Below are 71,578 nucleotides of genomic sequence, written 5' to 3'. Positions count from 1 at the left end.
TGCCTTGAGCTGGCGAATTGGACTGGCCACGCTGGAAAACAGCGTGGACCTATAGGTTGGATCCCTCCTTGCTCCAGCTGAGGGATTAGCAGCATGCTAGTAATTGGGGCTGGATGACCTTCCTGTAATTCGGGATCGAGTCTCTGCCCTTGTGCCACTGCACATTACAGTACCATGGCTGCTGGTCAGAATGAGCACCCTGTAAGGAGGGTCCAAGTCTCATGAGTCACTATTTGTCGTGCCAGCCCCGCGCCCCCGAGAAACTCTGTCCAGGGTCCCTGCCCATCACCCTCCCTTGCCAGCTGGCCTGGAATTGCACCGCCTCGCCTCTCTGTGGCTCATGGCCTGGCCGCTGGAGATGAGACATTCTGCAGCCGTTGCTGGTAAGTTCCAAAAGAGATGCTCCTCTGGCATTGTTTGAAGCAAATTGATGACAAGTAGTGCCATCATGTCTCATGCCTCTCCCTCTGTGTGTGTGTCTCTCTGGTTCCAGGGTTGCCAAGGAAGAGAAGAAAGAAGGAAGGATGGCGCGAGGAAAAATCCGTCGGACAGGAGGAAAGGAAAGGGAGGAAGCCCCTGAAGCTGGAGGGGAAGGAATGGGACCCTGGACAGAGTGAGCCCCCCCAAAAAATTAAGAGCCTCTGGTCACTTAAGGCCTTTTCATACTTTGAGCAGTGTGGCCTTCCCTGTAAGTAGGGTTCAGGTCTGTGCTCTGTTGGCAGTGTGCTCATTTAGCTGGCTAGCGGGAGTGACTGCCCTGTAAGTAGGGTGCAAGTCACGGTCCTGTGGCTTATGGGGGATCTTGAGCTCTGTGGAAGCCGGTGCAGCGTGACCTCCCTGCAATTCAGGAGAAGGTGGCTGTCTTTTAGGCTCTTGGCACGAGTCTTCTGTAGCAGCCTACTGGGAAGGGACCGCCCTGTAATTCAGGTGCAGGTCGAATCCCACTCATTTGGAAGGGATTAGCAGGAGCTTCGTGCCATTGGTACTGAGACCTGCCTGTAATTTGGGTTCAGGGCTCTGCCCTCTTGTCCTTTTGGCATTGTGGCCTGTTGATAATGTAGCTGCCGTGACCACCCTGTACCGGGGGGGAAGGTCGCATGTCTCCTGCTCACGAGGGCTTAGAACTAGCTTTGTACCATGGCCTGGGTGACCACCCTGTATGGAGGGTTCTGGTCTCTGAACATAGCGCTCTCTTATGCGGCTAGACAGAGTGACCACTGTGTTCTTAGGGAGGGAGTTTCCTCCTCTTGCTTATGCGGCAGCCTGTGTTGGAGCAGTCTGACCACCCTGTAATGAGGGTTCAGGTCGGCCCTTTGGCCTACGGCAGCTGGATAGTGAGAGTGACTGCCCTGTAATGCGGGTGCAAGTCACCAGGATGCCGCTGATAGGGGAAATTGAGCGCTTTAGGCCCCTGAGCACCGGGACCTTCCTGTAATGAATGCTGGGGTCTCTGTTTCAGCCTAGTCAGCGTGGCAATCCTGTTAATCAGGGGACATGTCACGTACTTCCCGCTTTTATGCAACACATTGTGGCCCTTGCTCTCTCTTGTCCGGCATGACCTCCCTGTAATTGAGGGAAAGGTCCTTGCCCGCCTCTCGTTGGCCATTAATATGCCTTGAGCTGGCGAATTGGACTGGCCAAGCTGGAAAACAGCGTGGACCTATAGGTTGGATCCCTCCTTGCTCCAGCTGAGGGATTAGCAGCATGCTAGTAATTGGGGCTGGATGACCTTCCTGTAATTCGGGATCGAGTCTCTGCCCTTGTGCCACTGCACATTACAGTACCATGGCTGCTGGTGAGAATGAGCACCCTGTAAGGAGGGTCCAAGTCTCATGAGTCACTATTTGTCGTGCCAGCCCCGCGCCCCCGAGAAACTCTGTCCAGGGTCCCTGCCCATCACCCTCCCTTGCCAGCTGGCCTGGAATTGCACCGCCTCGCCTCTCTGTGGCTCATGGCCTGGCCGCTGGAGATGAGACATTCTGCAGCCGTTGCTGGTAAGTTCCAAAAGAGATGCTCCTCTGGCATTGTTTGAAGCAAATTGATGACAAGTAGTGCCATCATGTCTCATGCCTCTCCCTCTGTGTGTGTGTCTCTCTGCTTCCAGGGTTGCCAAGGAAGAGAAGAAAGAAGGAAGGATGGCGCGAGGAAAAATCCGTCGGACAGGAGGAAAGGAAAGGGAGGAAGCCCCTGAAGCTGGAGGGGAAGGAATGGGACCCTGGACAGAGTGAGCCCCCCCAAAAAATTAAGAGCCTCTGGTCACTTAAGGCCTTTTCATACTTTGAGCAGTGTGGCCTTCCCTGTAAGTAGGGTTCAGGTCTGTGCTCTGTTGGCAGTGTGCTCATTTAGCTGGCTAGCGGGAGTGACTGCCCTGTAAGTAGGGTGCAAGTCACGGTCCTGTGGCTTATGGGGGATCTTGAGCTCTGTGGAAGCCGGTGCAGCGTGACCTCCCTGCAATTCAGGAGAAGGTGGCTGTCTTTTAGGCTCTTGGCACGAGTCTTCTGTAGCAGCCTACTGGGAAGGGACCGCCCTGTAATTCAGGTGCAGGTCGAATCCCACTCATTTGGAAGGGATTAGCAGGAGCTTCGTGCCATTGGTACTGAGACCTGCCTGTAATTTGGGTTCAGGGCTCTGCCCTCTTGTCCTTTTGGCATTGTGGCCTGTTGCTAATGTAGCTGCCGTGACCACCCTGTACCGGGGGGGAAGGTCGCATGTCTCCTGCTCACGAGGGCTTAGAACTAGCTTTGTACCATGGCCTGGGTGACCACCCTGTATGGAGGGTTCTGGTCTCTGAACATAGCGCTCTCTTATGCGGCTAGACAGAGTGACCACTGTGTTCTTAGGGAGGGAGTTTCCTCCTCTTGCTTATGCGGCAGCCTGTGTTGGAGCAGTCTGACCACCCTGTAATGAGGGTTCAGGTCGGCCCTTTGGCCTACGGCAGCTGGATAGTGAGAGTGACTGCCCTGTAATGCGGGTGCAAGTCACCAGGATGCCGCTGATAGGGGAAATTGAGCGCTTTAGGCCCCTGAGCACCGGGACCTTCCTGTAATGAATGCTGGGGTCTCTGTTTCAGCCTAGTCAGCGTGGCAATCCTGTTAATCAGGGGACATGTCACGTACTTCCCGCTTTTATGCAACACATTGTGGCCCTTGCTCTCTCTTGTCCGGCATGACCTCCCTGTAATTGAGGGAAAGGTCCTTGCCCGCCTCTCGTTAGCCATTAATATGCCTTGAGCTGGCGAATTGGACTGGCCAAGCTGGAAAACAGCGTGGACCTATAGGTTGGATCCCTCCTTGCTCCAGCTGAGGGATTAGCAGCATGCTAGTAATTGGGGCTGGATGACCTTCCTGTAATTCGGGATCGAGTCTCTGCCCTTGTGCCACTGCACATTACAGTACCATGGCTGCTGGTCAGAATGAGCACCCTGTAAGGAGGGTCCAAGTCTCATGAGTCACTATTTGTCGTGCCAGCCCCGCGCCCCCGAGAAACTCTGTCCAGGGTCCCTGCCCATCACCCTCCCTTGCCAGCTGGCCTGGAATTGCACCGCCTCGCCTCTCTGTGGCTCATGGCCTGGCCGCTGGAGATGAGACATTCTGCAGCCGTTGCTGGTAAGTTCCAAAAGAGATGCTCCTCTGGCATTGTTTGAAGCAAATTGATGACAAGTAGTGCCATCATGTCTCATGCCTCTCCCTCTGTGTGTGTGTCTCTCTGCTTCCAGGGTTGCCAAGGAAGAGAAGAAAGAAGGAAGGATGGCGCGAGGAAAAATCCGTCGGACAGGAGGAAAGGAAAGGGAGGAAGCCCCTGAAGCTGGAGGGGAAGGAATGGGACCCTGGACAGAGTGAGCCCCCCCAAAAAATTAAGAGCCTCTGGTCACTTAAGGCCTTTTCATACTTTGAGCAGTGTGGCCTTCCCTGTAAGTAGGGTTCAGGTCTGTGCTCTGTTGGCAGTGTGCTCATTTAGCTGGCTAGCGGGAGTGACTGCCCTGTAAGTAGGGTGCAAGTCACGGTCCTGTGGCTTATGGGGGATCTTGAGCTCTGTGGAAGCCGGTGCAGCGTGACCTCCCTGCAATTCAGGAGAAGGTGGCTGTCTTTTAGGCTCTTGGCACGAGTCTTCTGTAGCAGCCTACTGGGAAGGGACCGCCCTGTAATTCTGGTGCAGGTCGAATCCCACTCATTTGGAAGGGATTAGCAGGAGCTTCGTGCCATTGGTACTGAGACCTGCCTGTAATTTGGGTTCAGGGCTCTGCCCTCTTGTCCTTTTGGCATTGTGGCCTGTTGCTAATGTAGCTGCCGTGACCACCCTGTACCGGGGGGGAAGGTCGCATGTCTCCTGCTCACGAGGGCTTAGAACTAGCTTTGTACCATGGCCTGGGTGACCACCCTGTATGGAGGGTTCTGGTCTCTGAACATAGCGCTCTCTTATGCGGCTAGACAGAGTGACCACTGTGTTCTTAGGGAGGGAGTTTCCTCCTCTTGCTTATGCGGCAGCCTGTGTTGGAGCAGTCTGACCACCCTGTAATGAGGGTTCAGGTCGGCCCTTTGGCCTACGGCAGCTGGATAGTGAGAGTGACTGCCCTTTAATGCGGGTGCAAGTCACCAGGATGCCGCTGATAGGGGAAATTGAGCGCTTTAGGCCCCTGAGCACCGGGACCTTCCTGTAATGAATGCTGGGGTCTCTGTTTCAGCCTAGTCAGCGTGGCAATCCTGTTAATCAGGGGACATGTCGCGTACTTCCCGCTTTTATGCAACACATTGTGGCCCTTGCTCTCTCTTGTCCGGCATGACCTCCCTGTAATTGAGCGAAAGGTCCTTGCCCGCCTCTCCTTGGCCATTAATATGCCTTGAGCTGGCGAATTGGACTGGCCACGCTGGAAAACAGCGTGGACCTATAGGTTGGATCCCTCCTTGCTCCAGCTGAGGGATTAGCAGCATGCTAGTAATTGGGGCTGGATGACCTTCCTGTAATTCGGGATCGAGTCTCTGCCCTTGTGCCACTGCACATTACAGTACCATGGCTGCTGGTCAGAATGAGCACCCTGTAAGGAGGGTCCAAGTCTCATGAGTCACTATTTGTCATGCCAGCCCCGCGCCCCCGAGAAACTCTGTCCAGGGTCCCTGCCCATCACCCTCCCTTGCCAGCTGGCCTGGAATTGCACCGCCTCGCCTCTCTGTGGCTCATGGCCTGGCCGCTGGAGATGAGACATTCTGCAGCCGTTGCTGGTAAGTTCCAAAAGAGATGCTCCTCTGGCATTGTTTGAAGCAAATTGATGACAAGTAGTGCCATCATGTCTCATGCCTCTCCCTCTGTGTGTGTGTCTCTCTGCTTCCAGGGTTGCCAAGGAAGAGAAGAAAGAAGGAAGGACGGTGCGAGGAAAAATCCGTCGGACAGGAGGAAAGGAAAGGGAGGAAGCCCCTGAAGCTGGAGGGGAAGGAATGGGACCCTGGACAGAGTGAGCCCCCCCAAAAAATTAAGAGCCTCTGGTCACTTAAGGCCTTTTCATACTTTGAGCAGTGTGGCCTTCCCTGTAAGTAGGGTTCAGGTCTGTGCTCTGTTGGCAGTGTGCTCATTTAGCTGGCTAGCGGGAGTGACTGCCCTGTAAGTAGGGTGCAAGTCACGGTCCTGTGGCTTATGGGGGATCTTGAGCTCTGTGGAAGCCGGTGCAGCGTGACCTCCCTGCAATTCAGGAGAAGGTGGCTGTCTTTTAGGCTCTTGGCACAAGTCTTCTGTAGCAGCCTACTGGGAAGGGACCGCCCTGTAATTCAGGTGCAGGTCGAATCCCACTCATTTGGAAGGGATTAGCAGGAGCTTCGTGCCATTGGTACTGAGACCTGCCTGTAATTTGGGTTCAGGGCTCTGCCCTCTTGTCCTTTTGGCATTGTGGCCTGTTGCTAATGTAGCTGCCGTGACCACCCTGTACCGGGGGGGAAGGTCGCATGTCTCCTGCTCACGAGGGCTTAGAACTAGCTTTGTACCATGGCCTGGGTGACCACCCTGTATGGAGGGTTCTGGTCTCTGAACATAGCGCTCTCTTATGCGGCTAGACAGAGTGACCACTGTGTTCTTAGGGAGGGAGTTTCCTCCTCTTGCTTATGCGGCAGCCTGTGTTGGAGCAGTCTGACCACCCTGTAATGAGGGTTCAGGTCGGCCCTTTGGCCTACGGCAGCTGGATAGTGAGAGTGACTGCCCTGTAATGCGGGTGCAAGTCACCAGGATGCCGCTGATAGGGGAAATTGAGCGCTTTAGGCCCCTGAGCACCGGGACCTTCCTGTAATGAATGCTGGGGTCTCTGTTTCAGCCTAGTCAGCGTGGCAATCCTGTTAATCAGGGGACATGTCGCGTACTTCCCGCTTTTATGCAACACATTGTGGCCCTTGCTCTCTCTTGTCCGGCATGACCTCCCTGTAATTGAGGGAAAGGTCCTTGCCCGCCTCTCGTTGGCCATTAATATGCCTTGAGCTGGCGAATTGGACTGGCCAAGCTGGAAAACAGCGTGGACCTATAGGTTGGATCCCTCCTTGCTCCAGCTGAGGGATTAGCAGCATGCTAGTAATTGGGGCTGGATGACCTTCCTGTAATTCGGGATCGAGTCTCTGCCCTTGTGCCACTGCACATTACAGTACCATGGCTGCTGGTCAGAATGAGCACCCTGTAAGGAGGGTCCAAGTCTCATGAGTCACTATTTGTCGTGCCAGCCCCGCGCCCCCGAGAAACTCTGTCCAGGGTCCCTGCCCATCACCCTCCCTTGCCAGCTGGCCTGGAATTGCACCGCCTCGCCTCTCTGTGGCTCATGGCCTGGCCGCTGGAGATGAGACATTCTGCAGCCGTTGCTGGTAAGTTCCAAAAGAGATGCTCCTCTGGCATTGTTTGAAGCAAATTGATGACAAGTAGTGCCATCATGTCTCATGCCTCTCCCTCTGTGTGTGTGTCTCTCTGCTTCCAGGGTTGCCAAGGAAGAGAAGAAAGAAGGAAGGACGGCGCGAGGAAAAATCCGTCGGACAGGAGGAAAGGAAAGGGAGGAAGCCCCTGAAGCTGGAGGGGAAGGAATGGGACCCTGGACAGAGTGAGCCCCCCCAAAAAATTAAGAGCCTCTGGTCACTTAAGGCCTTTTCATACTTTGAGCAGTGTGGCCTTCCCTGTAAGTAGGGTTCAGGTCTGTGCTCTGTTGGCAGTGTGCTCATTTAGCTGGCTAGCGGGAGTGACTGCCCTGTAAGTAGGGTGCAAGTCACGGTCCTGTGGCTTATGGGGGATCTTGAGCTCTGTGGAAGCCGGTGCAGCGTGACCTCCCTGCAATTCAGGAGAAGGTGGCTGTCTTTTAGGCTCTTGGCACGAGTCTTCTGTAGCAGCCTACTGGGAAGGGACCGCCCTGTAATTCAGGTGCAGGTCGAATCCCACTCATTTGGAAGGGATTAGCAGGAGCTTCGTGCCATTGGTACTGAGACCTGCCTGTAATTTGGGTTCAGGGCTCTGCCCTCTTGTCCTTTTGGCATTGTGGCCTGTTGCTAATGTAGCTGCCGTGACCACCCTGTACCGGGGGGGAAGGTCGCATGTCTCCTGCTCACGAGGGCTTAGAACTAGCTTTGTACCATGGCCTGGGTGACCACCCTGTATGGAGGGTTCTGGTCTCTGAACATAGCGCTCTCTTATGCGGCTAGACAGAGTGACCACTGTGTTCTTAGGGAGGGAGTTTCCTCCTCTTGCTTATGCGGCAGCCTGTGTTGGAGCAGTCTGACCACCCTGTAATGAGGGTTCAGGTCGGCCCTTTGGCCTACGGCAGCTGGATAGTGAGAGTGACTGCCCTGTAATGCGGGTGCAAGTCACCAGGATGCCGCTGATAGGGGAAATTGAGCGCTTTAGGCCCCTGAGCACCGGGACCTTCCTGTAATGAATGCTGGGGTCTCTGTTTCAGCCTAGTCAGCGTGGCAATCCTGTTAATCAGGGGACATGTCGCGTACTTCCCGCTTTTATGCAACACATTGTGGCCCTTGCTCTCTCTTGTCCGGCATGACCTCCCTGTAATTGAGCGAAAGGTCCTTGCCCGCCTCTCCTTGGCCATTAATATGCCTTGAGCTGGCGAATTGGACTGGCCACGCTGGAAAACAGCGTGGACCTATAGGTTGGATCCCTCCTTGCTCCAGCTGAGGGATTAGCAGCATGCTAGTAATTGGGGCTGGATGACCTTCCTGTAATTCGGGATCGAGTCTCTGCCCTTGTGCCACTGCACATTACAGTACCATGGCTGCTGGTCAGAATGAGCACCCTGTAAGGAGGGTCCAAGTCTCATGAGTCACTATTTGTCGTGCCAGCCCCGCGCCCCCGAGAAACTCTGTCCAGGGTCCCTGCCCATCACCCTCCCTTGCCAGCTGGCCTGGAATTGCACCGCCTCGCCTCTCTGTGGCTCATGGCCTGGCCGCTGGAGATGAGACATTCTGCAGCCGTTGCTGGTAAGTTCCAAAAGAGATGCTCCTCTGGCATTGTTTGAAGCAAATTGATGACAAGTAGTGCCATCATGTCTCATGCCTCTCCCTCTGTGTGTGTGTCTCTCTGCTTCCAGGGTTGCCAAGGAAGAGAAGAAAGAAGGAAGGACGGTGCGAGGAAAAATCCGTCGGACAGGAGGAAAGGAAAGGGAGGAAGCCCCTGAAGCTGGAGGGGAAGGAATGGGACCCTGGACAGAGTGAGCCCCCCCAAAAAATTAAGAGCCTCTGGTCACTTAAGGCCTTTTCATACTTTGAGCAGTGTGGCCTTCCCTGTAAGTAGGGTTCAGGTCTGTGCTCTGTTGGCAGTGTGCTCATTTAGCTGGCTAGCGGGAGTGACTGCCCTGTAAGTAGGGTGCAAGTCACGGTCCTGTGGCTTATGGGGGATCTTGAGCTCTGTGGAAGCCGGTGCAGCGTGACCTCCCTGCAATTCAGGAGAAGGTGGCTGTCTTTTAGGCTCTTGGCACGAGTCTTCTGTAGCAGCCTACTGGGAAGGGACCGCCCTGTAATTCAGGTGCAGGTCGAATCCCACTCATTTGGAAGGGATTAGCAGGAGCTTCGTGCCATTGGTACTGAGACCTGCCTGTAATTTGGGTTCAGGGCTCTGCCCTCTTGTCCTTTTGGCATTGTGGCCTGTTGCTAATGTAGCTGCCGTGACCACCCTGTACCGGGGGGGAAGGTCGCATGTCTCCTGCTCACGAGGGCTTAGAACTAGCTTTGTACCATGGCCTGGGTGACCACCCTGTATGGAGGGTTCTGGTCTCTGAACATAGCGCTCTCTTATGCGGCTAGACAGAGTGACCACTGTGTTCTTAGGGAGGGAGTTTCCTCCTCTTGCTTATGCGGCAGCCTGTGTTGGAGCAGTCTGACCACCCTGTAATGAGGGTTCAGGTCGGCCCTTTGGCCTACGGCAGCTGGATAGTGAGAGTGACTGCCCTGTAATGCGGGTGCAAGTCACCAGGATGCCGCTGATAGGGGAAATTGAGCGCTTTAGGCCCCTGAGCACCGGGACCTTCCTGTAATGAATGCTGGGGTCTCTGTTTCAGCCTAGTCAGCGTGGCAATCCTGTTAATCAGGGGACATGTCGCGTACTTCCCGCTTTTATGCAACACATTGTGGCCCTTGCTCTCTCTTGTCCGGCATGACCTCCCTGTAATTGAGCGAAAGGTCCTTGCCCGCCTCTCCTTGGCCATTAATATGCCTTGAGCTGGCGAATTGGACTGGCCACGCTGGAAAACAGCGTGGACCTATAGGTTGGATCCCTCCTTGCTCCAGCTGAGGGATTAGCAGCATGCTAGTAATTGGGGCTGGATGACCTTCCTGTAATTCGGGATCGAGTCTCTGCCCTTGTGCCACTGCACATTACAGTACCATGGCTACTGGTCAGAATGAGCACCCTGTAAGGAGGGTCCAAGTCTCATGAGTCACTATTTGTCGTGCCAGCCCCGCGCCCCCGAGAAACTCTGTCCAGGGTCCCTGCCCATCACCCTCCCTTGCCAGCTGGCCTGGAATTGCACCGCCTCGCCTCTCTGTGGCTCATGGCCTGGCCGCTGGAGATGAGACATTCTGCAGCCGTTGCTGGTAAGTTCCAAAAGAGATGCTCCTCTGGCATTGTTTGAAGCAAATTGATGACAAGTAGTGCCATCATGTCTCATGCCTCTCCCTCTGTGTGTGTGTCTCTCTGCTTCCAGGGTTGCCAAGGAAGAGAAGAAAGAAGGAAGGACGGCGCGAGGAAAAATCCGTCGGACAGGAGGAAAGGAAAGGGAGGAAGCCCCTGAAGCTGGAGGGGAAGGAATGGGACCCTGGACAGAGTGAGCCCCCCCAAAAAATTAAGAGCCTCTGGTCACTTAAGGCCTTTTCATACTTTGAGCAGTGTGGCCTTCCCTGTAAGTAGGGTTCAGGTCTGTGCTCTGTTGGCAGTGTGCTCATTTAGCTGGCTAGCGGGAGTGACTGCCCTGTAAGTAGGGTGCAAGTCACGGTCCTGTGGCTTATGGGGGATCTTGAGCTCTGTGGAAGCCGGTGCAGCGTGACCTCCCTGCAATTCAGGAGAAGGTGGCTGTCTTTTAGGCTCTTGGCACGAGTCTTCTGTAGCAGCCTACTGGGAAGGGACCGCCCTGTAATTCAGGTGCAGGTCGAATCCCACTCATTTGGAAGGGATTAGCAGGAGCTTCATGCCATTGGTACTGAGACCTGCCTGTAATTTGGGTTCAGGGCTCTGCCCTCTTGTCCTTTTGGCATTGTGGCCTGTTGATAATGTAGCTGCCGTGACCACCCTGTACCGGGGGGGAAGGTCGCATGTCTCCTGCTCACGAGGGCTTAGAACTAGCTTTGTACCATGGCCTGGGTGACCACCCTGTATGGAGGGTTCTGGTCTCTGAACATAGCGCTCTCTTATGCGGCTAGACAGAGTGACCACTGTGTTCTTAGGGAGGGAGTTTCCTCCTCTTGCTTATGCGGCAGCCTGTGTTGGAGCAGTCTGACCACCCTGTAATGAGGGTTCAGGTCGGCCCTTTGGCCTACGGCAGCTGGATAGTGAGAGTGACTGCCCTGTAATGCGGGTGCAAGTCACCAGGATGCCGCTGATAGGGGAAATTGAGCGCTTTAGGCCCCTGAGCACCGGGACCTTCCTGTAATGAATGCTGGGGTCTCTGTTTCAGCCTAGTCAGCGTGGCAATCCTGTTAATCAGGGGACATGTCGCGTACTTCCCGCTTTTATGCAACACATTGTGGCCCTTGCTCTCTCTTGTCCGGCATGACCTCCCTGTAATTGAGCGAAAGGTCCTTGCCCGCCTCTCCTTGGCCATTAATATGCCTTGAGCTGGCGAATTGGACTGGCCACGCTGGAAAACAGCGTGGACCTATAGGTTGGATCCCTCCTTGCTCCAGCTGAGGGATTAGCAGCATGCTAGTAATTGGGGCTGGATGACCTTCCTGTAATTCGGGATCGAGTCTCTGCCCTTGTGCCACTGCACATTACAGTACCATGGCTACTGGTCAGAATGAGCACCCTGTAAGGAGGGTCCAAGTCTCATGAGTCACTATTTGTCGTGCCAGCCCCGCGCCCCCGAGAAACTCTGTCCAGGGTCCCTGCCCATCACCCTCCCTTGCCAGCTGGCCTGGAATTGCACCGCCTCGCCTCTCTGTGGCTCATGGCCTGGCCGCTGGAGATGAGACATTCTGCAGCCGTTGCTGGTAAGTTCCAAAAGAGATGCTCCTCTGGCATTGTTTGAAGCAAATTGATGACAAGTAGTGCCATCATGTCTCATGCCTCTCCCTCTGTGTGTGTGTCTCTCTGGTTCCAGGGTTGCCAAGGAAGAGAAGAAAGAAGGAAGGACGGCGCGAGGAAAAATCCGTCGGACAGGAGGAAAGGAAAGGGAGGAAGCCCCTGAAGCTGGAGGGGAAGGAATGGGACCCTGGACAGAGTGAGCCCCCCCAAAAAATTAAGAGCCTCTGGTCACTTAAGGCCTTTTCATACTTTGAGCAGTGTGGCCTTCCCTGTAAGTAGGGTTCAGGTCTGTGCTCTCTTGGCAGTGTGCTCATTTAGCTGGCTAGCGGGAGTGACTGCCCTGTAAGTAGGGTGCAAGTCACGGTCCTGTGGCTTATGGGGGATCTTGAGCTCTGTGGAAGCCGGTGCAGCGTGACCTCCCTGCAATTCAGGAGAAGGTGGCTGTCTTTTAGGCTCTTGGCACGAGTCTTCTGTAGCAGCCTACTGGGAAGGGACCGCCCTGTAATTCAGGTGCAGGTCGAATCCCACTCATTTGGAAGGGATTAGCAGGAGCTTCGTGCCATTGGTACTGAGACCTGCCTGTAATTTGGGTTCAGGGCTCTGCCCTCTTGTCCTTTTGGCATTGTGGCCTGTTGCTAATGTAGCTGCCGTGACCACCCTGTACCGGGGGGGAAGGTCGCATGTCTCCTGCTCACGAGGGCTTAGAACTAGCTTTGTACCATGGCCTGGGTGACCACCCTGTATGGAGGGTTCTGGTCTCTGAACATAGCGCTCTCTTATGCGGCTAGACAGAGTGACCACTGTGTTCTTAGGGAGGGAGTTTCCTCCTCTTGCTTATGCGGCAGCCTGTGTTGGAGCAGTCTGACCACCCTGTAATGAGGGTTCAGGTCGGCCCTTTGGCCTACGGCAGCTGGATAGTGAGAGTGACTGCCCTGTAATGCGGGTGCAAGTCACCAGGATGCCGCTGATAGGGGAAATTGAGCGCTTTAGGCCCCTGAGCACCGGGACCTTCCTGTAATGAATGCTAGGGTCTCTGTTTCAGCCTAGTCAGCGTGGCAATCCTGTTAATCAGGGGACATGTCGCGTACTTCCCGCTTTTATGCAACACATTGTGGCCCTTGCTCTCTCTTGTCCGGCATGACCTCCCTGTAATTGAGCGAAAGGTCCTTGCCCGCCTCTCCTTGGCCATTAATATGCCTTGAGCTGGCGAATTGGACTGGCCACGCTGGAAAACAGCGTGGACCTATAGGTTGGATCCCTCCTTGCTCCAGCTGAGGGATTAGCAGCATGCTAGTAATTGGGGCTGGATGACCTTCCTGTAATTCGGGATCGAGTCTCTGCCCTTGTGCCACTGCACATTACAGTACCATGGCTGCTGGTCAGAATGAGCACCCTGTAAGGAGGGTCCAAGTCTCATGAGTCACTATTTGTCGTGCCAGCCCCGCGCCCCCGAGAAACTCTGTCCAGGGTCCCTGCCCATCACCCTCCCTTGCCAGCTGGCCTGGAATTGCACCGCCTCGCCTCTCTGTGGCTCATGGCCTGGCCGCTGGAGATGAGACATTCTGCAGCCGTTGCTGGTAAGTTCCAAAAGAGATGCTCCTCTGGCATTGTTTGAAGCAAATTGATGACAAGTAGTGCCATCGTGTCTCATGCCTCTCCCTCTGTGTGTGTGTCTCTCTGGTTCCAGGGTTGCCAAGGAAGAGAAGAAAGAAGGAAGGACGGTGCGAGGAAAAATCCGTCGGACAGGAGGAAAGGAAAGGGAGGAAGCCCCTGAAGCTGGAGGGGAAGGAATGGGACCCTGGACAGAGTGAGCCCCCCCAAAAAATTAAGAGCCTCTGGTCACTTAAGGCCTTTTCATACTTTGAGCAGTGTGGCCTTCCCTGTAAGTAGGGTTCAGGTCTGTGCTCTGTTGGCAGTGTGCTCATTTAGCTGGCTAGCGGGAGTGACTGCCCTGTAAGTAGGGTGCAAGTCACGGTCCTGTGGCTTATGGGGGATCTTGAGCTCTGTGGAAGCCGGTGCAGCGTGACCTCCCTGCAATTCAGGAGAAGGTGGCTGTCTTTTAGGCTCTTGGCACGAGTCTTCTGTAGCAGCCTACTGGGAAGGGACCGCCCTGTAATTCAGGTGCAGGTCGAATCCCACTCATTTGGAAGGGATTAGCAGGAGCTTCGTGCCATTGGTACTGAGACCTGCCTGTAATTTGGGTTCAGGGCTCTGCCCTCTTGTCCTTTTGGCATTGTGGCCTGTTGATAATGTAGCTGCCGTGACCACCCTGTACCGGGGGGGAAGGTCGCATGTCTCCTGCTCACGAGGGCTTAGAACTAGCTTTGTACCATGGCCTGGGTGACCACCCTGCATGGAGGGTTCTGGTCTCTGAACATAGCGCTCTCTTATGCGGCTAGACAGAGTGACCACTGTGTTCTTAGGGAGGGAGTTTCCTCCTCTTGCTTATGCGGCAGCCTGTGTTGGAGCAGTCTGACCACCCTGTAATGAGGGTTCAGGTCGGCCCTTTGGCCTACGGCAGCTGGATAGTAAGAGTGACTGCCCTGTAATGCGGGTGCAAGTCACCAGGATGCCGCTGATAGGGGAAATTGAGCGCTTTAGGCCCCTGAGCACCGGGACCTTCCTGTAATGAATGCTGGGGTCTCTGTTTCAGCCTAGTCAGCGTGGCAATCCTGTTAATCAGGGGACATGTCGCGTACTTCCCGCTTTTATGCAACACATTGTGGCCCTTGCTCTCTCTTGTCCGGCATGACCGCCCTGTAATTGAGGGAAAGGTCCTTGCCCGCCTCTCCTTGGCCATTAATATGCCTTGAGCTGGCTAATTGGACTGGCCACGCTGGAAAACAGCGTGGACGTATAGGTTGTATCCCTCCTTGCTCCAGCTGAGGGATTAGCAACATGCTAGTAATTGGGGCTGGATGACCTTCCTGTAATTCGGGATCGAGTCTCTGCCCTTGTGCCACTGCACATTACAGTACCATGGCTGCTGGTCAGAATGAGCACCCTGTAAGGAGGGTTCAAGTCTCATGAGTCACTATTTGTCGTGCCAGCCCCGCGCCCCCGAGAAACTCTGTCCAGGGTCCCTGCCCATCACCCTCCCTTGCCAGTTGGCCTGGAATTGCACCGCCTCGCCTCTCTGTGGCTCATGGCCTGGCCGCTGGAGATGAGACATTCTGCAGCCGTTGCTGGTAAGTTCCAAAAGAGATGCTCCTCTGGCATTGTTTGAAGCATATTGATGACAAGTAGTGCCATCGTGTCTCATGCCTCTCCCTCTGTGTGTGTGTCTCTCTGGTTCCAGGGTTGCCAAGGAAGAGAAGAAACAAGGAAGGTGCTAGGAAATATCCATCGGACAGGAGGAAAGGAAAAGGAGGAAGCCCCTGAAGCTAAAGGAGAAGGAAAGGGACGCTGGACAGGGCAAGCACCCTGAAATTAAGAGTATCTGGTTACTTAAGGGTGTTAAGCCTTTCATATTTTGAGTAGTTTGGCCTCACTGTACGTAAGGTTGGCAGTCTGCTTATTTAGCTTTCTAGCACGTGTGACTGCCCTGTAACGTGGGTTCAAGTCATCAGTATGCGGTTCTTATGGGATATTGTCTCACTTTTGACGTTAATATGGATGGAGCTGGCGAATTTGACTGACCACCCTGAAAAACAGGGACCTATAGATTGGTTACCTCCTTGATCTATGTGTACTATTAGTAGCATTTTAGTTATTGGGACCAGGTGACCTCCCTGTAGCTAGAGTTTGAGTACGCTCCCTTTTGTCTTTCCACATGATGCTACTGTGGCCGCTGGTCAGAATGAGCACCCTGTAAGTAGGGTGCAAGTCTTACCAGTTACTACTTGTCATGCGTCCATGAAACTCTGTCCAGAGTCCCTTCCTATCACTCTTCCTGGAATTCTGCAGCCAACTGTCATTGCTTCCAGTACGCCTCATCGATGGATTTGGGACATTCTGCAGTAGCTGCTGCTAAGTTGCTAAAGAGATGTTCCCTTTTCATCTTTGGAATTCTGTATTTCTGAGGTTACATACATCCTGTCAACATGTAGGAATTGTATATCTGTGTTATTCTGATATACTTCCATCATTAATTATATAATAATGTCACTTACAGAATAAATTTAAGCTAACCTTCTTCATTAATTGAACGTTTAGAACAATACTAGGTATTCCTTATGTATCTCATGCTTAATATTGTCATAGAAAATTGTTTTTTCTCTTCACGTTTATAACCATTTTCACGATTAGAACATCTTAACTCCTTTGAAGGATAAGCTCAGGAAACTGGCTCCCCTCTTTCTGCTGTTTAATGCTGTTAAAAAGCAGTTTAATATAAGAAACTTAATCTCAAATTTTAAGTGTTATTTTAAGAAAATTGTTCATGAACCACAATACCAATGATTGAATGATTTACTGCAGCATTCTTTAATTCTTTCTAACCATGGAGCATTGATAATACAGATGTATTGTCTCCCTTGAAAAGGTCTTAGAAGTCAGTCTGGAAAACATACTTTGTGCATCATATGTTCAGATTCCATTGCAAATGGAATAGGACTGTTGGGTTCATTCATGAAAGTTTAACATTTATGATTCCTTCTTAGCCATTTTGATATTTTTAATTAGGAATCTTGGATTTAGCCAGTAGTCATTTTCATATTCTTAGTCTTTTAGTGACAGCAAATTGTTCAGAACAGAAGAGCCAACTTGCTTTTGGCTACTCTAAGAAGGCCACTGAAGAACCCATTTTGCCATTGTGCATATTATATACACTTAACCCTTCTCCCAGCCCTAATAAAATCTTCTTTAATACCAGAACAGTGCAAATTTTAAAATGTAGACTTGAAGTAAATTTCTACCTATTTTGAGGTGCTTGTATTCTACACAAAAAAACCCTTGAGATATTTTAAAGTTGAAAGGTTTGTTAATGCTTACTCCAGATAACAGCTTAAGTAATATTTTGAGATCTCCGTATCATACTTGTAAAAAGAAGCAACAAAACTAAATGTTTGTCTGGAAACTAGTAGGTAGGGTATTCGTCGGTTTTGCAACTTTCAAATACATACTCTGCTTTAACTGTCACACCAACCAAATTATATCACATATTCAATTTTAACTTTGCCCCCGTTGTGTTAGGGTGTTTTTGATAGGTGTGTATTGGTAGTGGTATTTATCTGGTTTTTTTTAACTATGATATTAAATGAAAGCTATAGGCTGATGTTGTGGAGAGTTTATGTAGGAATTTCTGTCAAATGTTAGCTATTAATATTGTTAGTGCAGAAGTGAAGTTTTGTGATTATTGTTTTTGAGGTCTGGTATGAAAAAGGGTTGTGACTTGCTGAAAATTATAGATAGGTTTGGATATCTGTATCATTGGATGTAGCTTAGATGGTAAAGTTGAGGTTGTATGTGTGTACTACATGGAGCTTAAAGGGCAAGTTGAGGTTGTTTGTAGTGTGCTGTTTGGATGGTGTGAAGGTTATCATAGGGTGTGTATTTGAAAGTGGCAAAATTTTATTAAGATCAATATACAGCCAGCCCTATTCATCACTTTCTCTCTTGAATAATTCCAAAATGGGATGAAGAGAACTTTGTACAATTTATATTCATAGGGATCTTCAGGAATTATATATTTCCCCTAGGCCCATGCACAATTTAAGGTTCTCTTGAGCCTTTAATAGGCTCCAAGTATAATAATTACTAAAAATCAATGTATTCTGATGAAATTTTATGAAATGCTTTAATAAGGTTTGATTATTGCTACCTGATAGAACTTTAATACTTCATGTTAAAATCTTAGGTTTAACTTCAGCTGTCATTACCATATTGCATTCTTTTTCTTTCTGTAACTTATATTAATGTGATTTACTTAAAGTTTATCAATTCAGGGTTAGTCTTAACTCATTCTGTCTCTGGATTCCAATAAAGTTTCTATGATTTTCTTTAATTGTGGTTTTAAGTCTTTAATTAATTGGCTTTGGAATTAGCTAGCACATATTTCATTGGCATTAGCTAGCACATATTTCTCATGGAATGATGCCCATATTTCATTTTTCTCTTGCTCTTTGTAATGGCACTTTGGTTCCTGCATGTCACTTTATGTACTGCCCACAGGCCTCCAGTCATCTGTAGATTTTCCACTCTTATGGATCTTCTGAATTCTACAGAAGCAGACCAATTCCTGCACATGTAATATATAAGGCCCCTGGCTACGTCTAGACTGGCATGATTTTCCGGAAATGCTTTTAACGGAAAAGTTTTCCGTTAAAAGCATTTTCGGAAAAGAGCGTCTAGATTGGCACGGACGCTTTTCTGCAAAAGCACTTTTTGCGGAAAAGCGTTCGTGGCCAATCTAGATGCACTTTTGTGGAAAAAACCCCCGATTGCCATTTTCGCGATCGGGGCTTTTTTTCGCAAAACAAATCTCAGCTGTCTACCCTGGCCCTTTTGTGCAAAAGTTTTGCACAAAAGGGACTTTTTCCCGAACAGGAGCAGCATAGTATTTCCGCAAAAAGCACTGATCTCTTACAGTAGGAAGTCAGTGCTTTTGCGGAAATTCAAGTGGCCAGTGTAGACAGCTGGCAAGTTTTTTCGGAAAAGTGGCTGATTTTCCGGAAAAACTGGCTAGTCTAGACACAGCCCCTATGTTTTATATGGTAAGAGTGGCATAAAACAGGTGCGACTCTATACCCCCACACCTATCTCCACCCCCGTTTTTCTGTACATTCTACTACAAGTAGATTTACAAGTAGTCAAATAAATATGAGGAGTAATACTACATTAATATGCACTTGATATCAAGAAATTTATGGTATTTCATGTACAAAAACCTACTGTATTGAAAATGTAACTGCATGTGGATGAGAGAAATGGAGAAAAAAATGTTAAGTATCATACCTTGTTCTAATTCTAAGATCAAAACTTTAATTCATTATTCGCCAAGAACGTTGGCTTTTTCCCTTGTTATTTGGTAATTCATTGATTTTCCACCAAATGCTTTTTATTTATTGAAATATATGTGGTAGCGTTAGGGTGTAATTTCTATTATATTACTCTATCCATATGACTTAATATTCAAAAATAATCAATTTGCAAAGTACATAATTTAATAGGATAGATCATCCATCTGTGGTATGAAAACAGAAAGAGAGACGAGGGCTTAAAAAGAAAAAATATCCAACACAACTTGCTAGAAGACACAGAATATTTACATACACAGTGACTGATTTGTATGACAGAAAGAGGTCGAAAGCATTGTTTTTCCAATGAAGTTGAATCAGTGTGGACCTCAATATTTACAGATTCTTTACAGATCTAATGGCTGCACTTTGTTTATAGACTGGTGTGGGGTTGGATGATAACATGTCTCAGGAACCCACTGTTGCCATCTTTTGCAAGTAAGGGGCTAGATCTTATCTCATGATGATGAGAGAAGTTCATGCTTCAAAATTTGCTTGAGTCTAGGGGCAGGGAACAGGGGAAGGCAAGACCCTCACCCTTGGACTGAACAACTAAGCAGTGCTACAGGAAGATCTCTCTGGCCCTCCGCCTCCAAACCCTAAGTCATGTTCTGAGGAGGGAAGTCATTAAAGGACCCCACAGTATAGGGGTCCATTTCCCTTGCTTCATATAAGTCAGTGGTTCTCCAACTGTGGGTTGGTACTAAGGATGTTAAGGACTAGTCTACTAGTCGACTAGCCTACCCACCCCCTTGCTGCCTCTGTCAGATAGAGGCAGTAACGAGAGGGAAGAGGAAGTACTTTAAAGCAGCAGTGCGCATGGAGACTGGGGTACTAGTTGCTTCCCTCCTGCCCTTGCTACCTCTGTCAGACAGAGGTAGTAATGAGAGGGAAGAGGGAGTACTTCAAAGTGGCAGTGCCGCTGATTCAGAACATTCAGCAGCTCATTAGTTTGAGCTGTTTGATAGAAAGTGTCAGTTCACAACAGGAAATCTAGCACAACAAATGTTAGGAGCATCTGTCTCCATCTAGTGTTCATTATTCTGCACTCACACACAGCTGTTCTACATAATGTGCAAGTCATTTTTCTGAACAGAGGAGAGGGAGGAGGGGGGCCCGGGGTATGGGCTCAGTGATATGCTGCTGCTTTGAAATGCCGTGACAGCATTTCAAAGAGGCAGAGCAACACAGCTGACCCTGGGTGCCATGCAGTGCTCCCCCTTTTGAAACTAATCAGGGCTGAGTAATGCCCAGATCAGGTTTAGATGCATGACTTATGAATCCAAAAGCATCTACAATAAGTTTCATCTTCTAGTTAGGGGACTGTCATTTGAAAATGCCTGGAGAATGGGAAGTTGGCAGCCTGAAGTAGAGCCTTGTACATAACTGACATGATTTTTTTAGTGCTCCACTGCTTTTGTAAACCTATTCAGTTGCATGATAATATAGTTTTGATCTTATTTATTTGCTGTTCAGGCTATTTCTAAATGAACACCAGTCTAACATAACACATTTTCAGAAGTTTCCACAGGCAATAGAAAGTGGACTCCAGAAAACCATGCTCAACCCAAAAAAGTGAAACATTTACTTTCCAATCTCTATTAAGCACCATGTTAATACTTTTGCTGGATCAAGTGCTGGTTATTCCACATTTAGGTATTCTTGCAGGCTGGCAGACACAGAATCCACATTTTACAATCTCTTACTCCCAGGATGCACTGTTAGCCTCCCTTCTGTAACCAGGCTTATTTTGTGAGGGTGGGTAAGTTATATAAAAATTTCATTTATAGAGCTGCTTTCAGCTGCTGCTTGCAAACTTCTTCACAATCATTAATAATGCTTCCCAATATCCCTGCCGGGTAGGCACATGTTGTTGTGTCATTCCACAAGTTGTGAAAACTGAGAAACGAAGAGGTAAAGTGACCTGATGAAGATCATTCAAACAGCAAATCAGCTGCAGAATTGATTATACAACACAGGGATTAAGTTTAAAACAGGAGATAAAAACTGCCTTGGAAACATCTGCTATACAGTTTATCATTTTATGGATTTATCATTAGTTTTATTGTTCAATGCTGGAGATAAATCAAATGTTTGATGTTAGAGAATAAAATTCACCCCAGTGCACAAGGCCCTGTGTTTTACTTATGGTGTATAAAGAAGGTATTTAATAAGAGTGTGGGCAGATTGCTGTGAGCCATATGTACTTCATAAAGGGCTGCTAACCTTCTTGGATGCCAGGGGACTGTACAATACAGGGAGGTGCAAAGGGATGGGCCACCCAGTCTTGTATGGTAATACTTCTCGGTTAATTGTAGCCCTCCTGGATGAAAAGGGCTGTAACTGTACAATCCTCTAACAAGCACTTAACAGAGTGTTATATTGCAGACTGTTCACTGAAACTTTACATGACCAACTTGCTCAACAGGGTTTGATCAGTACTCTGTTTCCCATTCAGTTCAGAACACTGTGCACTGTCTAGAATACTCATTCTTTTAGGATGCTGTAAAAAACACACCTGTTTGTGTTGCCTTTCCCATGAGGAAGAGAAATACGGAATGGTCAGGAGCATGAATTTCAAAGATGCTGAGTACCCACACCTCCCACTGACTTCAGTAAGAAATTTGGGGGGCAGTGCCTCTGAAAATGAGCCCCACCTTGGTTGTTTGCCTTGCTCCTTTTAGTTTTCCTCTTCCAAATACAGGCAGTCCCCAGGTTACGCGGATCCAACTTACGTCGGATCCGCACTTACGAATGGGGCTTATCTCGCCCTGGAGGACGCGGGCGTCAGGACCGCCCAGACGCTCTGCGGTCCCGCCACCCACGTCCTCCGGGGTGAGAAAAGCTGCTCCGCGTCTCCCTGGTCTGCTGGGGGGAGCCCAGCAGACCAGGGAGACGCGGGCGGCGGGACCGAGATGCGCCGTGGTCCCGCCGCTCCGGTCCTCCGTGTCTCCCTGGTCTGCTGGGGCGGGGGAGTGCAGCTAGTGCGCCCCCTTCCCCCCCCAGCAGACCAGGCTTTTCTCGGGATGCCTGTGGTAGAGCAGTTGGGGCGCTGCCGGTTGGTCCCGCAGCGCCGCTCTCGGCGCTACTGGACCAACCCGGCAGCACCCCAGCTGCTCTGCCCCAGGCGTCCCCAAGTCAGCCACTGCTGAAACTGACCAGCACTGACTACAGGAAGCCCGAGGCAGAGTTGCTCTGCCCCAGGCTTCCTGGAATCAGCCGCTGATCAGTTTCAGCAGCAGCTGACTTGGGGACGCCTGGGGTTCTTAAGTTGAATCTGTATGTAAGTCGGAACTGGTGTCCAGATTCAGCCGCTGTTGAAACTGATCAGCGGCTGATTCCAGGAAGCCCGGGGCAGAGCAGCTCTGCCTCTGGCTTCCTGTAGTCAGCCGCTGGTCAGTTTCAGCAGTGGCTGAATTTGGACACCAGTTCCAACTTACATACAGATTCAATTTAAGAACAAACCTACAGTCCCTATCTTGTACGTAACCCAGGGACTGCCTGTATGGGCACATGAACCTGATTTTGACCCACGAGAAGCAGAGCAGATGCTCCCTAATCAAATGTTTATTTAACCCTGAATTTAACACTCAAATACTTTGAAGATGGAAGCTATAGAAATAAATAGCTGAGATAATGTCAGAAAATATTATCAGAAGCATTTCCTTTTCCCTTTTCTTGGGCCAACTGGGTCTGTTTTGTGATCTGCCTCTCCTTCCATTCTGTAACATCCTTGTGGCCACAACTATTGCTTACTTGGAAGAATAATATTAGGTAAATATTTAATGTATTTGTATCTGTCTTGTAACATAGAAAAGCTGCTGGAGGCAAGGAGGAGAATACAGTAACAGTGCATACCAAGAAAATCTCCAGGGGCCATCAAAATCCTGCACAACACTGTTTGGGAACTTCTGCCTCATTTCATAAGTGTCATACATTTCTATCAGAAGACATGAAATGCAGACAGAGGTATCCATATGTTGCAAATCAAAGTGAACTGCCCCCTAAGTTACAAAGTGTCTGCTCTGAACAAGACATTTTTTATCAGAAATACAAATCCAAAACAAAATGCTCATATATATATATATATTTGTATATTGCTTTGACAGAAGAAATGTATTCTGATCTCATCTGAGTCTGTGTAAATCTAGAATGACTGTACTGAAAGCACTGAAGTCATATTGGTGTAAAACCAATGAGAGATCATATTCAAGCTCACAATCTTCAGCTAGCAGAGGAGAGTAGTGTAACGTCACTATTTTGCCATCTAGTGGTAAATACTGGGTTATCCAAAATATACTACAACTGTAAGGAAAATAAAGCAATACAAACAGTATTAAAATAATTGCCAATCAGAATGAAATATTAAACCCAAAATGAGCATGCATACAGAATGTATGTAGCATATGATAGCATAAATGTCCAGGAGTGCCATTTTTATTACTTTTTATGTATAAAAGTCACAGCACCTTTGCTTGCACAACAGAATTCCAAATAGCTAGAGCATGAAGAACTCACCTAAATCCTACCAATCGACTTTGTTCCACCTCTCTAGCATGCTTTAACACAATGAGGGGCAACCTCGGGTAGTGAGTGGACTGCACAAGTGGCCCTCCTTCACCTCAGTGGGCTGCAAGAATATTGTAACTAAGACGGTCTCCCAGGATAGGGTAGTTTTGCTACCTGTGCTTACCTACCTAGCATTTGCAAGGTGTCCTGTTTGAACTGTAACAACACTTTGATTGGATACAGAAAGCACACAGGTCTCACAATGTTGTGTGCAATCAGCACATACTTCACTTCACATGCACTTGCTTTAAGTACCGTATATACTCGAGTATAAGCCGACCCGAATATAAGCCGAGGCACCTAATTTTACCCCAAAGAACTGGGAAAAAATATTGACTCGAGTATAAGCCTAGAGTAGGAAATGAGGCAGCTACTGGTAAATGTAAAAAATGAAGATAGATACCAATAAAATTACATGAATATTTATTTCAAAGAAAAACAATAACCTAGCTCTGTAAGTGGAAAAGGGGGTCAACAAAAACAATATGGTTCTGCAGGCACGGCCACAGCTCAGCCCCCGCCGCCCCCGCCCCGCAGCCCCCACGTTCCGGCCCCCTCGCCTGCCAACGAGCCCCCTCTAAACGAACCAGCGGGGGGGGGGGGGGCTGTGAGAGACCAGAGCCGGGCATCGATGGGCCAATGAGCCAGCGGGGGGGGGGGGGGGGGGCTGTGTGAGACCCGGGCCGGGCGTCGATGGGCCAGTGAGCCAGCGGGGGGAGCGGGTGCCGGTGCTGGCTGGATTTTACCACGGGAGGGGAGGGGAGGGGGAGCAGGGAGCAGCGGCTGGTCCTTGTGCACCTGCCCCAGAATCAGGCCCAAGCTCGTGATCAGGGCTCCCGGGCGCTTCCAGAACAGATGCCCACGGTGCCGAGTCGGCTCCTGGCCCAGCTGTTCCCGAGCTCAGCGCTGCACCCGAGCGTCATGGCGAACGGCCCCAAACGCCCTTCCTCCCACGCGGCAAGGGCCCATGGTGCTGGGCAGGCAGGGGCTGGGGGGCCAGGAGAGCCAGGAGGGCAGGGGCTGGGGGGCCGAGGGGGCAGGAACTGGGTGGGCCAGGAGGGCAGGGGCTCGGGGGGACAAGGGGACAGGGAGGCCGGGAGGGCCAGGAGGGCAGGGGCTGGGGGGGACAAGGGGACAGGGGGGCTGAGAGGGTCAGGCAGGCAGGGGCCGGAAGGGCCAGGAGGGCAGGGGCTGGGGGGCCGGAGCTCCGGGCTCACGCCTCTAGACCCGGCCGGCGGCAGAGACGTGCTGAGCCCGCCCGCGAGCAGGAGGCTGACTCGAGTATAAGCCGAGGGGGGCATTTTTCAGCACAAAAACTGTGCTGAAAAACTCGGCTTATACTCGAGTATATACGGTATGTGTCACTTTTTAAATATTGGTAGAAAAAAACACTCAGCAGATGAAAAGCAGTGTAATCTGGCAATCCTGTGCATGAGCAACAGTAAACAAAACGTCTCATGGGCCACTCACAGAACCACAATGGGCCACATGAGTCCCTTAGGTTGCTCACTGCTGCTTTAGTAGCTATAACTAAATACTATCAATGGCTACGTCTACACTGGCATGAATTTCCGAAAATGCTTTTAACAGAAAAGTTTTCCGTTAACAGCATTTTTGGAAAAGCGCGTCTAGATTGGCAAGATGCTTTTCTGCAAAAGCACTTTTTGCGGAAAAGCGTCTGTGGCCAAACTAGACGCGGTTTTCCGCAAAAAAGCCCCGATCGCCTTTTTCACGATCGGGGCTTTTTTGTGGAAAACAGTACTATGCTGTCTACACTGGCCCTTTTGCACAAAAGTCTTTCGGAAAAAGACTTTTGCCTGAACGGGAGCAGCATTGTTTTTCTGGAAAAGCACTGATGATTTTACATGAGATTGTCAGTGCTTTTCCGGAAATTCAAGCGGACAGTGTAGACAGCTGGCAAGTTTTTCTGCAAAAGCAGATGATTTTGAGGAAAAACTTGCCAGTCTACACACAGCCAATTTATTTAAATTAACTGAAGAGAGGGCACCATGTCTGTAATAATCAACCAGATGGAAAAGTTATGTGGAACGAGTATTGATATCAAAACGTTAGCAAATAGTTTTTGTCTGGGTTTTTCTTTTTCTTCTAAGTTGTTTTAACTTTTCACTGTTATTGTATTATGGTAGCAGCTAAAACCTCCAAGCAAAGCTCCACAGTGCTACACAGCTAAAACATAAACACATAACAAAAACAGTCTGTTTCCTAAAGAGCTCACAGGTTAAGTAACTTTTATGCATCTCTGCCATATTTATATAAGCATATATTTGGAATTAGAAGGGTTTTGGTTTGTTTTTCTACAAAGAACATTGGACTCCAATTTCAGACTTCGAATGAACACTTTCTCAAAATTAAAAAGCCAGTGAGAAGATTCTTGATATCCACAATAATAAAGTTGTAGAACTGCCTAGAAGCCAAAGATGACTGGGAATAGAAGATATCTATAGTGGGTGGAAACAACTATCATTAAACATTGAAAAGACAGAAGTGGGTGGAGCTGTGAACTGCTCCTCTTCTAATTACCAGACTCCAGGACTGAGGCTGTACAGTTCCCAACTTCCTGCTCTGCAGTTGCAGGTTCACAGTATGTTAGAGGAGGACTGCATGGCTGAAACTGTGACTATCCACCTGCTTTCTGAGGGAACAGAGTCCAGCTGTAGAAAAAGATTCCAAAACTGGAGACTCTGCTCACCAATTGAGAGCAAGAATGTGTATGTGTAGAAGCTGAGTTCTCTTAGGCTCAAGCCCATTCTGTAGTGGAGGGTCTGTGGGTGAGAATGCGGCCAGGCTCCTCTGTGTCCAGTTAGAATCTAGAGCATTATTCCTCAGGAAGACAAAGGAGCTGGATCTTCTACCTGTTCGCCTGTATTTTTAACCTGATTTTGAGGTCTCGGAGAGCATTGCTACACTATGGAGAAGACTGACCCTCGGGAGGTCAATTTAATGTTCAAGTTAGCAGGTCTAGCGTAGATTCCCAAATTGAACGCTGAAGGTGTGCTCCCACCGGCCTCCTGCAGTGTAGACGCTGCAGTGGCTCAGTTTAAGATAAGCTGATCCCAGCTAGCATTTTGTGTAGCTGGATGGAGTACCTTAAGCCAATCTGCCTGGTCTAGTGCACTCAGGGCCTAAGATAGTTGGGGGCTGGCTCTTCTCTTCCTTTCCTCCTGGGCACTAGCTCAATTAGGAGCTCTTTAATCATCTGACATTAAAAAAAAAATCCTACAAAGAGGGGAAACATGGCTGAATAGTTAAGGAAGAAAGGATAGTACAAGCATGGCAAAACAAAATCAGACAGGGTAAGGCACAAAAGGGGTTACATGTAGCAAGGGGCATACACAAGGCAATACAATGAGAGGCTTGACATACATCGGGAGCAAGAGAAAGATGAAGGAAACTATAGGTCACGTGCTTAACAAGGAAGGCGAGCTAATAACTGAGGGCATCCAGATACGTGAGGCGCTGAATGCTCAGACCCAGTCCATAGCCAACATCTTGGCTGCAGAAGATTCGCCAGGGGCTGAGCTTGCAGGGCTGAGCGCTAGGCTCTGAGCTGCAGCAGCTCCGCGAGGCAGAAACGCTCGGGCCGTTGAAGGAGTAAGAGATCCGGAGCGACTAGGCTCCCACCCCTGCAGCGGGCTCCCTTAATGACGCCCGACTGGAGAGGCTCCCGCTTTGCGCGCTCAGGGGGCCGCCCGGAGGCTGCAGGCGGCGGCGCGCCGGGCTCAGCCCGCTAGGGGGCGGGAAGGCAGCTGCTTGCCGCGTCACTGGGCCCAGGCGAAGGGGCGGGGCCGGCGAGCTCAGCCCCGCCTCCTCTCCCCGGGACTCTTCTGCTGCAGCCCGAGCCGCCGCTCAGCTGAGCGGTGCCGTGCGGCGTCCTGAGCCCGGCTGTGCTGGGAGGCGGAGCCGCTGGGGCCTGGTAAGAGGCGCTGGGGGGGGGGCAGCGGCGCCCAGGGGAGTCGCTGCGCTCGCTTGTCTTTCCGGGGGTGCCCCCGGGGGGTGCCGCCCTGCTCCCGGGCGGCTCCAGCTTCCCCGCGGCAAGGGGGCGGGCAGCAGCGGGGGCCGCCCTGCCCGCGTGGTGGGGGGCGGCGTGCGGGTGCGGCACAGCTCCCAGCCCCGCTGGCGAGAGGGGAGGGGCAGGGCAGACGCGGCGGCTGCCCACGGGAAGGGATCGGTTCCGCATTCCCGCGGCCCATCGCCGCCGAGCTGCAGCCCTTCCCTGCGCCCGGCTGCACCCGCGGCTGGCTGGAGAGCGGGTAGCCCTCGCCCGTCGGGGGCACACGCCCGCCCTGCTTCCCACCTCCTTGGACTGTTTTCCCAGAGCCAAGAGCGACTCGTGCACCCCAAGAGGGTTGTGCGAGAGCCGAGTCTGGGTGGAGGCAGTGTTTGTCATGTGCGGGTGTGCCCTTGTGCTTCGTGCTCCCACAGAGGGAGGGTTAACGCTCAGGAAGGAAACGCCTCCCTCCCGCCCCTTCTGTCTTCCTTTGCAGCCCTGCAGTTGTTGCAGTGTCAAAGAATTGCAGCATTTCTTTCTCCTGACACTGAGCAAAGAACTTCTTGGAGCAGTGATACCCCCAAACTGTTATTGTATATATCCCTCTTTAGGGATTGTCTACCTGGACACGTAGAGGGTGCCTTCACTATGCATAGGCAACGATCAATCCAGCAGGGGTAGTTTTTTTTACACTATAAATTGATGCTGAGTGCTCACCTGTTGACTCCAGTATGCCACCAGAATGAGAAGCGTAGGTGGGGTAGATATGAGTTCAACTTACTGTGGTGAGCATACAACAATAAGTAGATCTAGGTATGTCGCTGTCAGCTACGTTATGTTTATGTAGCTGAAGTTGCACAGCTTAGATCCATGGCCTGCTGTAGGGTAGATAGATTGGGCCCTAGTTTGCAGCAAGTTGAGACATAAGCTTGTCTTGCATTAAGAGACTACTGTGTGCTGCCAGGCACTCATGGGTTCCTTGTCTACTTCCATTTCAAAGTGGGATAGAGCAAAGTGCAGAGCTGAGTTTTTGATATGCTGCTGTTTGACAAGCAGGTATTGTAGAGCTTTTGGGAAGTTGCTGGACTGCCTGTGTGCAGAAAGTTAGTGTATGAAAACCTGAAAGTGTGAATCCTTGATCTTTTTTTGTGCTCGTTATCACATCCACTACTTCACTGTTTTAAAGCATGTGTATATATGTTTGTGTCAATAAGTTAATGTGCCCTCTGAGTCTGCTGAGTCTGCTATCACGTAGCTACATGCAACATAACAAAAATGTTTGTTTTTACATGTGGCTCTTGAATACATTAGTAGATTCTAATGCTGGAAGTGACCCAATTGTGATCACCTAGAAATCAACACACCCCATAGAATTTCCCCAAAATAATCCCTAGAACATACAGTATCTTGTAAATTTAGAAAAACATCCAGTCTTGAGTTTTAGATTGTTAATGATGACCTTTGATAAACTGTTCCAGTTGTAATTACTCAGTGTTAATGTATGCTTTATTTCCTGTCTGAATGTTTCCACCTTCAACTTCTAACCATTGAATTAAATTGCTCTCTTTACTTGAATGAGGATCCTATTATTAAATACTTGTTTCTCCATGTAAGTACTGAAACTGTAACCGGGTCGTCCTTTACTCTTGATAAACTCCTTGAAAGGAGTTCTAAGTACGGTAGGCGTACTCTAGTCCCTTAATGCTACCCTGAAAAGTAAGAACCCTTAAACAAGTGGTCCTGTAGCACTTTAGAAATTAACCCAAAAAAAAGTATCATGAGCTTTTGTGAGCACAACGCTCTTTTTCAGATGAGTGGAGCTAGAGGGGGGGGTTCCAACCTGGGGCAGAGGATTGGGGTGCAGGAGAAGGAGTAGGGTATGAGCTCCAGCCAGGCAGTCCTTACTTCTGGGCAGCAGCACAGCAGGACTCAGGCAGGCTCCTTACTTTTCCTGATTCCGTGTGCCTCCCAGAAGCGGCTGCCATGTTCTGCTCCTAGGTGGCGGAGCTAGAGAGCTCTGTGTGCTTCCTGTGCCCACAGGTACTGCCCCCATAGCTCTCCTTAGATGCAGTTTTTGCTCAGTGGGAGCTGCGGAGCTGGCACTGAGGATGAGGGCAGTGCACACAGCTTCCCTGATAGCTCCTAAGGGCCGCAGAGACATGCCAGCCGCTTCCAGGAGATGCAGAGAGCCAGGACAGGTATGCAGCCTGCCTTACCTCCTGTGCCATTAACTAGACTTTTATGGCCTGGTCAGCAGTAAGGATGTAAAATCCTGTTTAATTGGTTAAATGCTTAAATGTGATGCTTAACGGGTTAAAGGGGTGGGGAGCAGGGAGGCCAAAAGAACTCATCTTAATTCTATTTTCTGATATTTCTTACAAACTAAAATGCATCACAAATCAAGGCTGGGCAACAGTTTTTGATGTGGGGCTGTTCCTAAGAATTTGGTAAGTGGTCAAGTGCTGCACTCCTAATATTAAGGGAGGAGGTGCAGGGTATGGAATGGAGGTTGGATGAGGGTAGGTGAGTGGGGCATAGGATCTGGGAGAGGGCATGGTTGCAGGAGGGCATTATAACATGGAGGTGGCAGTGCAGGATCTAGGAGAGGCTTGTGACCTGGGACGAGGGTGCAGGAGGGGAGTGTAAGGATTTGGGTTGTGACTTAGGGCAAGGGGAAGGGCTGTGACCTGGGGCAGGTGGGGGCGGGGGGAACATGGTCTGGGAGAGAGACGTATGCAGGATCAGGGGGGCAGAAGGTATGGTTTGTGACCTGGGGCAGGGAGCTGGGATATGGGAGAGGGAGTAGGCTCTAGCCATGCGTCACTTGCCTTGAGCATCTCCCAGCTAGCAGCCCAGCAGGACCCTCAGACGAGCTCCATGCCTGTCTTGTGCTCTGCATGCCACTCCAAGCAGCCAGGTGGAGGCCATGTGTGTCTGTACACCACATGCCCCATGGAGGGGGGCCCTTCACACACTGTCTGCCGCACAAGCATAGTTCAGGCAGTTCTCATTGGCCACTTTCCAGGCATTGTGAACTCAAATGGCGGTCAACTGTGCTGGGTTTGGGCAGCCCCAGCCACAGAGGGGCCGGCAGTATGGGGGGGCAGGACCTCACTGCTGGCCTGAGGTCAGGAAGTGAATCAGGTGGTAGGCCCTCATTTTAAAATGGTTAACTGGCTAAGTGCTAGCATCTAACAAGTTAGATGTTTTAACATCACTACTGGTTGGACCTCCCTGGTTTGGACCCTTGGGTCCTGACCTGCCCTGAATGAGGGAATTTGCCGGATCTGGGAGTTCCCCTTCCACCAGCCTCCTAGGGTGCTGCCGCTCTCTCTGGCTGGCTCCTCTCTAGCCCTGCTGCTTCCGAGCTTTAGCTTGGCTCCAGTCCACCTGTCAGCCATTTGGGAGTCTTGAGGGATAGAGTTTGCTGGCTTGTGCTCTTTGGAGGTGGGGCTCCCAGGTCTAATGGATGGGGCTCCCAACTGGCTCATGTTCATGGGTACCAGGGCTCTCTGGTTCAGCAACATCCCTGGTCCTGCCAGACCAGAGAACCTGGATTTAGGAGGTTAAATCTGTAGTATACACTGCTTCTCTGAGTGTGTGTGGTGTGTGTTTTGGTTTTTTTTAAATGCTTAAGGGTTCCAAACAGGAATTAGGAGCCTGTAGTACAAGCCACAGTATGGGGACTTAAGTTACAAGGTATTTACGATTGTGCCAATATCGGACACAGTTTACACTTGTAGAATACTTTATGCATCGTGAAAATCATCTTGTAAAAGATGCATGTAAGGCTTGTTTTGAAGAGATGCCTTTTTCCCCCAAAATTATTGTAACTAGCTTTGAGAAATATTTTACATACAAAAACTTTTCTATAGTGAGAAATACTGTCTTTTAGACAGTTAAAATACTATTTGACAGGCTATGTCAGAAAAATCATATTACACATAAAATTACAGTAGTTATGGTCTCTTGAGACAAAAGGCTAAAGAATAAAAGGCTATATTGCTCAATCCCTTAATATGCATATTATGGACAAGCAGTCACAACCAGTGCTCCCTGTAAGTTGAATGGCAGCACAGCTTCACAGGTGGTTAATCAGCCCAGCCCAGTTAGTCAGCTCCATGCAGGGAGCCCTGAGCCTCTGACAGGGTGGGACTGATTAATCACCTCTGAAGCTAAGCTGTGCTGCCCTACCGGGCAGCTTACAGGGAACAGTGGTCACAACACCACGGTTAAGGTTGCAGTAGAGACTTGAATATTCACAGGGAATCAGTGTGAATAGAACGTAAAGAAAATAAGTGTAATTCTTTTGATTGTGTCCATTTTTTCAGTAACTTGTGAGTTTCATTAGTAGTGTGGTTAGGAAAAATCTTGTATTAAACTTGATAGATGTGACCAAACTGTTCTCATAGGAAGCTGTTCATGTGATGTAATTGATTCATGCATTCCAAGGCCAGAAGTGACCAATGTGATCATTTACCCTGACTTTCTGATTGACAGTCATAGTCTCAATCTCAGGCCTACCTCATGAATGTTAACCCACTACATTTTATTATTGTAACTGGCTCTGAAATGGCTTCACAACCTCACTTTAGTTTAAGAAAGCATTCTGTAAACAGCTTTTTCAAGACCTTTGGTAAAAGGCTAAATAGGACTGGATGGTGTTTCATTTTGCTAGTGTTATTGGTCTTTGTGTGATCTAAGATGAAAAAATGTATTGCGAACTTGGAGAATTACTGGTGTATAACTACTTTCTTTTTATTTTTAGGTGACTTTGCTCGACGAAATTGTCTGAACTTCTTGCACCTTGATCCTAGTGGACAATCGGTTCAGCCATGTCGTACAGTGCAGGCATTGTGGGGGACCCTACCAAGCTAGCTCAATATATAACTTCTAATATCCAGAAGATCACCCAGTGTGGTAAGTTGAATTAATACATGTTCTTTTAAAATTGTCTAATTTGTATATTATTTCTCCCTTCTAGAAAAGTCCCTGTATCAATAAGGGGGAGAGAAAAAAATGCTAGATATTTTAAGGGTGATTTCCATATTTGGATTAAAAAAATTAAACCGACACTGTTCTTCTAATGTTATTAAAGCACACATGCACTATTGTGTGTTATACTTCTAAAAATGCCTTTATGCACTAACTCTTGCTGCTGAGTCAGGTAGAGACTGCTGTTTTCGGTCTTGTCCTGGGGATGAGTCCATCAACAAAAGTAACCATTTATGATTGTGTATTTTGTGCTAAGTATCACCACTCAGTAGGATCATCTACTCATTTCATGTAGACCATGTCCTTTGTCATTCTGCAGTGTCAGGAAACTTAAAAGGGACAGAAAGAAGGGGAGTGATCGTTTCATCTACTCTGTATTACTATCACCGAACTCATATTCTCAGCTCCTCTCTCCTTTTTTCCTAGGTTATAATAAACATAAAACTGAATGTAGTATTTGGAGTTAGAATTCTGTATTTCAAGTATCTTTTTCCCGCCATAACTTGCATATTATTCTTCATTACTTGGTTTGTTCCATAGATGGACCGTTATTCCCAAGCTGAAACTCTGTTAGGCTTTAGTAGATTTTTATGACAGAATAACATATTCCCCTGGCCACAATTTGTAGCACACAGATTCTTAATGTTGTAATTGCAGCATCAGTAATGAGTGAAATTATAATACAGACAAAAATCGAATCTAGGTGACTGGTTCAAAGGAAAATGAAAAACAACAGAAAAGGGAACAAAGTTGAACCTCTTCCTTGGTTATCAAACAACAAATCTGTAAAACATGTTTTACTCCCATAAATAACTCAAGCAGTTTCTCAGGTGCTTCCTCGCAAATAGCAACCAACCCTTCTGTGTGTCTATAAAATAGAAAATAATAGTGTAGAGAGTAACCCTCTGGGGGAAGCTGCGGATGTTGATTGAAACTAAAGCACTTAAAACTGTGACCAAAATGTACAAATAACTGCCTACTCATTTACTTGGTCACCTAAATAAAAGTGGCTGGATTTATTTTTTCCAGAGATTCGTATATACCTGTGGTTTTCATGGTGACTTCAATGGGTTTTGTGTCCTGCATGAGAAGAACGGGGGGGAGGAAGGGGCGGAAGAAGCTCTGGTTCTGTGGTTAGCTTATAACTATGAGTTTGCTGGTAAGTTAAAATTCATAGCGGTCAGAGTGAGAGTGATAATAAAAAGTAGAACTAGGGATGTAAATGATTAACTGATAAGCCTCCTTGCCTGCATATTTTTGGGGATGCTTGAGTGCAGCCTGCGGAGCTGCTAGGATTTTTATTGGTTACATGGTTACAAATGACGTCTTACATCTCTAGTGAAAAGGCTTTGGTGTGGAAGTAACTATGAGGAATACGTTTGTTCATCTGTACCATCACATAAAACTTTCCTTGGTATTTGAGCAAGTTGAGTGTGTGGTGAGAAAAAAAGACCAGTTGAGGGTAGCAATGTTAGATAGCGTGTAACTGAACAGTCCTGTAACCGCATCAAATTTGAGCGGTTGCATGACTGTTCAGTAGTCACTAGTGGTGGGCCCAGAAGTCAGTGCGCTTCAACCCCACTCCTAGGGAGCCACCTACAACAAGGGGAACCAGTTTCCTCACAGACCAGCTCCTACCTGCTGCCCCTGTATCAGAGGCAGCAGTGTGGGGTGGCAGCAGCCTCTGTCCATGGGGAGCCCTGAGCTCCCTGCAGAGCAGCCTCTGTTCATAGTGAGCCCAGGCTTGCCATGGACAGAGGCTACTCTGTGGGATGCCAGAGCAGCCTCTGTTCATGCGAAGCTTGGACCCCGTATGGACAGATGTGCTGCCATGGAGCAGCCACTGTCTGAGGTGGGCCCAGGCTCACCATGGGCAGAAGCTGCTTCGTTGCGGCCCCCCCGACTCTGCTAGAGGCATCAGCATGTGTGTATGGGGGGAAGGGAGACAGGCAGCACTGCAAAGCTGGCTTCCCCCTTCCCACCAGCACCGGCTCCTACTTAAAAGCCGACTCCCCATGAGCATTGGATGCACCTCCCTACCCAACTCCCCTTGCTGCCTCTGTATCCGAGGCAGCAAGAGGTGAGGTGGAGTGCATGTAGTCCCCCACTTATCAGTAGCCCAAGCTTCCCATTTAATCATGTAGTCATCTACATGTTGACATCCCTAGTTGAGGGGAGAGATGCTTTTCCCATTTATACGCTTATTTGTAGAAGAGATAAGAATATAAGAACAGCCATACTGGTTCGGACCAAAGGTCCTTCTAGCTCAGCATTCTGTAGCCTGATAGCGACCTATGCCAGGTGCCCCATAGGGAATGAACAGAACAGGTAGTCAAGTGATTCATTCCCAGCTTCTGGCAAAGAGGGCTAGGGACTCCATCACTGCCCTTCCTGGCCTATTAGCCATCAAATGACCTATCTTCAATCAATTTATCTAGCTCCTTTTTTTTTTTTTTTTTTTTTTTTTTTTGAGTCCCGTTACAGTCTTGGGCTTCACAACATCCTCTGGCATAGGAATGTTAACGAGTAGTCGGCTGGAGTATCGAGTACTTGCTTCACTCCCTTGCTGACTCTGAGGCAGCAAAGGTGATGCGGGGGGGCAGGAGATGGTGCTGGGGGAGCATTGTTCCTCCCCCAGCACCATCTCTTTAGTGCCATCTGCCCCCCTCTGTGCTGCTGGCTCTATTGGAGGCAGAGATGGGAGGTGGAGATAGGGGAGGCTACTGTAAAGCAGACTCTGCCCGCAGCGGGACCGAGGCTCCCTGTGGGCAGAAACTGCTCTGGCAGCAGCCCCTTTGTGCGGGGATCTTAGCAGGGAGCTGGGACCTCCTCACAGACAGAGGCAGCTGCAGTCAAGCAGCCCCTGTTCACGGTGGCCTGGGCTGGCCGCCTCAAGCAGGGGCTGCTGGACTCCTGGCTCACGCTGGTCTGGGATGCTGTGCCTCTCAATTTTAAATGTAGTAAGAGCCCAGCAGCTCTTACTAAATATAAAATGAAGAACCGCAGCATGGGTGGCTCCTGGAGCCCGCAGGAGCAGGAACTAGAGCTACCCCCGCTGTGGCTATGCAGAGGGGTCCTTATCGACTAATTGTTTAGTCAATACAAATTGTATCAAGTACACATTTAGCCAGATAACCTCAATTTAACATACTTACTCTGGCAAGGAGTTCCACCGGTTGATTATGAAGAAATACTTCCTTTTGTTTGTTTTAAATCTGTTGCTTATTCATTTTTCAGTTGGTGCCCCCCAGTTCCTGTATTATGGGAAAGAGAGTAAATTACTTTTCTTCTCTTTTTCCACACCAGTCACGATTTTATAGACCTTGATTGTATTTCTCTCCTCCTCCTCCCTCCCCAGTTGTTTCTTTTCCAAGCTGAAAAGTCCAAGTCTTATTAATCTCTCCTCATACAGCTGTTGTTCCATACTTCCAATCATTTTCGTTGCTCCTTTCTGGACTTTTTCAATGCCAAGATAACTTTTTTGAGACGAAGTATCCACATCTGCATGCAGTAGGCATAGCATGGATTTAGATGTACTTTCTTATTCTCTATCCCTTTTTAAATTATTCCTAACATTGTTTGCTTTTTTGACTATCACTGCACATTAAGTGGATGTTTTCAGACAACACTGCAGTGGGTAATGGAAAGGCATCTATGTGAGAAGCATGCAGTGGATGGTAGTCTTTGCTGAAGAAATTGCCATAAAATGTTGTTTGTTATGAAGGGCCTGATGTTTGGTTCTATAACTAAGATTGACCAGGATTTTGCTTTTGTTTGTGTTTTTTGTGAATCACATGGCTCTAACCACATATACTGTAAATTAGCGCATATAACCTGTGGGCTATATACGTTTTTACAAACCCCGCCCTCCCCCCTGCGTGGTATACTTGTCCATGGGGTAATACTCGTGCGTGGGTTATATGTGCTAATTTACGGTAGGTCTTTAGCTTATTGGACTTGACAAGTAAAGAAACCACAGCATCAATATATTTTTAATTAATCAGTGTTTACTACAGGAACACACATTTTTAAATGCCAGTGGCTTCAGAGATCATATATGCTCCTTTACATGCTCATTGAATGACAAATTTTGTGACTCAGAACTGAAATCTCTTAATACATTTAGAATACAAAGTTAGAAAATATCCCTAGTGATCATGTAAGTTTTTCTCTTTTTTTTTTTTTTTTGGACTGACATCAGATGAGCATTATCTTAGTCATTCCTTGTACCATTTTTCTAGAGCAACAAAAACAGCTTGCCTCATCTTAAGAACCATTTCACAGGACTCAGCTGAATTTCCGATTGCTAGGATAGAAAGGAAGTAGGAGACAGGATACAAAAAAACCTCTGAGTGTTTTGTGTGAGGACTTTTTGAGCTGGAAGGGAAGTTTTGGTACTACTTTGTCTTGTGGAAAACTCAATAGTTGGAAATGTTACTTTTGTAACTGAAAGGGGTAAGGAGAATCTTTTTCTCATAGAACTGAATTATAAATCACAAATGCAAGATGTGCGAAAATTCTATGCCTCTATCACATTCAGGGGATCAAGTCTTATTTTGTATTTATTTTTCACTAAGCTAATTTTGCTATGTCAGAAATATGCCTATTGAAAAAAGACTATCCGGTCTTGACTCTCTCTTTCTTGTGAAAGAACCCTCTGAGACTAAAGAAACATCACAGCTGAAACCTGGGCAACTGAAAGAGTCTGTTTAACTCTTGCTGCTTTATCTGTTGAAGTCAAATTTTTGGCAAGTGTGAGAACAAGAGATAGAACAAGAGAGATTTTCTGTGAGAGAAACCACATCTGTTTCTTCTGTTAGGGGCTAAAAAACCTCAATTCCATTTTCTCCCCAAAAAATCTTTACACATTTTAAGATTAAAAAATAAATACCCAAGCCTTTATGGAGGAGGTGATGTGCATAGAAGCATAAGTCACATACATATTTTTTTTCCATAGGCTACCTTGGCACTAGCACTAATGTGTTATCATACAAGTGTTGGATTAACAATATAGGGTACACAAAACTGCTAATCCTAGCCAACAGCAGTGAAAACTTTCACCAACGTGCAACACCATTGTGCCTTGCCCAATACCTGCAGTAGGCTTGAGAAAAGAATGCAGTACACATAATTGTTTACTTTTTGGCCTCTCTGCCATAGTTGTCTTCAATTAGTAATGATGTTTAGGTTTCCATTAACATAGATAGCTGTGATCTAGAGGGGAGAGATTTTATATTTGTTACCAAACCCTGTACTGTCCTTCTATTTTTGTGGTTTCATAGTGATACTGATAGTGACATGCAAATTGATAGTGTTGCTTCTCACAGCCACAGTAACTCTTCCAGATCTAGGGTTATAAGTGACTAGTTGACTAGCATATGCTTATTGGCTAGTCGAGTAGTCACTCAACTAGTCACTTCCTTCCCCCCAACCTCCATCTTTCTGCTTCTATCAGAGAGAGGCAACAGAGGGATGGGGAGCAGAAGCCAGTGCTCGGGAGAGCTGGCTTAAAAGCTGGTTCCTTCAGCACCTATTCCGTGCAGAGGCGTAGCGAGGGGACCGGGCACAAGCCTGGAATCAGCTGTCCCGGCTTGCGTTTGGTCCCAATCGCTGCGCCTGTGCAGTTCTTAATACATTTAAAAGGCAAAGCCACAGCAGGATTAGCTCCCAGGGCCAGGAGCTTGCGCCTCTGCAGTTTCCTTCCATTATCGACTAATTGAGTATTTGATTAAACACAATTTAACATCCGTATCCAGATTTATAAGGTATTATAAAAAATGCTATAATTTGGCTTCAACTAGATGGACACTTATACTTAAATATGCCCTTTTTGAAAAAAATAAACTGTGTAAAAGCATGCACACATGCATGCACAAATGGGGTAAAACTTTTTAAAATGCCTGCTGTCGCATCCCTTCCTCATTGTACTACCCTGCTCCCTTTTCCATATTGTATTATTTTAAGTTGCAAACTATCTTGGTCATTCTTTCTATGTATCTGAAAATATACTACCTTTATTTCTGTAAGAGTACTATTTTTCATATAATTTTAAAATGCTGTTTAAACTTTTCAGTGATGCATTCTTCTGTGTGTCCACTACATTCCATTGGTTTCCTTTTGATCAGATATTGGAGTAATACCATAAGGCCAGATTGTGGCCTAACTTGCATGGTGGTAAATTCAGGACAACCACTTCCATTGGGAGGTGACAGCAGCTTCCTTTGGTCCCTGGTGTAGGAGAGTGGAATGGAAGTGGAACTGTCACCACCCAATTGAAAAGCTCTGGTTAGTGTAACTACACTGGTGTGCTTGGCCAAGTAAACTGTACCATGTATATGATCGGCACAGGGTATCCTGGCACCCCAAACACTAGGAAACCAGAAGACAGACTTTATGTACGTTTAAATTACTGCAGTGGCATGGCTGCAACACTACAGGTATGCCACTTTAGAACTTCAGTGTGGACTCTACAGCAGAGGGAAGAGTTCTCATGGCACTGTAGTTAATCTACCTCCCCGAGAGGTGATCACTAGGTCAGTGAAAGATTTTTTTCTGTCAGCCTGATGCTGGCTTCACTGATAGTTAGTTTAGCTACTTGGCTGAAAGGTGTACTTTGTGTTTTTTCACACTGGCATAGCTGCATCTCTGAGTTGTAACTTTTCAGTGTAGACCAGTCTTAAGTCTTCAGGTTTGATTTAGGGGCAGGGCAACAAAATACAGTATTGCCTAAAGCTTGTAGGGGGCAGGGTCAAGCCCTGTACCACTATAGAATAATAGAAATTACGGGCAGCATGGCTGAGGTAGAATTGGTGTGCAACTGTAACTTCCTTATTCTTGTGTGTTTTTTCTCAGATTTAGCATTCTCATAGTTGTGGGGTTTTTTTTCCGCCATTTAAAAAGATTATATCGGGGTTCTGCTTGTAGTAGATTATGAATATTGACTTTATTTTGCAACTGACTTTGTTCAGTACTCACAAGGTGACTGATACTGTATTTGACCTTTTGTTTCATATACTTCAAAAGGAAACTGAGGGAGCATATGCTTTTTGGATAATTTACATTGATAAAATAATCAGATCAGCATAATCCTCACTTGGGTAAAAGTAAAAATTAGACTTTCAATCCTTGACCTCTCACAAGCATTGCTGAATTTTTCCCATGAGGAGTTCTCCTGTCCTAATCACTGTTGACTGAGTATGACCATCAGTGCATGTTACACATACCTAATAGTCCATTTTAGTTATCTGGATGGCTTGCTTAATTTTTCTGTCCTGCAATGTCAGGTCTGTCAGATACTTCTATTATATTCTGTGTGTGCTGGGAGTAAATATTTTTTTGCCAAGTTTTTATTAAAATGATGAATCAGACTACGTTTGCTACCTGATTTCAGTCCTGGCAAGTGTAAAGTTACAAAAATTGATTGATTGTTGGAAGATGGAAAACTTCTGATGTCTTTTAGTTTTTAAAATGGTGTGTTGACTAGGCATGTCAATGTGTAGACGAAAAAACGATTAACCAGTAAGCCTGACCTTTATTGGTTAATCCTGCTGACTACATGCATTCTCCCCTCTCCCCCTTTACTACCTCTGTAATAGAAGTAGCAAGGGGGTGGGGGAGGTCGGATTTGGTGACCCCTACTCTCACACTACTGCCTCTGATAGCGAGGCAGCAGCGCACAGGGTTGGGGGGCAGGCTTTTTCAGCTGGTTCTCCATGCGTGTCAGCTCTGTGGACCTGCCTCTTTCCCTCCCCCGCCCCTAACTGCCTCCTTCATAGGCAGTGGGGGTGGAGGGGGGGGCAGGAACCTGTGTCAGGGAGGAGCAGGCTTAAGTCAGTTCTCCCCAGCACCAGCTCTGCACTACTGCCTGTCTCTTCTTTTTCCTCCCCACCCCCGCTGCTGCTTCTGTTAGAGCCGTGTTTCTTAAACTTTTTAAGACTGAGGGACACCAAGCAATTTTATAAGGAACACCAAGAATTTTTTGTTTGGGGGAAGGAAGTGGGGGGGGGGGGGGGAGGGTCAGGAGAAAAGTTACTGGGGGGGAGGAAGGGTCAGAGGAAAGTTTGGGGGGGAGGGCGCCTGCTACTTTTAGGGTAGCCATTTTGAATTCTTTTCTCTGTGGCACACCTCCGACTGCCTCAGAAACACTGTGTTAGAGGCTGCCATGAGCAGGGACTGGTGTTGGAGCAGTCTCTGTTCAGAGGCCAGGGCTGGCCATGGACAGGGGATAATGCCTGAACAGGCCCTGTCTGCTGCGAACAGGGGATGCTGGACTCAGCACAAGCTGGGACTAAGCATTTCCAGCTCGCGCTGATCGTTGCACCTCTGCATTATTAACGTATTAAGAGCCACTAGGCTCTTAGTACATTTAAATGCAGAGCTGTAGCGTGGGTGGCTCTGGAGCCAGCAAGAGCCAGGACTGTTCAATCCCGGCTCAAGTCGACTGCTCTGGAGCGATCCCTGCTGTAGCTCTGCAGAGGCGCTTATCGACGAATCATATAGTCGATATAATTTGTATCAACTATATGATCAGCCAAATCACATTTTAACATCCTTAGCGTGGGGAGGGAGAGGAAGAGGCTGTCATGGAGCAGCCTCCATCCATGACAGGCCTGGACTCCTTGCAGACAGAGGTTGCTCCCCAGCAGCCTCAGCCCCTGTTCACGGGTTGTCCAAGCTCTCCGAGGTCATGGAGCAGCCTCTGTCTGTGGGGAGCTCAGATCCACTGTGCACAGGGGCTGCTTCGGGTGACAGGCAGAGCCAGTCTGCACGAGAAGCTGTTTTTTAAAGGCAGCAGTGCGGGATGGCAGTGAGCTCCCCAGGAGTGAGACTGGGAGCACACTGCCTACTGCCCCTGCCCTGCGGGACTATTGCATAGATGTGTAACCACTAAAATGTGATGTGGTTACATGACTGTTCAATTATATGCTATCTAACATCCCTCGTGTTGACTGCTTCTTATGAAACATCTTTTCCATCTTATAAATAAGGTTAGTTACATAACTGGAGATGTCCATGTGATATAGGCAGAATTGCTCTTAACTAAGGGGAATACAATTATGCACGAGACACAGGGGTGGGCAATAAAAAAGTGACAGCCTGTCAGGGTTAGTCCATGGCAGGCCCCCATGTCCAGGTTTACCTGCGCTTTTGCCGGTTTTGGACAACAGCAGCTCTCTTTGGCTGTGGATCGCCATTTTCGGCCAATGCAAGCAGTGTGGACTGGGATGCCGCTTCCCGCTGCTTGCTTTGGCTGCTACTTGCCATTCGCAATCCAATACCTGCAAAAGCACAGGTAAACAAGTGACCTGCCAGTGACTAACCCTGCGGACCAGATCTGGCCCATGGGCTGAAATTTGCCCACTCCTGATGTGAGAGGTACATGAGTTCACTGATATTTTGAAGTCCAAGCTTGTACAAAAATGTTGACTTATCTTTTGTCTCCATTTTATCTATTGTTTTGTACAACTGTATTTAATGTAGACTGTTCTGTGACAAATTATTTGCATACTGTTCTTAGTGTGGTTCTACTCTGAAAAGTGTTTAAAAAAAAAAAAAAAAAGGCTCCACTGTATGTAACAGATCTTTTTCTTGTGTGAATTCAGTGTCTTTATTTTTTTTCACATTGTAAGGAAAAGTGTACTTCTGCTATTTCTGTTGACCATGTTTGGCTCTGTGGTATTGGTGTAGAGTGATTTGGAAAGTTCTATTGCATCATATGTATCACAACATAAATGCATTTGTGTAATCTTTCACAAAAGGCATAATTTAATAGGTGTAAATGAGGTCCTAATTTCACCTGAAAATTCCTTATTATCAGTAGTGATGCATGGAAGCAGAGGAAATCATGTGACTCTTCAGCCCTGCTTGCTTTGCCTTGCACCTTGATTTAAAAAAAAATAAATTGTAAACTGAGCCTTTTGGGTTTGGAAATTGTTTAAATGATCTACATGGTGCCACAATACCATCTGTAAGTAGTAAGGGGACCAGTGAAAACGGACAACTGGGATTTTGGCCAAATGCTTACCTGTTTTATGATTGAGCAAATATAAATGGACTAACTTAAACAGGAAAATTCTGCAGGGCAATCTAGTTGCATTAAAGGAGGAAGAAGGTAGATAGTGCCTGTCTAGGGCCTTGTGTATAATACTAACCCCTGCCATCAATATAATCTTATGTCACTTCACCTACGCTATTTGCGTAGTTGAAGTCGACATACTTACTGTAGCGTCTTGTGTTCTTTAAGGTCAATAGGAGCTGATCTCCCTTCGACACCAGCTACTCTTCTCGTTTTTGTGGAGTATTGGTGTTGATGGGAGGCCATGCTTGGATATGAATTTATTACATCTAAGCAGACGTGATAAATTTACAGCTGGTGGATCCTTTGCTACAGCGTTGATCCCTGGTGTAGAGGAGACGAGCTCTTGAGTCCTTGCAAATCGATTGTGCTATCACCCAGAGAACTCCACCAAGTCTCTTAAGTGTCTGAGTATCTCTGCAGATCAGCCCAGTCTGCCTTTGATGCAAGAGAGCGGATTCTCTTTTGTAAGCAAGCGCTGAGCATTACCCACCTTCTATTTTCACTAGCCTGATATTTCTCCATGGTTTACCATTGAGCTCTTTCTGCCTCCTCCTTCAGGAGAATCACTTCCCTGAAGGTCTGCTCCTGTGAACTCTGGACTTTGGTGTTTTTTTCTCTCCTGTGTAACTCAGAGGCAGACACACCCTCTACATTACACCAAACTAGGGTGAAGTTGGACTGGAACAGGAGAGCTGAGCCCAGTTCTATTAAGGGGCCTGCTACAAGGGATATTTAGAAATATTATTTTACTTCAGCCACAGACCTTAAATGCACCAGTCTACTGCACTGACCCACTGCTTGAAAGGTTGTGCTGTCACTTTACTTATGAAGTTTATGCAACTGTTGCCTTATGTCTTAGTCAGTTATACCCCCCCATATTGCTGTAACTGTTTTGTATGCTACATGATAAAAGTACTAATGCTAAATTAAAGATCTTCATAAAGGTACCAAGACTCCTGGGTTTTGGGGAATTAATCAATAACTGTATCCACTGTAGTGGCATTTTAAATGCAATTCGTTTTCAAGTCTTATTAATTGTTCAAAAGTTTCTAAACCTAAATGTAAATCCTTAGATATAATTAATATTGCTAACTATCCAGCTGGTTATACTTAGACATGGAAGCTTTTTAAATAAAAGAAAGCTAGTAAACTGAATTAAGAAATCATAAAAAAGATAGTGAGTAGTAAGGTACTGTTTTTTTCCCTCCTCCTTCCTACCTCTCTCACTGATTTTTGTGTCCCTTAGAGAGTGTTTGTATAATCATACTATTGTCACTTCAAGTTCTTTCTATTCCTCAACCCCAGTTTCTTCAAGAAAATCAAAGTCTCTAGTACCAGCCTATTATAAAGGAGGAAATCAGAACTGGCTGACATGACATGAACTTGAACGATTGTTTAACTCCTGTGCTAAGGATGTTAAGAAGTGGGTAATTGACTAATTGTGTAGTCAATAACTTGTATTGACTACATGATTAGTCAGTAAGGGGAGGTGTGAACCAGAACTACTCCTGCTGCATCTCTGCAGTTTAAGTGTAATAGGAGCTGGGTGCACAGGCAGCCTAGTTTTACTACATTTTAAACTGTGGAGTTGCAGCAGGGATAGGTCCCAGATATGGCACAAGCCAGGACTGAGCTCACACCTGCTCCCAGACCACTGCGCCTCATGGGAATGCTCTGTAGAAGTGTAAATTCACTACTATTTAACTAAATTTTGTGGGAATGTAAATTTCTCTAAATATCTGTTTTAAAAACAATTTATGAACTAGTCCAGTAGACTTGTGTATATTCCTGTGTCTAGTTGTCTCCTTAAAGTACTCTGTTCTTGAAAGTGTTTTGAATCTGACACAAAGCAAATCAGCACCTGCCCTTATCCAAATAGATAAACCTAGTGGGGGGAGGGACTACAGAAATCATTCTCTATGTTCAGTATATTGCTTCCAAGTGACTTCTTCAATTATTAAATTTCATCTTCATCTATAGCTGGATATTCCACTTATTAAAATTCTTATTTCCAGTTGAACAAGTAAGGTATTTCCACCCACTGTCAGTAGAATATTTGTGAAAGATGCATGTAATGGCATTTTATATACTCCTGACTTTAGGATAACCCTGCTCAAAGCACATTCAAGGGAAAATGTGTCTGTGCATGAGCATGCTGTAGTCTCTACTTACTCTGCTCTTGGGCTCAAGATCTAGAAGTGTGACTGAAATTGACAACTTTAAAATCTCTGATGTTAATTTCACTGGCCCCATGCTATATTTAGAATGGCAATTCTTGTTCATGCATCAGTGCCCTGTTGACACACTTCAGTTAGTGGAATGTGTAGCTCTAACCATGGCTTGGGTCCCTAGACAACATGGTTAATATTCAGCTCGTAACTCACAGCTAATCACATGAGGTTTCCCTTGCCAGTGGGCTAGGCTGCAGTGGGACTATGTTCCTGAACATTGGTTGTAACTAGGAGGAGTCCTAGAGACTCAGTTTCATTAGGGCATTAGCTTTCATGGGTAAAGCCCACTTCATCAGATGAGTGGCAGTTACAGAAGCAATGTTGTATACATAAGGAAGAAGATGCTCTTGTTAATAAAGCTAATCGAGTCATGGTGGAAATGGGTCATTCACAGTATTTGGTGTGGTGATATGAAGATCCACAGAGAAGAAATTGCCCTTGTAATGCATTAACCAGTTGAAACCCTTTTTCAGTCCTAAACGTGTAGTGTTGAATTTGCAAATGAATTCCAGTTCAGTTATGAAGGGAGACAGATGGTTTTTTAAATTCTTTTGTAAAAGGATAGCTATTTTCAAACCCATGTTGCCACAGAAGTCCTTGTTTTTGCATGTTGGCTACTTCTGAGACTTGATCATAACACTGTTTTGTAATAGCAACACTGCTCCTTAACCTTCCCTGTTTGAGGCCTTTATACAACAGAACATCAGTGCCCATTGCTCTATCTGGTGCTGGTGTTGCCTTTGCTGTATGTCCATTAGGTCCAGCCTCTCCATGGGGGCATTATGGGAGAGCTGCATAGATGCAGTTAAACAATGTAGCTAAGTGTGATTTTTCAGAACATGCCTGATGTGTGGAAGTGATGCCTTAAAAAAACTACTTTGAAACTACTGCTGTGCAGGCAGAACTCAGTGTGTCATCATCTGGCTACAGGAATATAGTTGTAATTACAACATTAGCTGGGCCATGTGCCATAAATATGGTGCTCAGAAATAAGGTCTCATGTTTACTTGTATGTTATGGGCCTTTTAAAAGATCTTTCTGGTTTATTTGGGTGGTTTCCCATCTCACTTCATGTGCTAAAAGGTATGTCTTCACTATGGGCCAGATTGAAGAGGCAGTGATAGATCCAGGGGAAGTTGAATTATCACATCTAGTTATAGATGTGATAAATTGACCACCAATTGCTTCCCAGGTCTCAGCCTCAGTGAGAAGCACAAGGAGAGTTGAGGGAAGAGTGTCTCCTGTCAATGCACCACAGCGAAAACACCATGGTAAGTAGATCTAAGTGTGTCAACTTCAGCTATGTTGTTCAACTAGTTGAAGTTGTGTAACTTAGATCAATCTCCCACAGTACAGACCAGTCCAAAGTCTCAGGCAGCATAGACAGTATAATGATTTGACTACGTTGCCAGCCTCAGGCATACAGTGCAGAGCTACAAGGAAAGGTATGGCCAGGCTTTCTTACAGCCAGTTGACCTTTGACTGCTAGAACATTAGCAGCTTGCATGAATTTAAATCAGCCCTCGGGTATCTCTGACTTCTGCTGGAGACCAATGCTGTGTGGACATCTCAAGTCTTGGCAGAGAACAAAATTGGCTTTGTCACCATCTCTCTCTGTCCTGAGTTTTGCCAGATGCTTCTTTGCTACAGTACAGGTTCTGATCCAAGATGTCTTAGTGCATTGCAGACTGTCCGGAGTGGTCATGCTTGTTTCAGGTCCGAATTGGAGACGTCTCTCCGCACATTCCTTTTTAATACACATAAATGCTGAAAACTATTTCCCTGCTGACTACTTTGATCCTTTTAAAAAAAAAAAAATATTCAAGTACTATTATCAATTATGAGAACATAGCTTTAACTGTGGCAATTTGCGCAGCTGTTATAAAAATAGTTTCAAAGACTGTTTTTCTTGGTCCATGCAAAATAATATGCTGTATGACACAGTCTGTGATTCAGAATTTAAAACCTTTCTGACCCCACAAGATAATGTGCATCAGGTGTGGAAGAAACTAGACTCTGTCCATTTTAGTAAGAAAAGTGAATATTAGGATTAGTTGAAGAGCAGTACATTCAAAATTTGAGCTTAATGGTTTCTTAACAGTTGCATCTTTTGTGGGAGCTGGGAGCCTTAATGCTAGACTAAAACAATGTTCTGTGGGCCAAATTCTGACCACGTCCCACCTTGCTGTCAGTGGTGGAACTCCTGTTGACTCAAACTGAACCAGTATTTGGTCACGTAAGTGTGGGCTGACTACCCCCCCGCCCCCATTCACCGCAACTGTATCAAGAGAAATTCAGACTAAACTTTGTCATTCTCTTTTCAGCTCGTATATTTTGTGAGGCCATGCAGTTACATCTTTAAAACTTATTCTCCAGTTTTGAAGATGTAACTGCATGGTCTCACGTTTCACAAAATATGAGCTCAGAAGAGAATGACAACATTTAATTGGCCAATAGCTTTGTGCTGCGAGATATGAAAGGCTAGGCATGATGTGATGAGAAACTGAAATCTTAACTGCTAAAATTGTATTTGTTTTTCTTAATGCAGCACTCATGTCTGGGGGTGGAAAGGGTGATGCTTGAGTAACATTTTCTGGGGGCACGTGATCTGTCAGTTGCTTGGAAAAATGCATTCTGTAATCCTACAGGTTTGTCTAGTTTCCTATAATCCACCCTGAGCTCACAGTAGCTATGACTTTCAGAATAAGTGTGTACTCTTTTGAAGCTTGTTCATGCAAAGTCTCAGTTTTTAAAATATCTCTCTTCAGACACTGACTAGAGTGAAGGGGGAGGGGGAAACCCTGAGTTGCCATATAGAACAGAGCAAATTGAAGGCATCTTAGAAACCACTCTTAAATTGTGCTGGTTGGTTTCGATTTTGTTACTAGTGCATTCAGGATGTAGAGTATTGATGAAGTTATTAGGTATGTTCAAGAAATCCAATACACAGGCCTAAGTAAAGCTCCAAATTACTTTATCGGGGGAGAGGCGACGAGAATGAGGATGTAGAATAGGCCAAGGCAGCAATATTGCAACAGATATAAATCAGGAAGCTTTTCTAGCTCTTTGTATGAAAACTGATCCCAGACTGTCCAATGCTCTTGTCTTCCTTCCTCTTTTTGTCCACTTCGAGATTCATCTAGGGCTCATCTAGATTATGCCAAAGTGCTGAAAGAGGATATGCAAATTTTGTGGGAATTTGCATATCTTCTTCCAACCTCTCACTTTCGAAAGCGATGCTTTTGAAAGTGAAAGTAGTTGGGATGTGGGGTTTTTTGGCAAAACTCTCCACCTCCTTTTCGAAAAGCCACTCTTCGTCAAAGAGGGGGGAAAAAAGTGTCCCAACTACTTTCAATTTCGAAAGCTCCGCTTTCAAAAATGAGATCGGAGGAAGATATGCAAATTCCCGTGGAATTTGCATATCCTCTTTCGGCACTTTGGCGTAGTCTAGATGAGCCCCTGTTCTCTTCTTTACCGCTAGGGATGTTAAGATGTGGGTAACTGACTAATTGAGCAGTGGATAGAATTATTATCAAGAACCTGACTAGTCAATAAGGGAAGGCCTCCAGGCTCAGTCCAAGCTCACACCAGGTCCTGGACCCACCCCCACTGCAGCTCTGCAGTTTAAATGTAGTAAGAGCTGAGCTGCTTGCCTGCCTGGCTCTTACTACATTTAAACTGCAGAGCCGCATCAGGGGTAGGTCCTAGTCCTGGCATGAGCCAGGACTGAGTCCGGCTGCCTGCCCGGCTAGAGAAGCCTCTGGCGGTGGCCAGCCCAAGCTGCCGCGCATTGGAGCTGCTGCTGGAGCGGGCTACTGCTTGAGTGGGCTCTGCTTGCCGTGGGCAGAGGCTGCTTCTTAGCAGCCTCCCTAACCGTTTTCTTCCCCTGTGAGAGGCTGGGCCTGGGCACCACTGAGGATGTCCGCTCAGGGCCAACTGCTCAAAACCAGGGCTACATAAAGCCTTTGACTAGAGACCTTCCCCAAAACAGGTCACAAACCAGTCACACCGAGCACTTCAGCTGCCAATCCGGCCAGCAGGAAGCCTCAAGAGCCAAACCCCTCAGACACGCCAGCTCTCCCTGTGCCACAATCAGCCCCGGGCAGACACGCAGGTTAGAGGTTATAGAACCCAATTTCACCTACCCCAAATGGATTCTCCCGGTCCCAAAGAACCAGCCACAGATCCCCAGTCAATTTACACTTTAGATCTTACCCACACGAGCATGCTGAGCTAATCCTTTAGAATCTAAAGGTTTATTAAAAGAAAGAAAAAGGTTGAGAGTAAGGTTAAGGAGAATACATTACATGCACCAATCACCAAGTTCTTGATGCAGGCTCTTAGCAGAGACGTTACAAACTGCTAGCTTAGAAGTCTCTGGTGTACATCCTACGTCAGGATGGGTCAGCAATCCTTCCTGGCTCTGTCCCTAGCAAGGCTGCATCTGGGATCAGTAGTGAGATTGAAAACAAAATGGAGTCCACCTCATGGCATTTTTTTATCCATTCCTGGTGTGTCTCCCAAGCTGGAGCTAGTCACATAATGGCATGTTTTACATGCCAGCAGCCATGCGATACTGATTGGTCTTCGGGTTTCCAGACACATTCCTCAGGTATATATTGGGCCACCCTGAGAGTCCTTGTCCCTGGAGCCATGCTAATTAGGATAGCTATTCATTGGACATTCCTTCTTTACAACAGGCAGTCCAGGACCATTGCTCTGTCTCAGGCAGAGAACATTCACAGTATCAGCACACAGCCCATATTCAGAACGTACAGACGACATATAAGTGCATGATTAGCATATATAGAATCAGTAGAACATAAGCTTTCATTTGACACCTCACATGGCCCCCTTTGTATAGACTTTGGGGCAAACACCCCCTCCCTCCCGGTGGGTGCAGCAGTGATCTGTCTGCTCATTATAAAATCCAATAATGTGACACCCTCCTGCCCTCCGCACTACTGCCTCTGAGAAAGTACTCTGGTACTGGCAGCAGCACAGGGCGGGGGGTGGGAGGGGAGGCAGGCGTCACCACGAAGATGATGCCGGCGGAACTGGGTTTTAAGCAGTCTTCCCCCTCCGCCCCCAGCACTGGCTCCTGCTTTCCCCTCCCCACCTCTAATACAGAGGCAGCAAAGGGGGGGGGGGGGCGATGCAATTAGTTGACTAACTGATAAGCCCAGGCTTATTGGTTAGTCAACTACTTGCTTGCATCTCTACTTACCACCTTCCTAGTTGAGGAGCGGTGGTGAACGTAGTAAATGAGGCTGTTCCTGTATCGCTTTCCAACCAGCTTCCTTGGGGAAGAGAGGTTTAGGTCTGTCTGCTCTCAGAAAACAGACCATATCACACTGCATTAGCACCGGTTTGCTTTACTGTGCCAAAATAAGATTCTTGATAGGAAGGTGTTTGTCTATTGCAAGGCAAGTAATGAGTAAACCTGTTCAGGCCCCAACAAATTATTATTTATGATGATTCTTTTCTGATACCAATGTCTGCCCATTGGAAACTAGATAGCAGCCTTTGGGAAGCAAATGTAATGTCTAAATAGCTGCTTGGTGATCATAAAAGATTTTGATTTCTTTGATTATCTGATAGTACTTTCAGGTCTTATTTATGAAAATTGGACTGAACCCTACAAGGACTTCTAACTATACCAGTGTCTTGACCCATCCATCGTTTATGTCCATTGTAATTTACAAAAATCCTGCTAGCCAAGGATAAAGCTGGAACAAATTTACTCCTCTGACTTATTACACTATTGACTAGCTGCCTGGTAGGGTTTTTAAACTACTCAGTAGTGATCAATTTGAACTAGGTTAGTAGATTACATAAGGTGTGTGGTCTCACATTTTCTGTGTTCCTAATTACAAGCAACAAATCATTTTGACCCTAAATGGTGGAAGTCTGAGAAGCTGGAATTTGTGTAGGAGTATAGCCTTTGTTTTACAGGGACTAAGCCCTCCCCCCTTTCACCCTGCACTTTGTCTACCTTTTGCATCCTCAAAATATTTAGGAGAAAACATCTATTTTTATTTAGGAGACAGCATCTATTTTTATTTAGTTCCAAATGCCACAATCGTGAACCTCAAAGATGAAAGTGTAAAATATAGTGCAAGTGCAGAGGTTAAGAGCAATTTACATATGATGGGTTCTGCTTAACCTTTATTCACTTCTAATCCTCTGTTGCAGTTAGACAATTCATCTTCTAGATAGTAGTAGGGTAATCCAAGTTGGTAAACCTTTGTACATCTGTAAGAGATGTAGGTATAGTAGAGCATTTAAAAGCTTGTGTGTCCAAAATGCATACAGAAGTGTTTCACTCTGGGGATGAATTATCAGTAACATATTAACCCTTTGGTTCTTGGCATGCAGTTGAAAAGATTTTTTTGAAGTAAAATATCAGAAATTGTTTGCTTTATGAGAGTTTAGTACTCAGTAAAACAGATCTGACTTAACCAACATCTTGATTAATTTCTCAGGGTCATTTGCATGAGTTACACATTTAAATTATGTTTTTAACCTTTAAATTTGTTACTTAAAATATTTAGTATATTAGACAAGAGAGACTACAAAAACTATTGTGATTAGCTACCAATAAAATAGAGTTTCTAATACATCTCAGCATAGCATTTCATTATTTAAGTCTTGAGTTAACATTCATTTTAATAAATCTTGTCTGCCTTAGAGCACTGTGACTCTGTCTCTCTCAAACTTGCCAGCAGGTGGCATATGCTCACAAATTACGCTGTTGGTTCAAGATTTTTATTCTTGGAATTTTCTCTACATTTTGTTCTGTTTAATTGGATTAAATTTAAAAACTGTAAAGTTATTTTTTATAACAGTAGTTTATATACTTCAATTATTGTGTAGCTTAAATTCACTTTCAAACTTCTCAGAAGCTTATTTGTGTTGTATGCAAATTTGAATAGTTTGTTGGCACTGTTTTTTCTAAATATTTTCTTTCTACCTTCATCATATAGAAAGTAATCTGTCATTTTTAACAGTACTGAACGTTGGAATGTATATATTTAAAACAAAACATAAATGCAATATGATTATTCACAGAACTCTGGGAAAAAAAACTTTAAAAATCACTCACTGCTAATGCTCTTTTAAATGCTTTGGAAAGGGATTCTCATTTATTTTATGTAATGGAATAATTTTATAGCAAGGTATTTTAGCTTATATAATGCCATGTAGATTTTGAATGTATAATGTCATGAAGCTTTATTTTTTTTCACAAAAGCGAAGAGTCCTATGGGATCTTTAAGATTTACTTGGGCATAAGCTTTTTTGGGTAAATCCCACTTCATCTGATTCATAACAAGGTGGGATTTTTGCCCAGGAAAGGCTATGCCTAAGTAAATCTGCTAGCCTTTAAGGTGCCACAGTACTTTTGGTGCTGTGTGGTGTTTTTTGGTGGATACAGCTTCCCCTCTGAGACTTTATTTTTCCTGTTCTTAGTAACTAATAAAAGAAACAGTAAAAGATGACATTTCTCAAACACAGTTTTAAGAAAAATTCCTTATCTATAGGTCAACACACAAAATTACATAGAAGACCCTTGATTTGATGACTTTCATATTTTCTGCTGCCTGGATGGCTTCTCCCTCTCCCCACTCCCAAAAAAATGCAAAGTGTTTTGGGAAGATAATTAACGGTTCATTGTAGGTGTTCATAGGGATGTTAAGTAATGGTTAATTAGCTAATCGGGTAGTTGATGGAATTTACACTGGAAATTTAATGTGCAGAGCCACAGTGGGGTTAGCTCTCAAGAGCGCACTGATCTGGGACTGAACAGCTGTGGCTCTGCCTCCTCTCCTCCCCCCATACTAGTGACCTGTGCAGGGAGGAACTGGCTTTTAAGCCGGCTCCTGCTTCTCCTCCCCCTTGGCCCCATACAGAGGCAGAGGGGGAAGGGGATGAGTACTTGAGTAGTCACTCTACTAGTCGCTTGCACACCTAGGGATGTAAATAGTCTTTCCATTAAATACCCTTCTGTTGAGCTTCTAAAAATGTGCCTCTAGTCAGACTAGTGATCACATGGTGAATAATAAAGCTCTAATAGACACATTAAATTGCATCTTCATTTTGCTAATTCAGAGCTTAAAACATGTCATGGGGGTTTAAGTTACTCTTGTATCCCATAATTAAGTGATACTTTAAAGCATTTGGTCCAAATGCATAAATCACATTTCAAATGTAACACTGGATATTTATTTTGTATCACTACTACTTTAAGTTCAGGCACGCTTAGTGACCTGTCATTTCTGAATCATAGTGGTTATGAATATTTATACACCAAGGGTGTGTGACCGTCTTTGATACAGGATGTATAGGTTGAAACAATTTTAAAAGGGATTCTCTGGTTCGGCAATATCCGTGGTCCAGCATTGATTTTACAGGGCCAGAGAATCTCAGCAGAGGGCCAGCAGCATGGTTGCCATTGGGGCTTGCAGGACAGTGGGCTGCTAGCAGTGAACTGATGTCGAGGCTGCCCAGTGTGTGGCGGCAGTGCTGCCCAGTGGGGTTTGGAGCCACAGTAGATTGGAGGGGCAGGGAACCATGGCATGCAGCTGCCCTGCGGGACCAGGAGCCACGGAGGTAAGGGCAGTGGGGCCAGCAGTAGGGGATCCAGAAATGACCTCCCCTGATGCAGCAAAATCCCTCATCTGGGACCAGTCAGGTCCCAAGGGTGCCAGACCAGGGAGGTCCAACCTGTATTGCGGCTTACAATAATTATAGATAAACTTGAGCTAAGGAATCTGGTTTAAGCTAATTTCATCCTTACATCACCACTTACAAAAAACTACATGCTGAACTATCTAGGTAGTATTAGCCTAGGATTTATTGAAGCATATTGAAAATCACATTTTGTTTGGCCTACCACGGTTGTATACACACATTTTGGCAACAAGTGTGCTCTTCAGTTGTGATGCAAAAATGCATAAAACTAAATGGAGAGATCTCTCACTGGGTCATTTAAAATTTCTCCTTCTCTTTGCCAACAGCTGCAGAAATACAGAGAATACTGCATCAGCTTGGAACACCACAAGACACACCTGAATTGAGGCAACAGCTGTAAGTGCTTTATGTGAAGACCTCTAATTTCACTACATTATAAACATTGCCAGGAGGTGTCAAAGTGCTCAGCTTTGTTGGCAGAGGTGCGTGAGGAGGGGGAGGAGTAGAACAGCAGAAGTATTAAAGCGTAAACATGGAAAAAAATAAATCCTGAGGCTTGCTTGTAACCTAAAAGATCTTGCCATGCTAACCTACCTTTAGTCAGTTCTCCATACTTCTGCTGAACATGTGCAATGTTAAACATAAACAAGGACAAACTGACAGCACCAGAAGGTACTATAAGAAAGCAAAGTGAGACTGTTTGTTTAAACAGTGCTAGCTAACAATATCAGGTGAATGTACACCAAAAAATACGAGAGAACACAAGTGAAACAATGCCAGTTGGAAGAAGTTATACTGCAGCCTTCTGAAAGTAGGCTTTCCTTAGTATCCCTGCCTAAGACACTATTGGCCACTCTGTTTCCCAATACAGAGGCTCGTTCGACTTATTCCTAACTTTTCTACCACTTTTTTTACTCTTTTAATCCTAAACAAATATGCACATGCTGTGTGCTGTGCTAATTCCTTGAGTGAGAAAGTTGGCAGATTTCTCTATGGCTGTTAATACAGCACAGTAGCCATTGAATGGCAGGAAGAAGTTTATTAGACCAGCGCTGTCTCATTCATTCTGTGCAGAAGGACAAATTACTCTGAGTCCGGACTACATCTTGGCAACCAATTACCCTTGATCCACAATGGATTTCCTACTGTTGACCCTGATAGAAAGTAAACTCTAGAACTTACACAGTAACTAAACTTGCAGTTTATTAAAGTTCCTGTTGCAGGTGGCAGCACTTAGCATAGGGTGGGGTGCCTTTGTACAGTAGTTGAAAATTTAATCCTGAATGATATGGTTTGATATAACATTATGCCAATGGTCCCCAAATGTTTTAGCTCATGCCTCCCTTACCTCTTTCTGCCTCCTGCCAGAGCTTGGGGGTGCAGTGTGGGCTGGTGTATGGAAGGTGAGGTTGTGGGGGCTGGCCTGGTCTCCAGATGTGCCCCCCATGGGGGCATGCCCCACAGTTTGGAATCTCTGGCATATGCAATGATCTGTTCAGATTGAAGGTAAATTGGTTAGAACTGTATCTGCTGAACCAAAGTTAATGTGATACAGTATGGGAGGAAATGTGAAGGCATACCAATGGAGTGATGCTCTACTTCTTGAAACTGGGGTATCCATTGGCTTTTTGTTTGCTGTCTGGGAATATATTTAGGTCTGTGGTTGCTTCTAAATGGCCAGGAAAACTGACAGATGTTACAGTAGCTGCTCTTTGGGACAGGTCAGATATGCTTCATGCATTTGTGTCACATGTAAGTCATTCTGCAAAAATCTTAAGCAGTGCTATCTTCCTGAGTCTGCAGATTGAGTGAAATTATGACAGAGGCGTGAGCTCATGGTCCCACTCACCATTGGCATATTTGTTTCTAAAGCTTAATGAGGATGCTTTAAAAATATCACTGTTGACCCTCTAGAAGCTGATCATTTTGCAAATGAAATGAGGGAGATGATTGGAGTTAAACCCATGGGTGAGGAAGGGGAAGAAATAGAAATTGAAAGTGAGGAGAGTCAGACACATAGGGAAGAAGGAAAAGGAGAGAGAGAGACAGAACAACAAAGTTGCACTCCTAGGGTACATCTAGACTACAGGCTTTTGTCGACAGAGGCTTTGTCGACGGATGCTGTTGACAAAGCCTCTGTCGAAAAAGAGTGTCTAGACTACAACCAGTTCTTTTCGACAGTGTAGACACTCTTTTGAAAAAGCACAGCGTGAATGCAATAGTGCCTTTTTTTGACAGAACTCTGTTGGGGAAAAAATGCATTATTCCTCATAGAATGAAATTTACCACCGTCGACAAAACTGCTGCATTCTGTCGACTTACTGTCGACAGAACGTGGCAGTAGTGTAGACACAGGTATAGTTTTGTCAACAAAACTCCACTTTTGTCGAGACAACCCTATAGTCTAGACACACCCCTAGAGGTGAGTGTGTTTCTCCACTAAAAGATATTGGACAAATACAAGTTTAATTTGTTCAGTATCTTTGGGTATGTAGTCATTCGAACTTGCAAATGAAGCCCGGGATTTAAACATCCCGGGCTTCATTTGCATGTTCCCAGGCGCAGCCATTTTTAAATGCCCGGTAGTTCGAACTACCTGCCCGCGGCTACACACGGCCCGGGCTAGGTAGTTCGAACTAAAGCTGCTAAATCCTACAATGAGGAGTAATGGTAGTTCGAATTAGGAGCTTTAGTTCGAACTACCTAGCCCGTGCCACGTGTAGCTGCGGGCAGGTAGTTCGAACTACCAGGCATTTAAAAATGGCGGCGCCCGGGAACATGCAAATGAAGCCCGGGATGTTTAAATCCCGGGCTTCATTTGCAAGTTCGAATGACTACATTAGCCACCCTACTCCAAACTAGGGTGGCTAGTGTAGACATACCCTCATAGTGGAGAACCATATTAGGGATGTAAAAGTGTAGTCGATTAATTGATTAAACAGCAAGCAAAAGCTATAAACCAGTGTTTCTCAACCTTTTTTTAAATAAAGTACCCCTTTTAAAAAAAAAATTAAGTACCCCCAATACCTGCAGTTTTCAGACACACACTTTTTTTTTCTACCATTGCAGCACATTTGTTTAAACAACTTAGTCGTAGCTGGGCAGGCGATGAAATTTTTGGGTGTAAGAAGTACAAAAATAATAAAGTGCTGTAAAACGAACACACAGATTTGGCTTTCTCCAAATTTCAGTTGTTAATGTACTCCCCAGACTTCTCTCTAAGGGTACTCGTACCACTGGTTGAGAAACACTGTTAGAGACTACATACATTCTCCCCTACCCCACTTGCCAGTACATTTTTTTTAGCAGGCTGGCCAGCAGCCCGGCTCAGTCCTGACTTGTGATTGGTCTTGGACCTACCCCCACTGTGGCTCTGCATTTATAATGTATTAGGAGCTGGGCGGGCAGGCAGCCCGTCTGAATTCTGGCTTGTTCTAGAGCTGGGAGCTCAAACCATCTCTAAACAGGGGCTGCTGCCAATCTGTGCCATTGCCTCTTTATCAGAGGCAGCGACACAGGGCAACAGGCAGCCAGTCCACAAGGGCAGCTGGGTTTTTTTTAAACCAGTTCCCTTCACGGACCAGCTCCCACCTGGCACCCAGTGCTGCTGTCTCTGATAGTGACAGCAGCGTGGAGTGGCAAGGGTGGTCTTGGGAGTGAGGTCGGAGTGCACTGGCTGCCAGCCCAACCCCCAGGAACTATAGAACAGTTGACTAATCGATAAGACTTTGAGGTTACTCGACTATTCAGTTAATCAGTATTTAATATCCCTAAACCATACTCCCCATTAGGAGCACAGTTTTTCTTGTTTCCTATCTTCTTTTCCTCCTTTTCCATGTCTGTGACTCTCCTAATTTGCCTTTTCTATTTGACTCCTTTATTTGTCAAAAATGAGACTTCGTTTTTCCTGCTCTTCATTTAGAATGTATCTGAAGTCTGCTCTATGTCTACTTGATGATTCAGATACCACCGCAAAGGCAAGTTGATGAGGCTGCAATTTTCTATTTTTCTGCAGATATTTTTTCTATAGCTATTTCCCAGAATGGAATTGGCATTTGTAACTTTTTTCTGTACAGCTATCGGTGGCCATCTTGTTGCCAATGCTGCATCACTAATTTAATATCATTCCTTTCGGAGTCTGTCATCCTACATCATTCTTTGTGATCAGTTCTCAACTGTGATGGCAAAGAATAGAAAAGCTTGTAAATAAATATTTAGTAAAACACTTAGTAATGTTCTTCTAAAAATACTGCTGAGCATCAGTGAAATTGTTCCAGCAATATCATCCAGTTTCTATAATATAAATGGTGTGTTTGGTTTAGGCAGCAGAAGCAGCAACATGCAAACCAACTTGCCAAAGAAACTGACAAGTACATTAAAGAGTTTGGATCTCTGCCTGCGACAAGTGAACAGGTATAAAAATAAAGAATATTAATAATTTGAAACATAATGTAGGCTGATATAAAGTGTCTGAATGGCTCCAATTATGTATTCATGTTAATTGCTCTCGTTACTAGACATTGAAACATCCAAGTGAGGTCTGTGTTTCAAGATGAATGTTTGGTGCTATGTAGAAATAATTTGTAAAAGGTTTCAACTGCAATGAAATGCACAACTGCTTTCTGTAAGCAAACACTCACACTCCCTACAGTGTATGAGAATTAAAGTGTTCTGGACAAGAATTGCTACCACACATGGTACAGTAAGTTTCTGATAATCCGGCACCTTTAGGACCCAGGGTGTGCCAGATTATCGGATATGCTGGAGTACCAGAAGGGGGGCTATGAGGGGCTTGGGGTGGGGGGAGTCAGCAGAGAACTGCACAGCATGGGAGAGGGTGGTGCTGCAGGACTAACCCAGCTGCTCTGCCCCCCGCTTCCCCAAGTCAGCTGCTGCTGAAACTGACCAGCGACTGACTTGGGGAAGCCGGGAGCAGAGCAGCTCCAATTGTCCAGCTGGCCAGAGCACTTCCAGGTTCCAGTCGGTGCCAGACTATCGGGAATGCTGGACCACTGGATGCCGGACAGTTGGAGTTTTACTGTAATTACTATTGCTGCTTGTGGAGTGTTTTTGTGAGACTTGTAGGATTGAGAGATTTTAAAATGAGTGAATGTGGTCAACAGAATAGCTTGTATTTGGTACACAAATACCTCTAGACAAAAGAAAAGTAATTTCTTGGCCCTGGAGTCTGATAGTTTGGCTAAGTCTACACTGCAGGTTTCTTGCGCAAGAACTTTTTGTGCAAGAGTGTGTTCACGCTGCCATGTGCTTTTGTGCAAGAGTGTCCATGGCAGTGTGGATGCTCTCTTGTGCAAGAAAGCTCTGATGGCCATTTTAGCCATAGGGGTTTCTTGCACAACAAACCCCAGTTTCCCGTCCACACTAGCCTTTTGGCACAAGCTCTTGCACAAAGGCTTATTCCTCATAGAAAGAGGAATAACTCTTGTGCAAAAAGCCCCGTGTTCTTACGATTTACTGTACTTTTTCTTGTGCAAGAACGTGCTTGTAGTATAGATGCTCTGCAAGTTTTTGTGCAAAAACTCTGCCATGTAGACATAGCCTTAGTGATCAGAAACTCAGCCATGTTGTTTTGACCACACTGTTCCCTCCTGTCCGTGCTCCTGACTCCAAAATAAAAAATGATAGTGATTTCAGATGGCTTTAATTTCCCCATAGCCAGATTCAAAGGGAAGCTCAGTGTGGTTCACATGGAGATAGAAAACTAGAGATTTTTCTCATGCACTCCCAGTGTCCACTGTCAGTGATTTTTTTTCCCCCTCCTCTCCCTCCCTGGTGGTCTAGGCTGTAACATTTTTAAATTTTACAATATCAAAATATTCAGCAATTGTGCAGTGGACCTTCTTAATAGTTAGTTGGTAAGACAGAAGTTCCCACTAGTGGTTTGCTGAAAGATGTCTGGACATGCAATCCTAGAGCCTCCTCCTTAATACCAGCTGTTAATTACCAATAAGGCAATTGAAAATGCATTGCATTTCTAATACTACTTTTCCACAATTGTGTAGTAGTGATACGGTCGTTGTGTGAACCCAAATAGAAGTCAGTCTTTACAAACTCAAAAGGGAGAGAGTGTCTGAGATACTCTGCTCAAAGTGTGAGGCCCGTGCTGAGGGGAATAAGGTGGGGGGTGGGAGAATCTGTGAAGCAACTTACTTTTCAAGCCTTGAGCAACAGCAAGTGTGTTCGATGTTGTAAAAATCTAGTCTAACTTTCCTCCAACAGCGTCAAAGAAAAATACAGAAAGACCGTCTTGTGGGGGAGTTCAGTGCAGCACTGGCCAACTTCCAGAGGATCCAAAGGCAAGCTGCTGAGAGAGAAAAAGATATTGTAGCCAGAGTAAGAGCCAGCTCTAGGGTGTCTGTAAGTATCCAGAAATATATTATTGAAGTCAAACATTATTTTATATATGGCAGTAGGTTTATTAGTATAAAACTTGCCTCTTTATTAGATTGAGAGCAGTATTCTTGCAGATGTATAATGCATGCACAATGCCAACATAGTTGCTTTGCTTGCCTCTGAACATAATGTATTGCATTTAAAAATTGTGTGTTCAGTTTAGTTTAATGATTGGATTAAAGAAAACATAATTTCATAGTAATTCCTGACTAAAACACTTACTTTGTCTTGTGCCTATATATGTTTCACAAAGGTGTTCTGCATAGTACATATGCCCTAATTTTGCTTTAGGAGGTACATAGATAGAAAGATCAATTAGGAAGATTGACATGTAATTGCTTAAATGATAACCAATAAGCCTAGGTTTATTGGTTAATCCAAACTACATGTGCACACGCCCATAAGTACTGGATCCCATGGATCTGCCTGTCCTCTCGACCTCCCAAGGAGAGGCAGCAAGGGGAGGGGGTGGGGAAGGGCTCCATGTGGCACTACTGCTTTGAAATGCTGTGGCGGTGTTCAAAGGGGCAGCGCCGCACAGCTGATCCCAGGCTCTGTGCGGTGTTGCGCCTTTCATAGAATCATAGAATAATAGGACTGGAAGGGACCTCGAGAGGTCATCGAGTCCAGCCCCCCGCCCTCAAGGCAGGACCAAGCTCCATCTACACCATCCCTGACAGATGTCTATCTAACCTGTTCTTAAATATCTCCAGAGAGGGAGATTCCACCACCTCCCTTGGCAATTTATTCCAATATTTGACCACCCTGACAGTTAGGAATTTTTTCCTAATGTCCAATCTAAACCTCCCCTGCTGCACTTTAAGCCCATTACTCCTTGTCCTGTCCTCAGAAACCAAGAGGAACAAATTTTCTCCTTCCTCCTTTTGAAAGCAGCAGTGCCCGCATGGAGCCGACCCCAGGCCCTGTGCGCAGCTGCCCCTCTGAAACACCATGGGTAACCTTGGGTGGTGCTGCCCCTTTGAAACGCTGTCACGGTGTTTCAAAGTGGCAGCGCCACATGGAGTCCAGGGTCAGCTGGGGACTCCCTAGTTGACCCAGGGCTCCATGAGGCATTTCTGTGGAACCTGGGGTCAGCTGGGGACTCCCCGGGCTCTGCACGCTTTGAAATCTACACAGGCGCTTCCACTTTGAAATACACAAGAGCCCTCGGATCTCATTTCAAAGGAGGAACTCAGAAGTGCCTATCGATGCAAATTCCATGTACTACTCGACTAGTAAATTAACCAATATTTAACATCGTTATGCAGACTCTGATTAAGACATGCATATGTATAGCAGCACCATATTGCAAACAAGTCACATTTCGTGTTGGCTTTTAACTTAAGTTAAAAGCCCCTTAATCTGTATTCATTATGGGAATATCAATAAACCCTCTACTATGTACCTGTCACTCTAATAAAATGAACTTACTTTTCTTGATTCTACAGGGTGGTCCTTCAGAAGACAGTTACAGAGAAGGAGCACTTGTCCCTTTGGACAGGTAGGATGGTGTATCATAATCCTTACAGCCAGTCTTGTAAATTGATTGGTTAACTTCAACAATGGGGACTTATAGTCCTTGGTTACATCTTAAATATATCATATGTTGTAAGAGAACATGTACTCATTAAGGTCACTTATACAGTGCATTTAAAAAAATCATTTATTAAAGCATGCTTTTGCGTGTGTGTTTTGGAACCCACTGAAAGCTATAATCAGCTGCTAGTTTTCTACACAAGTTAAAACTGAAAATGTTTTCTTGGAAAATGTTTTTTTTTTTTTTTTTTTAAATGTTATTGCCATAACACTATCAGACTGTTTCTGGGTTTTCTGGTTCTTAATGTAACCTGTTTAACTGCAACAATGGAGGTTGGACTCTTCTCTCCATCCTCCACCCCAGAAGAGAACCCGTTTTTATTGACTAATTTTAGTTTTTTGTAATATAGTTCTATTACAATAGAGCCCAGAGGCTTCAACAAAGATGAGGACCTAAGTATTGTACCAAACTCCTCTCCACATCTCCACCAAATTAACCTTTATTTCCATGGACAATGGACTCAAAGCTAAGAGTTTTGTGTGTTTTGAGTTAGTCAGGTTAGATTTAGCTAATCCCAGGCACGGCTGCCCTCCCACTTATTTTCGGAGAATAAACTGCCAACTGTAGGATAAGGGGGAAGAACAGACTAGTAGATAGACACATACATGTTGACAGCTGCTGCTTATGCATATACATTTTTTATTTAAGGTTGCTAAAGGGGCTTTTAAAAATTCTTACGAATTAACACTAAAATGGAACATGCTTCCTCTGGTTTGCTAGAATCTTCTGAAGAAAGGACATTGTGGTAAGGAACCTTTGTCCAACTATGCCTGTAAAGGGCAATAGAACAACAATGCAGCCGTTTGTCTTTTTTCCTTCCAGATTAGTACAGATGAGTCTCTAGAACTTGTATCCAGAATACCTGCATTTTTTCAAAATGTCTTTAATCTTCAGTCTCCACTAATAAGAGAAGCCAAAATGGATTTCAGCCTGCAAATGACACTGTTCAGAATCCAAATGGAAAGATACATATCATCTCTGCATGCTTAGTTAGAAAACAGTGAGCCAAAACACTCAATTTTCAGGCCCTCAAAGAAAATTATTCAAAACAGGCTGTGAAATGCCTGAGTCCTCAAGCCTATCACATCAGCTGCACACACATTTTGCAAAGGAAAACATGTCTTGTTGGTAGACAGTTTAATGTGTTTTCTCTCTATTTTAGTCTTTAACATCAAATGTATTTCAACCTTATACGTAAGGGGAGTTCACTCAGCCTGAATATTCTTGATTGTGTGTGGGGTGTTTTTCTTTTACAGTCAACCTCAAGCACAGGTGCAAGATGAAGACATTACAGAAGATGATCTCCGTCTTATTGAGGAGAGAGAGTCCTCCATCAGGCAACTTGAGGTGAGGTGTGCTGCTATGTGCAGTGTTAGAACAAACTTGAGAATACTTTTCTGATACTACTTAGTGCTAAAACCTGCTGCACTATTGGGAGGAATCCATCCTCAAAGGTGAGACAATATTTTTTTAATGAAGAAATTGCTTTATGCAGTAAGGTAAAGAACCGCACATGGAATTTCCTACATGAAGGAAACTTACTTTTTACTGTTCTGTTAAATAATTCTATGATGTACTAAGCTCTCCTGACTTCACTTGAGGAATAAGCAGGCACGCACGTGACTATCAAATAAGATAAATCTTGGGTTTTCGTGCAAAGATCCCTAGAACTCTTTTTTTCAGAGGGTTTTCCTCATCCCATAGCATCTTTATAGATATGCTTTGTAACACAGTATTGCCTTTCATTCTTGTCCATAGTTTGTTCCTTCATTAAATCCATTCTGGTCATGTCTCCTACACTCTATTTAAAAATTTGGAAGGGGGGAGGGGGGAAGAAAAATATCCCCTCTATACAATTTTCCAGATGTATCATTTTTCATTTTTAGTGCCAATTGCCTTTATGTTCAGCTTCTATTTGTGCTATATATGCATATAAAGTACCAGTAATTTGGCATATGAAATACTGACTCCAGAAATGACTGAATTTTTCTGGACTTGGACAGAAATGCTTGAGGACAGTCCCTCTGTCTGTGCATTCATTTACCAAAAACAAAACAAAGATTGGGTGGGAGAGGCAAAAGAAATTCCAGTATTTTAAAATTAACATATTAAATGACTCAGAAATGGAAATGCAGGTTATGGATTAATGGCATTGTGGTAGCTGTGGATTTTGAAAAAGTAACTGACTTCAGAACTTCAGTGGGAATGAATGATCGATTTCAGACGGACTGCAATTATATGTCTCTTGAGCTCCAACAAAGTTCACCAGCAAATAAGATCCTGGAACTGGACTTTTAACAGGCAGCTTTGCTGATGTATGAGACAAATAGGATCCAGTCCTCCTTTTCTTTATAGACTTTGTAGTACTGATTGTGTAACTACTTATTTTTGTGGGTAAACTAAACTGATCTAAATAATTGTAAGGAAAACAACAAGGTGACATGTCAGTTTATCATAACATTTAATAGAAAAAAAACCAAATAGTCTGGTAGTACTTTATAGAGTAACAAAACATGTAGCTGGTATCATGAGCTTTCGTGGACACAGCCCACTTCTTCATCTGAAGTGGGCTGTGCCCCACGAAAGCTCATGATGCCATCTACATGTTGTGTTACTCTATAAAGTGCTACCAGACCATTTGTTGTTACAGGAAAAAAAACAACAAACTAACTCTGCTACCCCCTGAAGCTCTCTAACATTTAATAGCTAGTATGGTGTATTCCACTGCCCTCTACTGGACAAATATTTTTGGTAATTTAAGGGTTCATCAATAAGAGTTCCACAGTTTTTAACTTAAACAGACTGCTGCAAAACCATATGGGAAGACACTTGTTTCCATTTGGTTTAAGTCACTGACTAATTTATTTAAGCCATATTGACATAAATTACTCTTAAACTGACAAAGTGTGTTTACTTGGAATTTTGCACTAATTTAATTAAGGCCATGCTTGTACAGAAAGTGAACATGGAACAGACTAGAGCACTTCAGATTTCCACCCCAATTTGCTGAGTATTAACACTCTGGATAGATAATTATCGAATACTAGGACTGGAAGGGACCTTGAGAGGTCATCGAGTCCAGTCCCCTGCCCTCATGGCAGGACCAAATACTGTCTAGACCGTCCCTGATAGACATTTATCTAACCTACTCTTAAATATCTCCAGAGATGGAGATTCCACAACATCCCTGGGCAATTTATTCCACTGTTTGACTACCCTGACAGTTAGGAACTTTTTCCTAATGTCCAACCTAAACCTCCGTTGCTGCAGTTTAAGCCCATTGCTTCTTGTTCTATCCTTCCAGGCCAAGATGAACAAGTTTTCCCTAAGCTAGTTTAAAAACACCTTTTAATTAAGCCATAGCAACTTTGTGTGTAGATAAGATCTTAGAAATTGGCTTCTAAGGCTAGTAGGATATACAATGCAACTGACTTTGCATATTTAGATTAATATGATTGGATTATTTTAAAACAAATTAAAACTTGAGCTTTGTTTTATCTTGGTGAAGGAAACAGCTGCCTTGTCTGAAATAATACACAACACTTAGCTAACTACAGGAGTTTCCCATGGCATGTGCTAATTTTTTTAATAAACTATATTCTCTTGCAGGCAGATATTCTGGACATCAATGAAATATTTAAAGATTTAGGAATGATGATTCATGAACAAGGTGATGTGATAGGTAAGTGCAGATCAAAATATTTTAGAAAATTTGCATGAAATTTAAAAGTGGGGAAGGGTGGGATGAATGATGGTTTCTTCGTAGATTATTCTTCATTCTTTATAATATTTGGCTCTTAGTTTTAAACTACTAAATCATGATTATGCAGAAACTAGCAAAATGAGATTTGAAAGTAAGTGTGTGTGTGTGTGTGTGTGTGTGTGTGTGTGTGTTTGGAGAGTCACCTTTGCTGGCTGATGATACTTTAAATTGATTGAGATTCTAACCTGTTGTGGCAAAGATTGTTGAGTGATCTGTTAAAGCAGTCAAGAAAGCAAGTACACTTGCAAAACCTGCTTTAAATGTCATTTGATCCCTTACTCCTTGGTTTGAGTTTGGGTTCCAATTTTGAGAGTTCTAATTGCATTTTTATTTTTTTTAAATGGCTTTTTCTCCCCTTTTCTGGGGAAATGCCCTATTTAAAATGGGGGAAATATAAAGCATTAAAAAAACTTTTCTATTTCCCCCCCCCCCCACTAGTTTATTTCCTTGGTTCCTTATGTTGAGCAGAGCAAAGCAAATTAAGCTAACACGAAAAAAGTTATTCCAAAAAAGATCATCCAGATAAGGAGTAACGTTGTTGTCATTATATTGGTTTGATAATGCCAGTAAACTACCTTGAGTAAACCCTTAGTTATTTCAATAAATTAAAACTTAAGCACAGACACCATTTTCTCATAACTCTCACCTAACCAACATTCACAGCCTATGAATTTTTTTGTCCCCCAATCTTTTTTTATAATTACTGATCCACCAAACTTTTCAGACAAAATGTCTAATTGAATTTCATACTAAGTAGTATTCTTAAGGAGTTCTCGTTAATTTCATCAGTCTGTCACCACTTTCTTCTCATGTCTGTGCCTCTTTTCTGTGCTGTAGGCACTCTTCAGCGCACACTCATTTATTCTCCAACATCAACTTTTCTAAAACTGTCTTCATTGGTTCATGTTCCAAGCCAGCTCTTCACTTCTAGAATACCTGAACTTAGTGTTATAACAACTTCTGTCAGAAGTCAATGCTGGAATACTCTGAATGCTTCAAAAGTTAGATGGGTCATTGGTGTACAGTAGATACAGTGAAAATGATAAAGAAGGAAACTTCCATAATACAGTAGGATAAAGTGTGTATGTTAGTGAGCATAAATTCAAGTCAAAAGTGATCTTGCACTTTGCTATATGTGTATTTGAGTGTTTTTTGTTCTACATATTAATACTTTTTAGGGGATCTTTTTTTAATCCAGGAAAGCAAAATAAAAATACATGAGGTGATGGTAAGCTATTGCCTGTAGGTCTGTTTATACCACATTATTGATTGATTTTTTTTTGGCCACTAATGATTGAGAGGATTGTGTTTTTGTTCTTTGTCTTATCCAACTGTACAGGCAGTCCCTGGGTTACGTACAAGATAGGGACTGTAGGTTTGTTCTTACGTTGAATTTGTATTAAAGTCGGAACTGGCGTCCAGATTCAGCCGCTGCTGAAACTGATCAGTTTCAACAGCGGCTGAATCTGGACACCAGTTCCGACTTCCATACAGATTCAACTTAAGAACCCCAGGCGTCCCCAAGTCAGCTGCTGCTGAAACTGATCAGCAGCTGATTCCAGGAAGCCCGGGGCAGAGCAACTCTGCCTTGGGCTTCCTGTAGTCAGCCGCTGGTCAGTTTCAGCAGCGGCTGACTTGGGGATGCCTGGGGCAGAGCAGCTCGGGTGCTGCTGGGTTGGTCCAGTAGCGCTAAGGAGCGGTGCTGCGGGACCAACTGGCAGTGCCCCACCTGCTCTACCACAGGCCCCGGGCTTTGCTCCACGTCTCCCTAGTCTGCTGGGGGGGGCACTAGCTGCGTTCCTCCCCCCCCCCCCCCCAGCAGACCAGGGAGACAGGGAGCAGCTTTTCTCGCCCCGGAGGAGGCGGGCGGTGGGACCAGGCGTCCCACCGCTCCAGTCCTCCGGGGCGGGAAAATCCCCGTTCGTAACTGCGGATCCGACATAAGTCGGATCCGCGTAACTCGGGGACTGCCTGTACATAGCAATTCAAGGGGTAGGCTTGTTGGGCTTGAATTTTGTGAGTAAATATCTTCTCTGGGCTTGTGGAAAATCAGAACTGCAGCAGCTTTAAGTGAATTAGGAATGGGTTGCAAACACATGAGGCTTTTACCATGTCAGATAATTGAAAAATTAACCTTTTTCTACTTTTTTTTTTTTTTTTTTTTTTTTTTTTAAAGACAGCATAGAAGCCAATGTAGAAAGTGCAGAGGTACATGTCCAGCAAGGAAACCAGCAGCTTTCAAGAGCAGCAGACTACCAGGTAATATCAATGCCAAGTGTCTGTCATCTATCAATAATTATGCTTTTCAATTATTTCTTAATTTGTGTTATGATCGTTGTAGTTTTAGTTTAATTCTTCCTTAAAATTGTTTCAATGGTTTGGAGACCTACTCAAAGGGCCAAGACTGGCATAGGATCTCTAGGGCCACTGTTCCAAATTCAGACCAAGTTAGTAGTAACAAAGTCCATGCCCTCAAAGTTTAGCAGCCTCATGTGAAATTAGTTGACTGGTGTCACAATACTATGAAAAAACACCGTAATTGAACCTCTCATTTCTGGAGCTGTGAGGGAAGGATTGAATATGCATGAGCAATGAACTTCTCCTTTGCTTGGTAATTTTCCTAAGTCAGGATTGAAGTTCACTGGTAGGGTAGTGTAGGGAAGTTTTGTGCTGCCACTGCCAAGGCTGCATACGTCTCTGCTGTTCCTAGAGGACACTTTTCCAGTTCCACAGTATTCACTGACTGAAAAAAAATAAAATAAAAAGAATTTTAGAAATCTATGAGAGACTTATTTTATTAAAGGTCTGTACAGAGATTCTTAAATACTGGCCTGTGTTAAAGATAATCTTGTTCTTAATACATCCTTTTCCTTGAACACGTCTCTTTTCAAGTTGGCCTTTGCCTTTTAAAGTCTTCTTTACATGTTGCAGTTATAAGTTGGCAAATGAATCAGTGGGGACAATTTATTAAACCTAGATTTGTCTGCTGGCTTGTAAGAAACAAAATAAGGTGGCCAGATGTTTTTCTAAAATGATAAGCGGGGCTGATAGCCTAAGTGTTCCCATTATAAGAATCTGTTCTTTCAGATGTTATAAGTTTCCATATTTAACCATTTGATATGAAAATTTCCCATTCTCGTGTCTGCCTGGAAAACTTCAGCCAAAAGTTGTTGAAACAGCTGGATCATGAGTTTGGAGGAAAATACATAATTTTTATCCCCAGTAAAAAAAAATTCTGGGGGCCCTTTATTTGACAAGTTTTAGCATCCCATGGAGAGAGTCTTGAAATTTGACTCTGAAGCAGCCCCTGTCCAGGTCAGGCTCAGGCACCCCACAGGCAGAGGGAGGAGCAGGCCCTGCCTACAGCAGAGGGGTAAGGGGGGGGGGGGGGAGAGGCAAGGCAACACCTGATTACTTTTTTCCCCATTTGCTGGAACCTGTCATCCTTTATGTGGATCAGCTAGTAAAGGGAAGATGAGGAACACACTTTGCCAGTGGATGTTATAAATTTGCTGACAATGGAGGAATGGTGACACTCGAGCACCTGAGTTCTGTTGCAGGTTAAGGAGTGCCTCCAGTGGTCATGAACAATGGCAGAAGGGTTTCTTTGTCTTGTCTTGCTCTACCCTACTTTACCAATTGATTCTTCATTCCATTTATCCTCTTCAGGTTCCTGTTCAAGTTCCAGTCCAAGTCTTTCTTATCTGGGCTCTTCTTCATAACTAGCCAATTAGGTCTTCTCTCCTGAGCCTCTGGTCTCTCGTTCCGTCTCTTTCTCTCCTCCTCTTGCCTTCCTCTCCCCCTCCCCCCAGCTCTGCTCCCCCTCCTGCCTCTCGGGGGACCGTGGAGCCCAAATGGCCGCTGGGGCACCACACTCCCCATGCTGCATGGGGGGGCGTGGAGCCCAAACTGTCGCTTGCGTCACTTGCTCTCACGCATGGGCCTGGCTGAGCAGCACAGAAGTCAGACAAACGCCACGGCGGGAGGCGAAGGGGGGGGTGAGGCGGTGACGTTCACGGGTAGGGGGCGGGGCCTGGAGCCGCTGTCATGTTGCACATCACTGCTCCCCCCCCCCTTTGCCTCCCGCCGTGGCACTCGGCTGACTTCTGCACCACTCAGCCGGGCCACCGCGGGGAAGCAAGCAGCGCCGCACTCCCCATGCAGCACGGGCCACCCAGAGGAACAGCCAGCGTTTCAGGCAACAGTGCCCCCCCAGAGGGCTTGTACTTGGCATTTTGGCATTACAGACTCTGACACTGGGCTACTATACATATGATTTCTTCATTCCCTAGAACATGTTGTCTCCTTGCCCCCAGGCTTCTATCCCCCAACTAACTCATAGCCTCTGCCTCCCCCAAGCTACCTCTTTTCCAGTCTACTCCTTCCACTGTGCCTCCCCTTTCCCTTAATGTTGAAAAAACTATAATTCCTTAATTTCCTATGAGATGCCAGGGAGAATGGTATTTGTGTTGGGGGGAGGGGGAGACAAATGCCTTTGACAGCTAAAGAGTGAAGTTATAACTTTCACTGTTTCCAGTTTCACTTTTGCCTGTTAACCACTCACTGACTTCATTGTCTTTTAAGTACACCGCTCGTTTAGACTGTGTAAATAACAGAACCATAGAAGCAATTAAAAAGTTCTGAACACTGCACAATATTTTTTTTGTTTTTGTGTTGACAGCGCAAGTCCCGAAAGAAAATATGCATCATCATTCTTGTACTTGCCATTGGAGCAGTGGTTCTTGCACTTATCATATGGGCATCTACAAGATAGGACTGTGGAGATAAATATTATTTAAATTATGTGAGAATACACCTACAATCATTTTTGGCTACTTCTGAAGCTGTTCAGTAAATGATGGTTCAATACTTTATAACTGTTGCTTTTTAAAAATCTGATAAATGACTGTTGGTACCACTAGTTGGTATAAATTCCTTCCATTCTTGGATTTGAGAAGCTGTACTGTCAAGGCAACAGTCCATCGGCTTTATAAATGTACTTTTCAATGGTAAGCTTACTGAACACCTCTAAATATTTTGGGCTAATCAAAAATTCTGATAAAGCGGGGCATAATCTGTTTTGATATTTCTAAGTTTTGCCAAATAAAAACAGACTTTTCTGCACTCATTCTAATTGGGACACCACACTTATTGTCAAATTATTTTTAAACTGGTGATTAGGCATTAAGTGTCTAAGAAATATCTTTCGTAGATTTCATTTGTCTTGATCTGGCAGTAGGGACCAATGTGCCAGGAAAAGCCTATTATAAAGGTAAAATGGATGGCAGTAATTTATTAATATAGGCCTTTTGATTTGTCTCTTAAATGTAGAAATGAGACTTAAGGCATATTTTTAGTTAGTGTTTATGCACCTAAATTATGCACACATCTGGTATTCTCATGCTTAAAATAAGTGTTTGTTTAATCAATGATTATGCACAATTGCACATGTCTTACTGAAAATCTGGGTATAATTCTAATTGTGGACTTCTTAAGTATGGTATTGGGAATACTGAAAATTTGTAGTTTCCCAATTGCATTTGAATTCCAATGGCCAGAACTTGACATTATGGTACAAATACTTTGAACAGTACAGACTTCAGTTTTGTTTTTTAAAGTTTCTTACGCAGTCAGCGAGAGAGGAAGGCTAATAGATTACTTCTAAATGCCAATTATGGACACTGAATTTGAGATCCTGCTCATTTGAACTGACGCAACTTGCTCAGAAGTTTGACCATACTTACAACTTTCTTAACTTTCTAACTTGATTTTTTTCTTTTTTGTGCCATTTTGTATTAATCCATAATTAGAAAGGTAATGTTTTTGCAAACTAATCAATTTGACTTTTTAATTGATGTAAGTGCACTAATCAGGAATATTGTGCAGAAGAAAATGTCACTTAATCTGTATTTTATAAAGTTCTTGTACAGCAGTTTGGTAGAGAATGAACTGTTTACATGGCAAATTGAGATTTGCTAATTGAACTATGAGTATCTATGGACTTAAAATTGTAATCATTCAGTCAAAATAAAGCTGTTTTTAAAAATGAGGGGTCTCAAACTTTGTTTTTGCTGAAGGGAAGTGCTGTATGCCTATAACTTATCAAGTGATTAAAACTCATTTGAAGAGAAACAAACTCAAATGGTAAGTTGCAAATATGCAAGCTGTTTCATGCAAGGACTGTGCATCTCTCTGTGGCCCCATTGGCTTGGAATGGGACTCCATGTGTAGAAGAATTCAGCCAGATCACAGATTGCAGGGTCAAAACCCAATCTTGTATAATGGAAATTAAGGTCTAGCTTTTCAACTCCTTTTTCCTGGTTCTTCAGGAGAATATATATCACCAGTTCTTTGTAATTTTTAATGTATTAGATGGGAGCCTAGAATTACAGGATGAGAACATATAGAAGTGTGTTAAAACTTATCTTCTCATATTTAATGTCTGGCTCTTAATGCTGTAGTATTTGAGTTTCAAATACTACAGGGAAATGTTCTTTTAATTAAAGCAAGGGAGGGGAACCTTTGGTGTGCAATGGGATTTTGGGGAGTTTGTGAGGGGATTGTGGGTGTCTCACCTTCAG

At 45.4% G+C, this 71,578-nt stretch overlaps 1 protein-coding gene across 1 annotated transcript; it reads left to right on the top strand.

Moving 5' to 3' along the window:
• The first annotated feature begins 26,996 nt into the window (after positions 1-26,996).
• On the top strand, positions 26,997-71,046 carry STX7 (syntaxin 7). Its single transcript, XM_006127286.5, has 10 exons — positions 26,997-27,153; positions 31,997-32,148; positions 53,550-53,619; positions 57,546-57,636; positions 59,464-59,601; positions 61,086-61,138; positions 62,491-62,581; positions 64,844-64,916; positions 67,174-67,256; positions 69,679-71,046. Exons 2-10 carry the CDS (start codon positions 32,064-32,066, stop codon positions 69,769-69,771), a joined length of 777 nt encoding a protein of 258 aa, XP_006127348.1. The 5' UTR covers positions 26,997-27,153; positions 31,997-32,063; the 3' UTR covers positions 69,772-71,046.
• The last annotated feature ends 532 nt before the right edge of the window (positions 71,047-71,578 follow it).

Source organism: Pelodiscus sinensis, chromosome 3, assembly GCF_052426305.1.
Source record: "Pelodiscus sinensis isolate ZL-2025 chromosome 3, ASM5242630v1, whole genome shotgun sequence".
In the NCBI taxonomy this organism is placed as follows: domain Eukaryota; kingdom Metazoa; phylum Chordata; order Testudines; family Trionychidae; genus Pelodiscus; species Pelodiscus sinensis.
This window is presented reverse-complemented; position numbering and strand designations above follow the sequence as displayed.

Bases quoted from the DNA above. Each gene is read 5' to 3' on its own strand.
- STX7 (XM_006127286.5), top strand. From the start codon at position 32,064: ATGTCGTACAGTGCAGGCATTGTGGGGGACCCTACCAAGCTAGCTCAA. The intron at 59,602-61,085 runs GTAAGTATCCAG...TTGATTCTACAG, and splicing joins GAGCCAGCTCTAGGGTGTCT to GGTGGTCCTTCAGAAGACAG. The intron at 62,582-64,843 runs GTGAGGTGTGCT...ATTCTCTTGCAG, and splicing joins CCTCCATCAGGCAACTTGAG to GCAGATATTCTGGACATCAA.